Source organism: Mytilus galloprovincialis, chromosome 3 (genome assembly GCF_965363235.1).
Source record: "Mytilus galloprovincialis chromosome 3, xbMytGall1.hap1.1, whole genome shotgun sequence".
Classification (NCBI taxonomy): domain Eukaryota; kingdom Metazoa; phylum Mollusca; class Bivalvia; order Mytilida; family Mytilidae; genus Mytilus; species Mytilus galloprovincialis.
In genome coordinates this window covers 77,140,379-77,212,467 of record NC_134840.1, presented here as the reverse complement: position 1 = coordinate 77,212,467, position 72,089 = coordinate 77,140,379, and the positions used below count along the sequence as shown (strand labels likewise).

At 31.5% G+C, this 72,089-nt stretch overlaps 4 protein-coding genes across 7 annotated transcripts; 1 reads left to right on the top strand and 3 right to left on the bottom strand.

Moving 5' to 3' along the window:
- Positions 1–10,685: 10,685 nt before the first annotated feature.
- On the bottom strand, positions 10,686–18,912 carry LOC143069006 (1-deoxypentalenic acid 11-beta-hydroxylase-like). Of its 2 annotated transcripts, XM_076243435.1 has the most exons (9): positions 18,686–18,912; positions 16,953–17,070; positions 15,518–15,618; positions 14,789–14,930; positions 14,605–14,699; positions 14,013–14,118; positions 13,419–13,503; positions 11,674–11,878; positions 10,686–11,048 (listed from the first exon to the last, which is right to left on the bottom strand). In XM_076243435.1, the coding sequence occupies exons 1-9, from the start codon at positions 18,827–18,829 to the stop codon at positions 10,920–10,922; spliced, it is 1,125 nt and encodes a 374-aa protein (XP_076099550.1). In that variant the 5' UTR covers positions 18,830–18,912; the 3' UTR covers positions 10,686–10,919. The 2 variants fall into 2 exon arrangements, with proteins under 2 accessions (XP_076099550.1, XP_076099551.1); XM_076243436.1 differs by lacking the exons at positions 14,013–14,118; positions 14,605–14,699.
- Positions 18,913–26,990: 8,078 nt separating this feature from the next.
- Positions 26,991–38,126, bottom strand: LOC143069005 (uncharacterized). The gene is made up of 9 exons (XM_076243434.1): positions 37,905–38,126; positions 33,899–34,019; positions 32,950–33,050; positions 32,311–32,452; positions 31,263–31,357; positions 30,573–30,678; positions 29,765–29,846; positions 29,058–29,259; positions 26,991–28,300 (listed from the first exon to the last, which is right to left on the bottom strand). Exons 1-9 carry the CDS (start codon positions 38,046–38,048, stop codon positions 28,163–28,165), a joined length of 1,131 nt encoding a protein of 376 aa, XP_076099549.1. The 5' UTR covers positions 38,049–38,126; the 3' UTR covers positions 26,991–28,162.
- Positions 38,127–45,563: 7,437 nt separating this feature from the next.
- LOC143069007 (uncharacterized) lies at positions 45,564–54,723 on the top strand. The gene is made up of 5 exons (XM_076243438.1): positions 45,564–45,785; positions 46,132–46,217; positions 49,829–49,907; positions 50,719–51,346; positions 52,810–54,723. Exons 2-5 carry the CDS (start codon positions 46,133–46,135, stop codon positions 52,996–52,998), a joined length of 981 nt encoding a protein of 326 aa, XP_076099553.1. The 5' UTR covers positions 45,564–45,785; position 46,132; the 3' UTR covers positions 52,999–54,723.
- Positions 54,724–60,786: 6,063 nt separating this feature from the next.
- LOC143069010 (uncharacterized) lies at positions 60,787–68,379 on the bottom strand. 3 transcript variants are annotated; one of them, XR_012976291.1, is made up of 6 exons: positions 68,234–68,379; positions 67,805–67,890; positions 67,004–67,030; positions 66,173–66,251; positions 64,651–65,277; positions 60,787–62,985 (listed from the first exon to the last, which is right to left on the bottom strand). XR_012976291.1 is itself a non-coding variant. In XM_076243442.1 (5 exons), exons 2-4 carry the CDS (start codon positions 67,887–67,889, stop codon positions 64,767–64,769), a joined length of 690 nt encoding a protein of 229 aa, XP_076099557.1. In that variant the 5' UTR covers position 67,890; positions 68,234–68,379; the 3' UTR covers positions 60,787–62,985; positions 64,651–64,766. The 3 variants fall into 3 exon arrangements, 2 of the variants coding, with proteins under 2 accessions (XP_076099557.1, XP_076099558.1); XM_076243442.1 differs by lacking the exon at positions 67,004–67,030 and having other exon boundaries at positions 66,173–66,266; XM_076243443.1 differs by lacking the exon at positions 67,004–67,030.
- Positions 68,380–72,089: the final 3,710 nt, after the last annotated feature.

The window sequence follows — 72,089 nt, the reverse complement described above, 5'->3', positions numbered from 1 at the left end:
CAGGTCAGTGACCGTATATGGCATAGAAATATACAGTCAACGCATTTTGACTGCTCAAATAGAACGAGTGCAGTATAAAACATATTATCTGCATATGTATGAAGAAGTGTCTTAATCCTTATTTCAAAACATATGCTTATCTGCATATATATGAAGAACTGTCTTAATCCTTACTATAAAACATTTGTTTGTCTGCATATGTATGAAGAACTGTCTTATTTCTTACTGTAAAGCATGTGTTTGTCTGCATATATATGAAGAACTGTCTTATTCTTTATTTCAAAACATGTGTTTGTCTACATATGTATGGAGAACTATCTCAATCCTGACCCTTAAACACCTGTTTGTCTGCACGTTTGTGAAGCACTGTCTTAATCCTTATTTCAAAACATGTGTTTGTCTACATTTGTATGAAGAACTGTCTTAATCCTTATTTCAAAACATGTGTTTGTCCACATATGTAAGGAGACCTGTCTTAATTCTTATTTCAAAACATTTGTTTAACTACATATTTATGGAGAACTATCTTAATCCTTATTTCAAAACATGTGTTTGACTGCATATTTATGGAGAACTATCTCAATCCTTTAACACGTGTTTTTCTGCATGTAAAACTTATGAATAACTAAAAATGCTTAATTTAAAACATTTGTTTTATCAGCATATTTATGAAGAACTATCTTAATCCTTACATTTATTTTCATGTTTATGAAGAATGGTAATAATGCTTAATCCAAAACATGTGTTTGTCTGTAAGTTTATAAAGAATCGTCTTGATCCTTACTTTAAAACTTATTTGTCTGTATATTAATAAGGAACTGGCGTTAACCTTAATTTAAAACATGTGTTTGCCTGCATGTTTATGAAGAATCGTCTTGTTCCTTACTTTACAACGTGTGTTTGTCTGTATGATTATGAAGAAGGACGCCTCCGGGTGCGGGAGTTTCTCGCTACATTGAAGACCCATTGATGGCCTTCTGCTGTTGTCTGCTCTATGGTCGGGTTATTGTCGCTTTGACACATTCCCCATTTCCTTTCTAACATTATTTTAAGACAATAACAATTAAAACCAAGGAGTAAACAAAGACTCACAAAACCAAAGGACATATACATCAACATTTATAAATAAGAAATAAGAAACAACACGAACTCCACTAAAAACCGGGAGTGAACTCAGGTGCTCCGGAAGGGTAAGCATTTCATGCACCGTATACAGCACCCGCCGTGTTATTTCTTTGTTCAGTTCGGTAAAGATGGAAGGTTATTATGACTGAGAAAGACTATCAGATATGATTTCTGACACACTTTTGTCATAATGGTCAATCAGCTCATGATGGCGACCGTAAAATTTCTTGAGTGATGACCTTAGTTTGATTGTTTCATAGCCCTGTCTTAGCCAATTTTGAGAAAGCAACATTTCGTTCAACAAAATCAACGTACTTTGAGCTAGCTCTAGAGTAACGTATCAATTGAGACACATATATTCCATATGCTGGTGCCGATTGGATGTGCTTGTCTAAATTTCTAGTGTGCGCCCATCCGTTCGTCCGTCCGTCCGGTCCTTTTAGCACTTTCATGTGCCAAACTTTTAATAAAACTTATACCATAGGTTTATATCAGCAATGTCTTGGGCAAGTTCGACAATCAGTGCCGATCAATTATTTTTAAAAGAGTAATGTTCATTGGAAACACTACATATAAGGAAAATTGCATTGGTAGCGCTGTCATGTGTACAATGGTAGCGATGTTATGTGTACAATTCGTGCCAGAATTTTATGAAACTTAAATCATAGGTTTATATTAGCAAATGTCTTTAACAAATTCGAAAATCAGTGCCGAACAATTGTTTTTGAAAGCGTTAACCTCCTGGATATATTGATTATATGGAAAATTGGATTGTCAGCGTTCTCATGTGTACAATGATTACTGCCAGAATTTCATAAAATTTATATCATAGATTTATTTAAACAATGATGTTACGCATGGTATTCGGTCTATGATTTGTCTTTGATTTTTAAGAAAAATGAGTGCTTATCAAATATTTTTAGCGAGTTATGCACCTTGGAAATATGCATGTTAATGGAAATCACATGGCATTTGCTCTAAATCCTTTATTTTTCTAGGATATTAAAAAAATAAAGTAAAAGAGTATTGATTTTAGTTATTGCTCTTGTACCTTGGATAGATAAATATGTGCAACGCGAGGGACATCGAAACTATGTTATTCTATAAAAGAACTGTCTTAATCCTTACTTTAAAAACATGTGTTTATTAGCATATTTATGAAGAATTGTTTTAATTCTTACTTTAAAAACATGTGTTCAAAAGCATATTTATGAAGAGTTGTCTTAATTCTTACATTAAAACATGTGTTTATAAGCATATTTATGAAGATCTGTCTCAATCCTTACTTTAACATATTTATGAAGAATTGTCTTATTTCTTACTTTAAAAAACATGTGTTTATAAGCATATTTATGAAGAATTGTCTTAATTCTTACTTTAAAAACATGTGTTTATAAGCATATTTATGAAGAACTGTCTCAATCCTTACTTTAAAAACATTTGTTTATAAGCATATTTATGAAGAATTGTCTTATTTCTTACTTTAATAAACATGTGTTAAAAAGCATATTTATGAAGAACTGTCTGAATTCTTACTTTAAAAATATGTGTTTATCAGAATATTTATGAAGAACTGTCTGAATCCTTTCTTTAAAAAAACATGTGTTTATAAGCATTTTTATGAAGAACTGTGTCAATTCTTACTTTAAAACATGTTGACTGAATTTGTCTGCATGTAGACGAAGCACTGTCTCAATCCTTAATACAGTTCTAATAGAACCGACACTGTTTTTAAATGATCAAATCTTGGCTTTGGAAGCCACAGGCAAAGGTTAATCCATCATGGATTCGAACGCAAAAATGCTTGAATTATTAGTGATAAGAAGGAAATGCACTCAAATACAATGACAAATACTTAACCAGTGATAAATTTAAAAGCCTTCAAAGCTTTTTCTTAGTTTATGTAAATCATTGTATTTGATTTGAATTCTTATTACAAATAACACTACAGAATATATTATCATTAAAAAATAAATATTGCACCAAGTTCTATTGGTTTTAAAAAGTAACGGAAAGGATGTAAAAAGGGTGTTTTTTTTTTTTTTTCCTATCCCTGTACTTGTATAAAAACATCGGCCAGTTTTCATGAAAGTGTTGTAAAAGAGGCGTTTGTTTTAAATTTATTTAAGATGAGGGAAAGACAAAACACATTTATCATAAAATTCATCGAAATTTAATTTTCATATTCCTTTATTTTCTGTTAAATGGTCTGAACACGACTTAATGCAAATTTAAAACTTGAATGTAAAAGGTCATATGGCAATACATTGATGTTTTTTCAACAAATGATTTGATACCGGGAAATTGGTGGTCTTACTTTAATTTAAACCATGTCAGCTATCTAGTTTCGTCCACAGGCGCTTGGATATATGATAAAGTTATTTTTTTTTAATTTTGTTGTTGATTAAGATATTCAATTTTCTATATTTATAATACACATCTATCACTTCTGTGCATATCTCACCTACAGACAGAAAATACCTAATTTTGTAATCCATACTAAGAAAAATTGGGTATGGTTTTATATACAAGAAAGGCAGTTTCTTATTCTTTGATATCAAGTTCAATTCTCCATGCAGAAACGACCACTTTTTTCTGTGTCCAGTAGCATCGTATATTCTTAAAATATTTTCTCGCATAATGTCTGGACATCGGTGGACATGCAACATTACACAGTGTGACAGGTTTACAAATGAAAATCAACACTCAGACTAGTCATAAAGTAGGACAATTAATGAACAAAAGACAAACCCGGGACACAAAAGTACAAACAATAGACCATCAACTCTGAAAACCAAAAGTAAAATAGAAACATGGATTACGAAAAATATGCAGGAGCGACATCAGAGAGTGAAGAGAACTTGCTTCTTGCAAGACATTTTCAGTGAAAACAATTTGATATGAAGACAATCATATGAAGACAATCTTTTGTTTTAGTTTTTTTTTTTTTTAATTTAAAAGATGAGGCATTTGCCTCATTTGCCTCAATGTAGTTACGGCCCTGAAATTGCAAAAAACGAAAACTTCCACTTGTATTTATAGTATTTGTTGAAATAGTCCTCGTCTCACAACGTATAATACTCTATCTATTTGACCAACGATGTTCAAAAACAAAAGACAGCGAATTTTATGTCATCTTTCCCTATTTTTGAATGTAACTTATAGCTTTGGTTTCGATCAATAGGTATTCCTTAATTATTTGCAGAAAAGTAATAATTTATTTTTTCCGGAATAGTTACTTTTTTTCCGGAAAAGTAAGATATTTATTTGCGGAAACGTAAACTTTTTTTTACGGAAACGTAAAACGCCGAACTTATAAGGCTGTTCAACTGGCAAGAATACCGCCAGAGACATATATACATGTCTCTGATACCGCTAAAGCGAACAAGCAGTTTATTCTTTAAATTGCTATCATATCACGGCAAGAAAGAAAATAAATCCCGAAATTGATTTGAAACTTTAATACTCAATAGTTTTCCTAGAAAATACTCACACCCCTTTGGGATTATTAGTGTACGTGCAGTTGCATATATTTTACATGAATGTCGGAACAATTGTGATGATGACGAATTTCTTCCTTTATTCGAGAACAATCTAATTGATACATAAAACTGGGATTTTACTATGTTCATAACTTCGATGAACCAAAGCAAGATATATATCGACCTGTATTTAAATCAAACTGGTTCTCTTCTTCTTCTTCTTCTTCTTTTGGTATACAATATAGTCTGATACATGTATATATTTTAAATTGCACTATAGTTCCGTAACTTTCTATCCAGGCGTATAAGCCAACATCGACAAGTGCGTACATTTTTTAAATCCATATTTTTGGTATGTACCAGTCTGTCCTTTACTATAATTGACAAATTACATTTTCCCAAATTAACCCTCGGAAAAAATATGTATATAGATTTTTATTTCTTCAAATCTTTTTTTTTTTTGTGGTATTTTTTATATTTTCATAAATAATATTCTTTACACCAGAAATGTTATTTATAAACAAGCGTACGAGTTAAATTATTGGCATCATATCACTTTCGGACACACAAGACAGAGATGTGTATTATACACCTGATAGTTCAAAATGGAAAGTTATAAGTCTTCCGTGTACACTGATCAATACCTTCAGAAGTGAAACGATGCATGAACTTGCCCGACAGGAAATCGCTTGAATACCCGGACGTGTCACCTGAGTCCTCACACCCCTCACAATACCTTTGGGAGTAATACCTTTAGCCATGCTGGTGATCAGATGAGGAAAGATCCGAATTTATTTGAATAAAGTTTATTACTTTAAAGAATTATGAACGAATTAGATTTTTGAAAACAATTTTCACGGAACACTTATTTATTATTTGAACTGTGACTCTTTAACTAATTCCAATATTAACAGTTTAAAAATAACAGATATATAATAATGGTCATTTAAAAAAAAATAAGAACATTTTCCGTATCAAGTTTATAGTTAGTCAGATAAAACAATCGTACGATTGACAAGATATCGACACGCAATTACGACTACATCGGTTACTGTAGTTTTGGTCCTTTGTGTTTTATAGCCATATCGTGATTATAATCGTAGAAGATGACAAGATGGCGGAGCGTAGAAAATTGATACTCAAATTTTAAAATCGATGTTGATCTCTTATCTAGCGGAATAAAACTTTAATATCTATAAATTTGAGCCTTTTTATACAGAATGGACATAATATCAATTTTTGATTTTTTTGCGAAGTTTCCCTTTAAGAAATACACTACTGGTACACAACGCATACAAAAACAAAATAACCAAACTATAAGAATGTGTGTGTGTGGTATTTTATCTTCAAACATTCAATATAAAGACGACGTTACAGTACACTAAAAAAATAAGCAACAAACGCTGCAAACACGTATAAGGAGAACAACTTGTACTTACATAAGCCATACACATTAACATTAGGTCGAGAAGGTACTACAGAGTGAAACAATATTTCTCCATTCAAGTTATCGGTTTTACATGACATAGAAGAAATACTGTATCCTACTTAATGAATTGTTGTTGTTGTTGTTGTTCTTTGTTTTTTATTGATCGTTGTTGTTGTTTGGTGCAGTAAGTTTTGGTTTCGTTTCGTCATATTGCATTGCGTATGTGGTTTTTCATCAACACAAATTAATGATAAAGGAGAAGCAAATAAACTCATCATAGATACTAGGAATAAAATTAAATATTTACCCCAGACGAGCGTTTCGTCTACAAAAGACTCATCAGTGACTCTCGAATAAAAAATGTGATAAAAGGTCAAATAAAGTACGAAGTTGAACAGCATTGAGGACCAAAATTCCAAAAAGTTTTGCCAAATACAGCTAAGGTAATCTATTCCTGAGGTAGAAAAAATATTGCCCAAAATTCTTAAAGAATTCCACAGAACCCGATGTCTAAACCTGCGACTGTTGCTGTCAGCGTAAATGTGTCATGTCGACTGTTATTTATCAGTGAAATGTAGATTTACTTTTTTCAATTAAGACTTTGTTTAATATTTGTACACTTATAAGTCCGCCTTTATATTCAGGTCTGGGGAATGATCTTTGCCGCTAGACGTCAAACACCTTCCAAGTATTTTCACAAACTCGGGGGGTTTACATCTCAGACGACATTGTATACTTTGGATCTACCATTACATAGATAAATTTGCTATTATATCTACAAATTATAAATTCCATTAGTAAAAATTACCAACCTGACAAAAATAAACTAAAAATCAACTTCTCTTGTTTATTTATCTCTTAAATAACATCTGGGAGCTTATGTAATACCTTTAAATATTTGCTCAAGTGGAATGAAATTCTATTGATTGATATAAGTACTGTATGAATACTCGACCCCTACAACCCAACTGACAACCATTGAATCACAAAAAGGGGCCCACGGTATGAAATATTGGGGGGAGGGGTCCTTTAAATAGGAGAGGGGTTGCAAATATTATGAAGTCTAAATGCACTTTCAAAAATGTTCACTTTTATCGTTTTTGTTTTTTGTTGCACTTCAGTGTTTCTGTTGATTCGTTGTTTCCTCTTATAGTTGGAGTGTTTCCCGTGGTGTTTGTTACTCGGATTTGTTTTCTTTCAATCAATTTTTTAATTTTCGAACAGCAGTATACTACTGTTGCTTTTATTGAACACCCGATAATACACTGATGCAATAGGCATCTCCTATCAATGTTTTTGAATAGCTGTCACTGAGGAGAAAAAATCAGAATTTTTATATATTTATGAGACACTTGCTGTTTCGGAGTTATGAATTATAAATGTTACTGACTGCTGGTATAGGTTTTTAATTCTTTTTTTTTTCCATATCTTTCTAAAACTTTCAGATGAAGGTAAATCCAGAAAAGCGCTTCGGACGCAATAAATTATTAAACGTGTTGTTTTATATTTTTACATCACTGGGTCGATACCTCTGCTGGTGGACTATCAGTCCCCGAGGGTATCATCAGCTCAGTAGTCGGTGCTTCGATCGGTACTGACATGATTAAACAAACTTTACTAAAATTGTCCGTTTATAAATTTTGAAATTATTATGAAACTAAGGTTTCAACTCCCTCAGGCAAAGTTGGCTTTAGATGAATTTGGCTATTTATTTTAGGTATTTTTAATATATAGCTCTTCAACGATTTTCGGTACTTATACATCTTCGGATTTAAAATGTTTGGCTTTGAGCGTTCCTGATGAAGGTAAATCCAGAAAAGCGCTTCGGACGCAATAAATTATTAAACGTGTTGTTTTATATTTTTACATCACTGGGTCGATACCTCTGCTGGTGGACTATCAGTCCCCGAGGGTATCATCAGCTCAGTAGTCAGTGCTTCGGTACTGACATGATTAAACAAACTTTACTAAAATTGTCCGTTTATAAATTTTGAAATTATTATGAAACTAAGGTTTCAACTCCCTCAGGCAAAGTTGGCTTTAGATGAATTTGGCTATTTATTTTAGGTATTTTTAACATATAGCTCTTCAACGATTTTTGGTACTTATACATCTTCGGATTTAAAATGTTTGGCTTTGAGCGTTCCTGATGAAGGTAAATCCAGAAAAGCGCTTCGGACGCAATAAATTATTAAACGTGTTGTTTTATATTTTTTCAATAGGTTAAAGTTTGTGTAAAAATATAATTTATTTAGTTCATTTTCATTCCATGAATAAACTTAGAAATTAGCCACGCGTTGATGTTTAGAACTTGTTAACTTTACAGTGGTGGTAAGAAATTATACGAGATGGATTAGTCGAACGACAGTGCATTTTACTCACCCACCCCAGAAAAAAGAAGAATGTTTCACCTAGGGAAGTTTTAGGTCTGTGACTTTCCGTAGTATCGGTCACGTGGTATCGGTAACCTGTTATTTGTACAACAGTGGACTGATTGCAGAATAAAACGGTCTAGATTGTATACAAACCACAGACTGATGATAAGAAAAATGAGAAGAAGAGAAAAATGCAAGTTTTTTGTTTGTTTTCACTTTTTCAAAAACAAAATCGAGCTTTAACACGAAAATATAAAAGGGATCCGCGCCAATATCAAATTTGAGAAACATGAAAACTTAAACGGAGAAGAACCAGTTGAAAATGATAAAGATGATGGAAGGGTGTATGAGACAGCTTTTATCTAAAATTCCTAGAAGGGAAATTGTAACAACACTGACAACTTATTATAAATTTACTAGAAGTTGTTTATTTTCGACTTATGTGTTTAAATTTAAACTTTTTTTTTGTGAATATATACGAATTCAAACATGTATCTTTCTTCTTACTGTGCCGTATTCTAATTGTTGTGTACAATGTTAACTCTGCAATCAGTGTTAAACTAGATGGTTTTAAAAGGTGTATGTTTGTTCTCAATTGAATTTATTCAATTTATCTAAATATGTATTCCTTTAAAAAAAAACTTCTTTTCTATCAAATTGAAGAGGTTTATGTTGAAGAAAGTGCTTAAATTGGAAATAAACTCATCATATATACCAGGATTGAAATTTGTATTTACGCCCGACGCTCGTTTCGTCAAGTCTACACAAGACTCATCAGTAACGTACCAATCTAAAATGTTAAAAAGGCTAAATAAAGAACGAAGATGAAGAGCATTGAGGACCAAAAATTCCTAAAAAGTTTTACCAAATACAGCTAAGTTTATATATTTCTGAGGTAGAAAAGCCGTAGAATTTCAAAAATTCAAAGTTTTTTTAACAGTTAATTTATAAATATGATCATATCAATGATAATTTATGTCCGCACAAAAGTGCTTGGCTACATGGTTGGCTTTATCCTCGGGAGGAATAAAAACTCCACCAGCAGTGGCATCGACCCAGTGGTTGTACGTAAACTCATCATAGATACCAGGATTAAATGGTGAATTTACACCAGACTCCATAAGACTCGTCAGATCAGAGTCTAAATGTTAAAAAGGCACTTCTGTGTTGACATGAATTATCATTGATATGATCATAATTATAAAATAACTGTAAACAAAACTTTAAATTTTTGAAATGCTGATAATTCAGTTGTTATATTTCGATTTGGTGACAAAAAATATCAGTAAAACTCAATGCCTTTACCGTTTGAAGTCTGATTTTTTTTTTCTCCATTTTATAAGTGTTTTTACTCTAGTACTGTGCCATAAGGCAAAGAAAGGACTAAGTAAAGTAAGTAAGTACTGAGGTGGATAGTATTTCTACTTTTGCTAACCCGACAGTCGCTTCGTCAAGCTAGTGGTGCAATTAGGTAAACCAAACTATAATGATCAATGTGATTTGAAAATAACGTGTTGACACAGATCTAACAAAATACAAAGTAACATGCATATTCACTATCTCCAACTGTATGAACTATTCACGGTTGATGTAAAAATAAGATGTGGTATAATTGCCAATGTGACATTCACAACTTTGCATGGACCAAATGATAAAGGTGTTAGTTATAACAGGTGACAATACGGCATTCCTTCAACAAAGAGCAAAACTCGTACCTTATATAGTAAGCTACAAAAGAAACCGGTAGGCTAAACTGCAAACATACACAATAGAAAAGTACAAGTCTGATTTAAACAACAAAAATTTAATGAAAACAAACTTAGCAAAATAGCAACCAGCAGCAACACCAAGAAAACAGATTCCTGGCTTCTTGGATCAGGTACAAACCAAATGTGGCGGTATTTTACAATACTTATGAGCATTGACTATAAAAATTGTTATACAACACAACACATCAAAAGAACAATGTAAAAATCAGATAGAAAGGTATCAACTCGTCGGGTCAGCACGTTAACAATTAACAAAAACATGTTTCTCATACAGCAAACACCAGAGAAACAGTGGTGTAACAGTACAACATAAGAACGAATTTTAAAAATCAGTTGAAACTTTTTTAACTAATATGATAGATACAAATAGAAATACAACTTACAAGAACAAAGAGTGGACGTGGATGGGTAATTGTAAATCCCAACAACACAAAGAAACTGAGATTTACTCGCAGTTACTGACAGCTTGTTCAGAGCCAATAACCACTAATGAAAAAAGCATGAATCATCTAAGACTACATTATCAATCAGAATACATCCAACATCCAATGTAGTATGCTTTATTTTCTTGATTAGTTATATGATTCAATGAAAAAATATCTCTACAATAAGTTCAAAGTCATAGTAAGCAGTAAACAGCAAAATAATGGCCCTGTCACTGCCATAGCAGAGACGACTTAACCATTGTTTCAAAGTTCGAGTAAATAGTAAATGCAGTCTACAGGAGCACACCTGTGTGTTATGCTTTTGTCCAACTTTCCGGGTTTCCTTCTTTCTTTCTATGTTCCAATATATGCCTGTTGACATGAACGATTTCCCATTTCTTCATCCATGGACCTTGTATGGTTGTGTCAAATTCATCCTCAATCTGAAAGTTCATAATTATTATATTCACTCAAAATTGATTTCAAATGATTAAATGATTTTCTTAGTTAATAAAACATGAAATATTCGTCCCTCATTGCAACAGTGGGCTTAACAGAAGTCATACACTGACTCAATCGGTGCACAAAGAAGATAAAGGGAGGCAATCTATTAACAACCTGTTGCTACTTGTATTTAAAAAAAAATAGCAGTGAAGAATTAGGCATTAGAATATAATGATTACATTGGAGACTAGCATTCTATCCTCTTTGGTTCCAAAAAGTATAAACTATGCTCTTCGTATTTGTCTATGCCAAGCTGTTTTTTGTGTCAAAGAATTGGGTCCGATTTCCGCGAAATTTATTTAATACCATTTCATAGTATCGCAGCTTCATGTAGATGTAAGCATGGATGTTTAAACATCATTTATCCTATCACTGAATATCCGTTCATATTTTAAGAACATGTGCAACTTTTCATGAACTGTAGATGGTTTTGAACATCTTATTTAAACAATTATATGGGAAGTTTACAAGCCATAATACCTATCGAGTTTCAAGAGGTTCTTTAATTATAAGTCGAAAAAAATACCAACAAACATCTTTTTGAAATATTTAAATAACTCTTACAGCACTTTCATTTTCTTCAATTGATTCCTTCTGTACTTGGTGTCGATCGATTTTGTTGAATGCTTCCCAATCAATTTTATAATTGGGATCTTTCGATGTTCTCATCAGAATACCATCTTTCAGACCATAAAATCCAACCGGCTCTGAAGGTCGTTGCCATCGAAGGTCAAGACTCCACCTGATTTTATTTGACATATTTGGTAGGCTGTTGATGCAAAGAGGTTACACATTAGTTAAGCAAAAATTAAATAAAACGTTTCAAGAAACAGCATCATACGAATATTATCAATTCAAGTTGTATTGAACGTATAACTTTTAAATCTTAGGCCCGCTCAACTCAATTTGTGCAACTTAATCTTTCAAGCTCAGCTTTCAAGACAGTGTTACTTAGTAGACGAGTTATTTGTTTTTAAATTACGCTAGTTTGGATGTTTGGCTTTGAATTCAAACGATCTATGTTAGTTTTCCTTGATACATAAAATGATACAGTATACACACGTATAAGTTAAAGTCACAACAAGAAGAGTACGACATCTAAAATCCATGCTTTTACATGTCATGTGTTTTGTGGTCAGTTATACTTATTTATAGAGTAATTATGATTGTGTTTACTAGGCGCTTTTTTTTTAATTATTGGAAGTTTGTTAATCAACTGAAAAGAGATAAAACGAGATCGATGTTTTAACCCCTGCTACATATTCGTGTGCTAGTTCCAATCACAACCCTCCGTCAGTGCTTGGCTGTAGTTATATATAAGTACTTATGACCAAAATCTTTAAATAAAGCTTTTCTTTACATAAAGTCTATTTAGAGATGGAAATATCTTTTGAGCTTTGTTGTGATGTTGGGTTGTTTTCAGAGGCGGATTTAGGGGGAGACCCAGGGGGTCCTGGTCCCCCTTTTTTGGGAAAATTTTGGTTGCTTATATAGGGAATCTCTGAAGCATGACCAGAGCGGCCCCCTCTTAGGCAGTCAGTGGGCCACTACTTATAAAAATTTCTGGATCCCCCACTGGTTTTGTCTTTAATGTGTACTCCATATCTCTGTTATTATTTATGTTACATGTTGTATGATCTTTAGAATGTACACTTCTGCTATTAATTTCCTGTCTATTCTGTCATTTATTGTATATGATTTGTAATTTGTCCTCATGTTGTAACACATAGTTTGTGTCTGAGTGTTTTAAAAAATCTTAAAAGAATTGAACTGAAATTTTAATATTTATGTTAGTTTAAAAAAAATATTGAACTTATTTTCTTGTGTGCAAATATATCTTAATAACTTTACAGGAAAACAGATCTATCATCATCAGATAAAATATTATACTATATATTAAAATAAGTAAAAACGATTTGTCATCTTTTGATTAACAAATGTATCTATTGTAACTTTTACAACAGCTGTATGCATACATCAGACAAAGCAACCATTTTGTTCTGCGCACGCATGGTCGTCTGCTTGCCTTAACATGACCTATTTTTAAAATCAAGAAATTCGGATTTTAATATTTTTTTATCCTTATAAATAATGAATACGAATAATATATGAATCGTTTCTTATATTTTAGTTGCATTGTAAATTGTAAAGTAATTTGCATTTTAAAAGTTTGAAAGTATAACCATCTCGAGTGGAGAATATCGTAATCACCACGGTTATGGGGTATAATCTATATATATATGTATCTTTGTCTAAGAATTTCATTTGTTTCAAAACGGCGTTTTTATTAATCAACTATTTTCACTTGCCTTCTATGTGGAACAAGATTATTAAACAACAGCATGCCTCCGTAAGGAATAGGGCATATCTTCAAGTCATTTTCCAAATCAATATCTGAATAGAAAAAAAATTAAAAACATATTCCATTATATATTGTGTCAATTAACTATTTTTCGCTAGCGATATATTTTTCGCGAATTTCGCGAGCAGAAAAATAATGATACTATAAATCGTCGCGAAAAAAATGGATCTTTTATTCTCTTACTTGTGTACACCCAGTGAATTTGAAAATCGCGAAACCAAATCGCCGCGAAGTGGAATAGAAAGGGCTAAACGCAAGATTAAGTATTTGGGGAAATAAGTTGGTTTACAGAATATATATATCTTGCTACATAAACTTAAACCCAGGTATTCGCTAGATATAAGTTTGTTTGATTTTTCTCCATTAGTTGTCATACATTAATTTGAAGGATTCTTTTTTTTATAAAAGTAATGATTTTTAAAATTTCATACAAGTAAAGTACATTTTAAATATTTATCTTAGCGAGTAACAGATTCAGTAATAAACTCGACATGACCTTCTCCATTATCCTGCTAAAAACGTTTGAAGTCATGATGTTTACCTAACTTTCTCTTCATTTCTTCTTCTTCCAACATAACATACCATGTACCACCATGGCAACACTGGTGATCTGCTACTTTTCCCGTCTTATGGCCACGTTTTGCAACCTAGGATATCAAATGGAAAAAGGGGGGAAACCATGATTACTCATTTAAAGTCAATATCATCAAGACAACTATTCAAAATAGAAATACCTCTCATGGTAATACTAAAACAGTTCGCCAACACTACTGATACGTTGAACACCCTGTCCTCCCCCCCTCCCCAAAGGTATCAAAAGAGTTCATTAGAGAAAATAATAATGTAAAATATCATTCAAATATTGCATTTTAAACATGTTTTCAATTCTCAACTAATTTCGATAATAATCAGATCAGAATTAAATTAGCAGGACTGTTATGGAGAACAAATTTAATAAAACAATAAAAAACAAAAAAACTTAAATTAAGTCGGAAAAGAATATTACTTACAGTTCTCTGCAAAAAAAAAAAAAAAAAATAAATTGCTTTTACATGTGCAAGGAGTCAATACTACACAAGCTATAAAATGTCCACAAAATATTACTGTAAAGACATTTCAAAGTGCAAACAAACCTGTAAACACCCGTTGTCTTCGTTTGTATCAAGTAGCGGTATCCATGCGGTCGGCTGAAGGACTTTGTAAGATTCATTATTCAAATAACCAACATCTAAAAAATACATCGATTTATATAATGTATAAGACGATATTTTAATAGTGTAATTCTCCAGAGTAGGAAAATATTGCGACCTATCTTACCTTGGTGCCAAGGAACAGTTGTAGCCTCGTTTTGAGGAGTTTTGGTTCGAATGTTCCAAACCGGATGACCCTTGATATCTGGACCGAGTATCTGTTCCATAACATTCAGAATCCTCTCGTTCGACCACAAATCACAGAAAGACTGAAAATATGATATTTGAAAAAAATATATAGTTTAACCTTTTTCTAATATTTATTATCATTTGGAAGACAATAAAGAGAAAAGACCAATCACTGTATGCCAAATCTGTACATTGTGTCTTTTATGTTGTCGCGATTTATTAATTCCCTACCACGTCCTGTGTGATCTTTTTATAAGATGTCATTTTCTGCTTTGTATCGATATCACTAGTTAAGCCATTTCAAACTGATTTGCATTGTTTGTTCTTATGTTGTACTGTTACACATCAGTCCTATGTATTAAGGGAAGGGATTGGCGCAGACAGCCATATTTAAAACGAAGTCCTTGCAAGTCTTGCAACTGAAAGTTTCAATGATGCCCTTATTTTGTATAAACTGGCTAAAAAATAACATATTGTGAAAGGTAACATGTTAAATAACTAAACAAATCTAGGACGACTCCGGGTGCGGGAATTTCTCGTTGCATTGAAGACCTGTTGGTGACCTTCTGCGGTTGTCTGCTCTATGGTCGGGTTGTTGTCTCTTTGGCACATTACCCATTTCCATTGTCAATTTTATATACACGTAATTGTAAAATACAGCATATACCTTAGGCATTGTCTTCATTTTGTGTAAAAGAATATTTGAGCCAGGAAATTCTTTTTCTATCATCGTTAGTCTCTCAAATAAACCATAGTCTCTGTATAACTCTAAAATGAACAAAAGACAAAAAGTGTTACATCATGGAAGGAAGTCCAAGAAATCTCAATGGAAGTCAGTTATCAAAGAATTCTCAAAACCACCGGATTTCACTTGTCGTGAGAATCAAATAAGTGTCACAAGGGTGACTGTGAAATATAAATATGACCCCTTAGGTTTTCTTCGACCGCCAGTAAACCGTTACCAAATTGGGGCGTCTGTTTGGCTATGCGGGATGTAAAAGTACGCTGCCACGTCCGGTCAAAATGGGAAATTAATCCCAACTCCTTGTGTAAAGACTGTTCCAAATTAAAAGCCTTTGGAACAACTCTTTAAAGGGTCCGTAGGTGGTCTATTGTATGGCACAATTTCTGTCCCTATGTAATATACCCATTTTCTAGTGGCAGACCAAATTTCACCGACCTTCATTTCGGACTGCCTTTATTAAAGACCTACTCTAATTATTGTTTTTTTTTAACTCCCGAACTCAAGTGAAAAGAGGGACAAAAGATACCAGAGGGACAGTCAAACTCATAAATCGAAAATTAACTGACAATGCCATGACTAGAAATGAAAAATACAAACAGACAAACAATAGTACACACGACACAACGTAGAAAACTAAAGAATAAGCAACACGAACCCCACCAAAAACTAGGGGTGATCTCAGGTGTTCCGGAAGGCTAAAGTCCTGCTCCACATGTGACACCCGTCGTGTTGCTTATGCAATTACAAATCCGGTAAACAGTCTAATTCGGTAGGTCAAATTCATGAAAGGGGAGGGGATTGCAGTTACGACAATCAACACAAAGCGTGTCATTACTGGTTCAATAACTGCTTATATGTACCATTCCTGCGCATAATAAGTTCAAAAAGTTTCAATAGGTTTCATATTGGGCTAATACATAGTGAGAATACTGAGAGAATAATTGACAAACAAACTACTATAGAAAGAAAAACGGCGTAGGAACTATTTTGTTATACACATGTACTACTTTCCAGTAATTTTATTTTTTGACCGGGCACGATAAGCTGGTGTTACATCTTACAAAGTCTATCCAAATAGTATTTGCAAAGAATTCCTCTTAGCCAGTGCTAGGGGCAAGCTTGCAAGCATGCAGTGAGGTGATTGTTTTTGTTAGCTCCGTGTAGAGGCCTCGTTGTGACTTTGAGCCATAAAAGCGCTGTTCCCTTGCTTTTTGTGTGTTTTTAGTTTGTTGTGTTGTGCATGTAATGATTTTGTGTCATGGATGTATGCCCCATATCTTTTGTTTTTCTATTATAATGTTTAAAAATATACAAAAATGAGGACCATAAGCGAGAATGTATGTACAATGGTTTATACTTTTGATCTTTCCAGCGTTGTGTAGTTTTTGTGCAAGTTCTTCTACCATGAGTTTCAAATCTTCTCTGCATGCATCTAATTCATCTCTCGTGAAAAATTCATCAACAACCAAATATCCCTACAAAGTCAAAATAAAGATTAAATGCATGAATAGAAGTGGGACATTTAAAGACGTATCGTATCCGTATCTGATACGTTGACGCATCTGAACGTATCTGTGGGTTACTGTTTAATTAATCATTTACATGTTTAAAAATGACATGTATATATTTGTTTTCTTCTATGTTAGTTATCTTTTGGTCATTAATACACTCTTTTTATGACATGATAGACATCTAAACAATAGATATTTAAACCATACGCATATGTCAGGTCTTAATTTAAATAATAATGCAGATGCGTAATGATTGTTTTATTGCATTTTATAGAAAACAGGGATTTTGTGGCAAATTAAGCAAAGATTTTGCAGAAAACCTCAAAATTCAATACAGAGATTTTCGTTATAAAATCATCTACAAAAATTACTCACTTGTGAGTCCATGAATATTAATGATCCAGTGTTTAATTTCAACAAATCATCATAAACAACCTTTACATTCCAAAAATACTCTTGATGAGTCACTATGGTCGAACGCACTCTAGAAGGTGTACTTGAATTGATCCATATTTATATCTTTAATGAACAAATATCATTGCTAGCACTACATGTAGTAATCCCCTATATTACACGCACTGAATTGTCAAACATTAGAGGACAAGGAGAAAGGATTTAGATTTGCTATAAAATGTCCATATGTTTAGCGTTGAACCAACATAAGGGTACACAATCCTTAACTTTATTTGTTTTATGATTGAACTTAACTCATGTGTAGTTATAATGATTTATATATATATATATTGATATATATATTGATACGCAAACACACGTGAATGTCAAATGTGTGTACATGTTTGCTTCTAATGTCGTCCATGTAATGTTTTCATAATTGTATTATAGGCACTGTAAATATATTGTTAATATATCTTTTTTAAGGGCAATAACTTGATTAAGTATGGATTAAAATCATTTTGACATACAAGAAGCAACTCCAACTACTATTATGTAAATATAATACACCGTGATACGTCAACGTATCAGATACGGATACGATACGTCTTTAAATGTCCCACTTCTAATAGGGGTGATTAATTTCAAGGAAAATATATATTGAGCATATTTGCGAGTATTATAAATATTCAACAAAATTAATAGTTAACTGAGCTATATATTTTTGTATTGCATGGTAAACTTGTTAGCCGAAGTAGCACAGCCATCAACATCATTTCATTTTAAAAGACTTGTGTGGATAGTTAAGCTGTCTCATTGGTTATAGGTGATCATTGATCTCCTTGGAAGAAGACTATGTAATAAAATTGAGAATGGAAATGGGGAATGTGTCAAAGAGACAACAACCCGCCCAAATAAAAAACAACAGCAGAGGGTCACCAACAGGTTTAAAAGTTTGATTAACTTGTGTCTCATCTCTTTTGCACATTTAAGCAATTAAAATATGTTTAAACTATTTCCTTGTGGATAGTTGTCACATTAATTTCTTTGTGTTTGCTTTACGCCGCCTTCTATTTATAGAAACATAAACGCTGTCTGAGGTCATATCACAGAGATTCTCATAGGCAATCATGGTAATACAATTCCTATTTTTATCTCATGCAAAGTAAAAACAAAATCTGCTTACTTCCTCAAAAAACTGCCGAATGAGTTCATCTGGAAGCTGTCCTTTCTTTCTTTCCTTTGGCATCGGAGGCTTTGCCTGTATATTAAACAATTCTGGACACGCTTCATTTGTAGAACCAGAGTATATCACTTTAGTTTCAGACATTGCCCTATATTAGACGATGTTTGAATTAGTTATGTAAGAACAGGTGAATGCCTGTATATTTATAGTTTAATATGTGTATACGTGAGCCACTAAGCGTGAAGAAAACAGATAACACAATATATTAATGTATGGAAAGCCATAATGGCATTCTCGCCATCTTAAAAGAAACATATTTGTTATTTATGTAAATGATACAGTTGTTTTCTTGTGACTGTGTATAACCTCACGGCAGTACTTGCTAATAATGGGTTGGCTTCGATGGATTGGCTACTGACGCAATATGAAAATCACAAATCCAATATACTAAATAATAAAAAAGCAAAAATATTTCAACTTTATATTCAATTCATATATTTTATCGGAAAGATGAAGCATAAATAATAACATGCGTAAGTAATCTTAGTGTGCAACATATTGTAAAATGCTATATGCTTAGTCTTGTTTATGGCATTGTTGCAGTATCTGTCTTTACAGTATGTTTCTGTGAAATTTGCTAGGCATTAAAAACTGCAAAAATCTTAAATACCGTAAGCCTAAATCCATAAACAGGAACCTTGAAACATAACTTTAAAATACTTATGTCTAATTGATTCAGTAAAGGATTGTGTTAGACAATGGGCAAAACGTTAAAAAAAATAAGACGTAGATACTCTAAGTCTGTAAGATCGTACATACAAATAAAAATCAGTTAAACGACATATATGTTGTTATCCACGACGACAAAGCCACAAAGTATGTCGTTTTTGTTTATAAATCACATTATATTAACTGCCTACTAGGAAATGTGTTAACTTTTAAGAATTCGCTTGTAAACCAAAATGATCATATTTATAATGATTTTGTTAATTTCAACATCTGATTTATATAAATAAGTTGATAGTTTTACAGTTTGAAAACTGATAACATTATTTCAATAGCTGTTGTTTTTTTTTTTTTTTTTTTTTTTTTTTTTTTTTTTTTTTGTTGAATTTGACATACCCATTGGGTTTACGTTGTTTGTAAGACAGATGTATCAGTGGAATTTTAGTATCGAGCAGAATGACGTACAATCATATTTTTCGTATTTGAAATTAAGGAAATGTGATTTGCAAGGACTTTCACTTCGGTAGCTGCCGACGAAAAATATGGTGCTTTACTAGACGATGCATTCAAGATATATGTTTACAAACAAAACGATAGTGTATAGAGTTTTATGTGCCGGATAAAAACACATAGGTCAGGATTGCAGGGTCTTTGAAAAAAATCAAGTGTTTATAAATAGATCCACTGAAGTGTTTTGTAGATTTTGGAATTTGTTGCGACTGTCATACAAACGAGAGGTTTAGCTAGCTATAACACAAGGTTTATTCCACTATAATCTACATAATAAAATGTATGTACCAAGTCAGAAATATGACAGCTGTTATTTATTCGTTTGGTGTGTTTAAGCTTTTGGTTTTGCCATTTGATTAGGGACTTTCCGTTTTGAATTTTCCTGTGAGTTCGGTATTTTTGCAACTTTACATTTTTCAATATGCGTTCTTTAGAATTCACATGATATAAAGTATCAAAGCTACGAAAGTCAAATACATCTTCACTCCACAAAACTAAATACCGTAGTATATATTACAAAAAATGTATTCAGAAATTGAACAATGGAACAAATCATCAGACGAAAACGGAGAAAAATACCAGGAAGTCAGTAAATAGTTTTCAAACATTTTGTTTGTGTGTCATCACGCACGGTGAAGCTTAGTGTGTAGAAGTAACTTACTTATCCACAATAACTGTTTAAAGGCCTGTCGTTGATGCACGGATCGCAATATGTTTAGGATTATTATTCATTTCGTATGGTTTATTCTTATTTATTGTGATCAGCTATCTCGCTTATCAAACTGTGATATCAAATACGCTTTTAGAGAAAGACAAAGATTTAAAATAGCGGATTGTAAAGATAGAGGATTGACTTTCATACCTCAGCATTTACCAGAAGATATCAAAGTTCTAGATATGAGTTCAAATATGCTAACAATTATTGATAACAATTCTTTGATCAAGTATGAATATCTGGAGGAATTTCATTGTCGTAACAATCAGCTTCATGATTTATCTAATGAGTCATTTAAAGGACTACACAAACTTTCCATACTTGATATGTCACACAATATGCTCAATTTATCAAAAGTATATTCATCAGAATTATTTCATCCAATTCAAAATTTATCAAAATTGGATATCAGGAGTAATATGGCTCAACCTACAAATTACCATAAAGAATTCAACTACCCTGATCATGCATTTGGTGCGCTGACAAAATTAACCTTTTTAGGGATTGATATGATGCCTGTGCCAATATATGGAAGTGGATTCAGTTTAATGACAAAACTTCAAGAATTACACTTTCAATCTTGTTATTTAGTAAGTCTAACGAACAAGACATTCCAGAGGTTTTCATCATCTGTAGAAGTGCTTTCTCTAAGAAATTGTCCAATAAAACTTTTGAAAACAGAAGATGACGCTTTGATTCCGTTTCCACATCTACGTGTAGTAGATTTTTACCGAACGTTTATGCACCTTACACGCGCCTTACTACTTTTACATCCATACCGTTATAAAAATATGACCACAATTAATTTGGGTCATGTGAGTGACTTAAGTATAGACAGTGACGAGCTACCGTATGCTTTGACCATCACACCCGACCTTGTAAGAAATCTGAAAACAATTTGCATAGAAAATCTTGATTTATCAGAAAACGGAATAGTAGATTACACACGTGGATCATTATTTTCTTTTGATCAACCGGAATGTTTAAAAAAAGTGTCATTCAAAGGAAACAGATTTTTGCTTTTCAATTGGAAAAATCAAAAAGATGTTAATTCTTTCTTTATAAAAGCTCTACGATTAAAAACTTTGGATTATTCATATAATGTTGTAAACTTCGTCATTCCAACAAATGCATTGACTTCAACCCTCAAAGAAACAAATGCTGTTGGTAGCTACGTTACATTACCACAATCTCTGGAACAATTAGATATAAGTTACACAGTAGTAAACCCCTATGCCGCACCCTTATTTGTTGTTCCAGAAATAAACAACCTTACATATCTGGATATATCATATTTACATTCATCTTTAACAATTACTTTTCTTAAACTTCGACTTGAAACAATTATATCTGCTGGTACGAGATACGAATTTGGGTTTCGTCAATTAACCCGTTTTCATAATAATAACCTGAAAACTGTCATTTTGAAAGGAGCAAGTCTAAATGATGGAATAGATAATCTAGGGAATCGATTGTTCAAAGATCTACGATCTGTCGAGTTGTTGGACATTTCTGAGAATAATATTTGGTATTTTCCAGACGAACTACTAAATGAACTGTCCAATCTGTCAAGTTTGTATATATCCAAAAATTTACTTGTGTCAATTCCAGTACAACTAAATGGTCACACTAATATCAAGATACTTGATTTTAAAAACAATCTTCTTACAAGTGTAAGTTCTACTATCATAAACTGGGCAGATAAGATGCAACAACTTCATGGAATGACATTTAAACTCGAGGGTAATGCATTTGAATGCAATTGTGATAATATTGACTTCATAAGATGGATACACACAACAAAAGTTGATCTAGACAGCCGTTCATATAACTGTAAGTTGACCAATGGAACAGTTATTGATACACTTATTGCCTACAACAATTTGCACGACTTGTTTGTGGACTGTAAACACACTGTGTGGTTAACTTTAGCGTCAGCACTCTTATCTACATCCTTCACAATTTCACTGTTGCTTGTGGTGTACAGTAAAAGATGGAGGATTATATTCTCGGTATATGGAATAATTCGACGTAAGCTTGAGCATAAAGTTCGGAAGAGTTATCAATATGACGTGTATATGTCATACGAAGGGGAGGTTGTTATTTGGATCAAAGATGTGTTAGTACCAAAACTTGAGACCGAATGGGGACTGACGCTGTGCATAAAGGATCGAGATTTTTTGATTGGGCCAAGTCTTGCAGATGCAGAAGCAGAGAGTATTCAAAATAGCAGGTCTATTATATTTCTCATTACGCCTGAATTCAAATCATCACGTAATTGTTTGTTTGAACTCGACAGAGCAAAATACGAGAAAGTTACTAAAAATCTTGAGCGTATTATTGTCATTACAAAAGATATTACAATAGCTGACATTCCTGTAGAGTTCTCGTACATTTGGAATTATGCATACCTTGTAGAATGGCCTGAGAATCTAGGTAATGTTGATGATACTTGGAGAAAGTTGAGGATGTTGCTCAACGAGCCCTTACTTTCTTACAAATAACACGCTTGAAAGAGATTAAAAAAGCAAAGTTTTGCAATAGACTAACGAAGAAATTTGTTTATGATTAATCAAAATTAATGTAGTAAAGTCCGAGCACTCATACCGAGTTTACAGTATCAATATAAAATGAGGAGACGTTATATGATTGGCAATGAGTAAACTGTCTTCCAAAGGCGACCCGAAGTAGATATAAGCAATTATAAGCTACAGTTCAGCCATCAAAAATGAGAAATAAAGCATACCGTATAGTCGGCTATGAAAGACCCAAACTTAAAATATGAAACAATTCAATTGTGAAATAACGGCTGCTTTGTATCAACCAATTGCTAAAACTTTGGACAGTCACATACAGAATGTGGTTGGGTTAACTGAGGGTGGTAAAGGTTGGTGCTTGCACGGAAAAAAATATCATATATACATGTAACTGTTATTTAAATATAACATATAACAACAAATCGTATCTCTACAATATAATAGTTATTACAATGAAGTTGAATTTTCTGTCTTTATTCATCATCCACGCACGAACTTTTAGAAAAAAATATATCTCTGTACATTAACCTCAGTTTCAGGTAAAGAGATCTGTGATGTTTTTTTCTAAGACAAGTGCTTTTGACCATCCACAAGAACTTGTGGTCATCCGATGTTCAGTACTTTGGTACTTTGATTTATAAAATATCGAGCACCCAAAATAAGCATTTGAAAATCGCGATGCACGTAAAATTAAATAAGCAGAACACTTTTAACGAGGCACCTGTCTTGCACGATTGAACGTCAACTAAAAAAAAGTAAAAACACGTTGAACGTTAAACATTTGTGAAATAAAAAACGGCGATCACGTTGAACAAAAATTACCCTTTACCACCCTTTTAACTAGTTTGTTGACGCAAAAAAACTCCTATACCTTGGCCGTAAAAGGTAATAATACAATATAACAACAAACTATACAAATCATTCGAATAGAGACTTAGTTTAACTCATTTGATAGATAAATACAAAGCAAAAAAATCTTACGAAACATGACAGTGCTCATTTTGTTATTTTTGTTTCACATTCGTCGTCGTTTTTCTAGTCGTGGTGTTTTTGTACACTTTGTTGGCACAAATAAAAAAATTCATCAATTAGTAAAACTGTTATCAACCCAAATATGGTATACATTTCTGTTTTGCAATAAGTAAGAAATAGTTTTAGCAATATATGCAAAACGGTGCTTTCAACATTCACCTTGATCTGTTTATTCTCAATGTTCTTTTAGTATCTTTTGCCTTTCATTTTAACTTTAAAAAAAAAACTGTGTAAAACTATAAAGATTGTGCACCTTCACTTATGAAGTTGTGTTTTGACATCATTTCGGTTCTAATGCTTTATTTTGCCCCATACATGTTTTAAAATGTTGAAATAACCATTCTGTTACCATTTAGAAATAGTCTTCGCAACTCAGTGATTTGTGTCTCGGATCCATCTTTTGTTTTCAATACGTACGTTTAGTCCTTATAAGGGTCATTATAAAAAAAAAACATGCAAAACTATGTTATTGGGTCTTTTTAAGTCACAGACATGAAAACATATCAAAATAACACTTGCATATGTTAGATATGAATGTTTTGTGATACACAATATACAGTTTACAGTATGAAATGTTATAAAAACACCCTTAATGTTTTCTTAAACCCTTGGAGATAGCCAGAATTAACGGTTATTTCTTACTATTAATCTATTTCAGAGTTGTAATAGGACTATTATTCATATGATTTGTTTTTCGATTTATCACTTTTTATTGCATTTTGATACATACAAACATATTTTTAATGATTTAGGAGGTGTATGTTGGTTTTATAATAAAAAAATTCACGAAAAGAAAATGTTACATTTTTTAAGTCAATGGTGTAACCAAATGACAAATTAGTAGGATAAGAGTTATCTTTCGCAAGATTTGGGCATTTACAACAGTTTCTCCCTTAGCAATATTACCTGTAAGCATGTTTTGCAAAAAAAAAAACAATTATGTTGAAAATTTAGTGAAAAAATCTTAAGAGTAAGTAAAAGCTATATCATAATTGATAATAGTGTCCATGGTGTACCCTTATACAAATCTTTTTTTGAAAACATTTCCTGAACTTTGAATTATGAAATATATTGATTATAGAAACATGCACCAGGAACAACATATAGAATAGCGGAATGGAGCACTTATTTCGGAACTAAATCTTAAAATACGTCACCTTAAATCATTGGTGTTACTGTCAATGGTGAGACCATTTTGATAAAATAACACCAGTTTAACAACAGTTTAGTAACACCACTGAATATATCATCATGATAATTATTATCATGACGATCAGCATTGTTTTGTGTTTCTTTCATGCTTTACAAGCGAAACATCATATTATTTACGAAAAACAATACTTATTTAACAATGTTTTAACAATATCATGTATTACATATACAAAGTTTTCACAAAGGTAACAACATCACAATGTACGTAACACATTAACAATATAATAGTGTGTTGACAAATGCAGGTATCGAATATCAGGAAGTGGAAAGCCAAATATTACATGGGTAAACTCTCAATCTCAGTGTTGTGAGTAATTCTACCTTTCAATGTTCGATGCAAATCTTCAATTAACACAAACATTTAACATCTTATGAAAATACATTTGAGATTTGAAAAATAGATACATAATAATCAGAAACTGTAGTAAGAATTAAAATCACAAAAAAATACTGAACTCCGAGGAAAATTCAATCGGAAAGTCCCTAATCTCATGGCAAAATCAAATGACAAAACAAATGAATCGAATGGACAACAACTGTCATATTCCTACCTTGGTACAGGCATTTTTCAAATGTTAAAAATGGTGGATTGAACCTGGTTTTATAGCGCTAAACCTCTCACTTGTACGACAGTCTCATCAAATTCAGTTATATTTACAAAGATGCTAGTAAACAACTGCTATGACGTTGTTGGTTCTTCTCCATTATTGAACTTTGAATGTTTCCTTAGTATGTTCAGCCTCTCGTTTCTATTCAATCTTTATCAACAAGTTTTTTCTGTTGAAAGTTTCTATCCATTTACAAATAAACAACAAGAAAGCAAATATTAACCAGCAAATTGTTTTGTATAACTCTTATTGAGAAAAACGGTTTCGAAAACAAGGCAAATTCCCCCAAAAAACAACACCACCTTATTGGTATGTCTTATAATGAAAGAACATTCAAAGTAGTATAGACAATTATTAGAAGAAAAAGGCAACAGTAGTATACCATTGTTCGAAAGTCATAAATCGAATCAGAGAAAACAAATCCGGGTTACAAACAAAAACTGAGGTAAACACATCAACTATAAGAGGAAACAACGAAACAACAAAAAAACTGAAGCGCAACGTTGCAATGAAAAATAAGACAAAAACGTTATGTAAAATGCTTGAAAAGAAAACATGTGATACATAAAATGCATTTTCCAAGGCTTCTATCATAATTCAGAAAGTAACTTTTAAAATGTTGACTTTTCCTAACAGCGTTCACTATTTTTGTTGGATTTTTTTTATTTACAATATAAAAAATATTGTTTTTCTCTTCTGTTTAGGCATATATGATAGAATTATTTCATATAGGATTGATCACATTTGGCACCACTTTTTTGAAATTCTACTTAAAAAAAAGTAAAATGCTGAACCACTCAATATATCAAACTGTTATATTTATATCATCGGGAAAATATAACAATTTAGTTTTGGTCCAAAAGCTTCTTTGTTAGCAACAGTCTCCTATCAAGGACAGCGTTATAGAAGGACGATTAAATATCGATTCTAGGAACTAAAAAATAATATGTTAAGGATAAAACTAATTTGGTATACCATTTTATTATCAAAATACAAGAAATGTAGAAATAGAGGTATTGTTTACACAAACTTGTTACAAACATGTAAACACAAAAGAAGATATTTGCACGTGCTTAGGCCATAAAAAAGAATAGGTTTGTTTGCCCAAACGCTACCTACCCAGAAAAAAGCTGCCTACTCAAATTCTTTTATTGTCCTGATTTGAAGAAGTTTTTTTATCAGATAGGCATTAAGACTAATAGACACCCGATACTTCAATTTCTCTTTTTCAAAAAAAAAAAAAAGAAAATGCCTACCTACCTACCCACTGTCTCAACCTTTGGGTAGGGTTTGGGCAACCAAAATATTTTTAATTGTGGCCTTATGTGTACAGTAACATCTCACTGAGACTAGAAAAACACTGAAATAACTTTCAGGATACAATGATCAAAAGATACAAAAGTTACAAAATCAAATACTGTTCACCAAGAACCTCTACAATTGATGATTCCAAAACTGTGTTTCAAGAAAATTTAAATATATATTTATGTATTATGCAATGTGTTCCCAATGTTGAAATGAAAATATTAACCCATATTAATATATTATATTGTTCATATAGATAATTGTTTCAAGTAACATATACATTTGTAAAAACGGAATTTGAAAGTAAAAATATCTGAAATGTTGTTAGGCAAAACAAAAAAGGATGTGTGTTTAGATTAAATTAAAAAGAAAAATAGAATACCGAGGTATGTTTTTTTATTTTATTTTTATTTCAGCTTTTTCATTTAAATATGGCAATTTGTCACAATTTGCTACCAAAAATGTCAATAAAAACTTCTGGATTACCATTTCTAACATGATACATTAAAGGGTCGGTTGGGAAACCCTAAACACAAGGTTAATTTTGGCATCATACAATATCAAACTTAAACGTTGTTTGTTTAAACCCAGAAAAAAACACATTTTTATTGCTATTTTAAAACAAGATTTTAAAACTTGAAAAATCATTGTAATTCCCTCCTACCGAAAGTAGAATTTTTACAAAATTTAACATAATTGGAACAATTATCAAATCGTCTTGGAATGTAAATTCGTCTAGATGTTTAATCACAGTTTTTTTAACCTAAGGGTTAAAGTCAATTTTCGCATTTGAATGTATAAATTTATTTATATATGCAGCATCTTTTATCATTTAGCCCAAGATTTTATCCTTATTCTTTGCTGCTTCCATTTCCACGTGCTTTTTGACGTGGTTGTTATGGTTGACTAGTTCCCACTTTCTCATCCATGGTCCTTGAACAGTTGTGTCAAACTCCTGATCTTCTGCTATCTGTAAAGTAACAAAAACTCATTTTCAAAATATACTACATGTTGTTACGAAGAAGGCTTTAGTTTTTTTTTAAATTGGGAAGTTTTCACTCATTTTTGAGTTGTGTGTTAATAAATCTGGTTACAGCTGTTAGTTTACAATGATCGTAGAAGCCAGGTAGTCCCGACTGCGGCAAAAATCATATGTGTTCGATTTTCTGCAGAGTAAACAAAAGACTTCAAAATTTGCATTTGTTTCTTCTCCGTAAAGCACAAAGAATTAAGGAGAAATGGCAAAAACAGTCGACTCAGAGTCAAAACAATGAATCCGGGCATAATGTCTTCCTACAGGCTATTTCTTGTGAGATAGCAATTTACATATCCGGCTAAGTGTGTCAGTCTAGTACAAAGCATGGTAACTCATTAATATGTTCTGGTTCTGATATGAAGGACGCATGATGTGATTTATACATGTGTCCATGTGACACGCCTTATTAAAATTCCACGTATCATGTTCAGTGAACCGTGAAATCTGTATCAAAACCCAAATTTAGTTTATTTTTTAAATGTTTTCGTGACGTCAGTAATAATCATATTTTTGTTTTCTTAATTCCAGGCTGATCTGATGTGACAACAACTTCATGGTAATCTACATTCCCCTGATAGTACGAAACGAAACGATGAACAGACACACAAACCGGAAACACACTGCTCGTATGCGCTTCCTAAAAATCATACCCTTAATTTTAAACGACATTAACATCATATCATTCCCTTACCTCAACAAGATCTCTGACTGATGCAATTTGTGCTTTCGTTCTATCAATAGAATCAAACGTATCCCAGTCGATCTTCATGTTAGGATTTTCTTTTGTTCTCAGGAGGACATCAGGTTTTAACCCGAACATACCATTAGGTAAACCTGGTTTCTTGAATCTGAGGTCTATACTCCAACGCACTCCTTCTGATGCATTATCTAGACTGCAAAAATACATAGAATGATATTGTTATTTCGAAGAAAAGTGTTTGTTTATTTCCAATTTGGTAACTTAATTTTTACTTTTGCTGTTTGTGTTATCGAGTTGTTCCGCACATTTTCATTTTAAGTGCAAATAATTATATTATATACGTTATTCTGATTTGCTAACAGCAAGCTTGCGTCATTCTGAAGTCAACCTTCATTTCCAAAAGCAATACTTCATACAAAATGTTCCTCGGTCAACGCTTTTACACCCCAATAAATTCACAAAAAGAAGAATGCAGTTCTTAAATAAATAGATTTTGCACTTTATTGCTTATCTGAACAAATGCACAATACAGTAAAAATATGCAAACGAAGTTCAAAGTAACGTTATATGACTAATTGATCAAAAGATAGAATAATAGGGAATTGTTTTTCGGTTTTAAATTTTTTTAAATGTAAATGGAACAAATTTTATTACGATAAAGGTAAACAACAAACACTAAAAAAGATATTAAATATTACCTTCTATGAGGAATAAAGTTGTTAAATAACAGGAGTCCACCATAAGGTATTGGACAAAGTTTTTTGTCTTTACTGCTACAACCTTTAACAAATTGTAAAGTAGTCAGTTTAATTCTCAAACTGTTTGCAAAATCAACACCTTGAGTGTTTCTATTCTGAAGAAAGTAAAAAGTAAGTAAAAAGTTAAGAAATGTGATCGAACTTATAACTTAAATATGCTTCTTAACCCCTCTATTTCTTTATGTATCTATCCAAAGTCAGAAGCTCATGGTTCAGTTGTTGTCGTCTGTCCATGTCTATCATATTTTTAAAATAAACTGTTTTGTTATGAATAGGACGTTTTAATTGTTTTACATTTTTCATTTAATTGATTATACGGTGTATGAGATTGCTTGTTGTTGAAGACCGTATGGTGGCATACACTAGTACTTGTTTATATCAAATTCATTGTGACTCTGAAAATCATTCGATATATTTTTATTTTTATGTTATAAATAATCTTGAACAAATTGAACTCAACCCTGCAAACCAGTGGCTGATCCAGAAATGTGCATAATGTAAAGGATTGACTGTTTAAGAGGGGATCCGCGTCATTCAAGCGTCATTGATTCCCTAAATGATCAACCATTTTTTTCTCACAAAGTGGAGCTCAGGCTCCCTGCTCACTATTAATCTGCCTCTGCCAACTATTGAACACTATCCTGGATATTTCATTTAGAAGTGATTTAGTTTGTAGTAACATTGACAATTACTCGCTTCTTCTTTTATTAATAATGCTATAATTTCTAGACTGTTCTTTATTGCTTACCTAAAGTTTTATTCATATCTTCCTCGTCTAACTGTATATACCATGTATCTCCTGCACAACATGTGTGGTTAGCAACCTTACCAGTAGAATGACCTCTAGGTATGACCTTCAAATATATGTGAAAAAATCTATAAATTTAATTTCCTTGTCTCTCTTGCAGGAGTATTTTTTAAGGTTGAGTATATTATTAGATCAATCATAAAACTGTGGACGCGGGTATGTGTTTTAAATACATTTTCTAATAAAATAATTTTTTAAAGACATGAACAATTGTTCGTGTATACCAGATATTTCCTGAATAGAAGGTGAACCGTGTTGTTGATGAGTAAAAATTCCTATTTTTAAAATCCATAAGCTACGATATTCATACGCCAGGTGATAGGAATATTTGGTTTAGTTTCATAAAAAGAAAGAGTAACTCATACTTTTAAAAATGGAACAAGATAGCGGTGTGACCACCAAAACCCATAAGCCAAAACGAAAAACAATGAAAGACAAACAACAGTTCACAAACAGCTGCATACATGTACTTAAAAAAACTAAAGATCGAGGAACACGAACACCAAGGAACTATGGAAGTATTGACAGTTACTGTTCCATAAGTTGCACCAGTCTTAATCCTCATTGATAGATTGTATTCGTTTATGCACAAGTAGTATAATATTGAAGCATATGTCTTATTCCAATTACCTCCATACATCCATTTTTTCTGTTTGTATCAAGGAATGGTATCCAGACCGTTGCAAGAAGAACCTTATACACATCTGTACTCAAATATCCGGCGTCTGAAAATAATAAATATTTGGTATAAAAAATACCAGTAACAGACAATACAATACAGAAGTCCGAAAGAGTAAGAGTACCATTTTTATATATATTATAGGGTTATTGCATGAATATTGGGGAATATTGTCCCGAGTAGAATTTTATATTGTACGAGCTTGCGAGTGCAATATATGTTCTACGAGGGACAATATTCCCCAATATTCATGCAATAACCCTTTTATTGTATAGCAATATAATATTTGAAAGTAAATATTGGTTTAAACTAAGATTTTGTCGTTAATGACGTCATGAATTTTGAAGATTTATTGCACGCTAACTTTTGGTTACGTTCTGTGGGAAATATTATATTGCTATACAATAAATATATATATTAAAAAAAGATACGTGCATAAAATCTCTATATAATAAGAATGTAATCTTCACAAAGTCCAAATGGTTGTCTTGGCCTCCTGTTTATTTTTTCATCTTTCTATGTTGATTGTATAAATCGTGGCGTTACTTTCTTGTTTTTTGCTTGTTTTTTTTTCATTTGGTTTTATAATGAAGACCTGTTATACTTGTTAACCTAACGAGATACAGCCTTTAACCTATCCAACGACATTTTCAAATGCAGCTACTTCAACTCTGTAAGAAAATTAACTCAAAGGCAATGACAATTGTTCAATCTTATAAAATGAGACTAACACTCTTAGTGCGTCCGGAGTCAATAAAAGCAATGTGATGACATTATTTTAAAGATTGTCTGAATGAAAAAACAAAACAGGGGTAAAAAAACAAAGCACAAAGTTCCCTTTTGCCGAATGCTGTTTCAAGAATCAAATGTTAATGAGCGCTGAGAAATTATTTTAATTACGTTTTTCAATTGATTTATTGTTACAAAGCATTGGTCTACCATTGTCGCTAAATATGAATTTTATTCCACATGTCGGTTCTCTGTAATATAACGTTTTACCTTGATGCCATGGCACTGTTGTTGCTTCATTATGCGGTGTTTTATCACGGAAGTTCCAGTTTGGCATCCCTGCAATCTCTGGGCCCAATACTTGCTCTATTAAATTGAGTAGTTTTTCGTTTCCCCAGAGATTTCGAAAAGCCTGAAATGTGTGCAGCAAAAAGATAAATATTTAAGTATTCAGTCTTCTGCAATTTTAAAAATTATGTTGTTTGTTAGATTAAACATACAATTAAAGTTTGTTTAATTATTTAGGGCACATATCTGGAGGTGACATCAGACAGATTAAACTTTTCATGTGTTCAGGGATGCATATATATATATATAAATGTGTTGTGTTTTTGTAGCCTTCTTGGGGCCATGCCATTGATGCTTGAGATATATAACGTTCCTTTGACGAACTTTTCTTCAGCAAACGCATAAAAACAACTGTAATATGAACATTTTTATATCTAATATATAGTTTCTTTTCGAAACACAAAATAGTCTGAAAATACTGTTTTGTTCCTGAACAGATATGTATGTGTTTTTTTAGCTTATTGCATGAATCTTTTCTCTATGTAATATTTTCTAATTTTGTGACATGGTGTCTTTCAATTTTCATAATAAAACGTGTCAAATGCATAAAAAACAAAATACCTGTGGGAGATGACCAATTTTGTGTAAAAGAATCACAGCACCAGGCCATTCTTCATCAATTTTTATCAGACGTTTATCCAGGCCATATTCTCTGTATAAATCTGGAATTTGAAGAAAATATGACTGTTTAGACTGATGGAGTAAATAAACTCATCATAGATACCAAGACTTGAATTCTGAAAACCAAAGGCGCGTTTTGTCTACAAAAGACTCGTCAGTGATGCTATAACCAAAATTTGAACAAGGCAAAAAATAACGTCATTGAAGAGCATTGAGGACACAAAGATCAAACAAAAATTTTCGAGAACGCGCGAATTGATAAACATTTCCACTTATTCTAAAGCTGTGACTTCCAAGTCCTACATCACTTCAAAAGGCACATCGTCATTTACGGACACATCTGTCTATCACTTTCCAAAGTAAGTAAATGTTTCTCTTTTCCTTTCTTAGTTTTTCCTTGGCAAATTTACTTTTATGACATAGTGTTAAAAAGAATAGAATTGTTTGTTCCTAATAGATATTATTGAATAATACCCTTATTTGATGTCCCTCTGTATATAAATTCATCGATACAGTACATGATGTGTAATTGATTAACCAAACCCCTATGCTCTTCATTGTTGTCCATTATTTTGTGTTGCTCTGCTCTCATAATCAAGCCGATGGTTAACATGTTTTGTTGTTATTTCTAATTCTTTGTTAGCTATTTGTTTTCCGTATTTCAACAATAACGCCATATTGCCTAGCTGTAAAACTATCTTTTTTCGCTATTCGTGAACATCTTGTGGGACTGAACACCTCTTTCTAGGCTTTTTATTGGTCTCGGCCGTTTACTCTCCTCGAGATTTCTATTTTGGTCTCCCTTCATTTTACTAGTAGTCACTATTACATATAATCAACCTATCATCATATAATCTATACTATAAGTTTGTTTTCAAATTAAAATTACTTTTTATTTTTCCGGCTTTGAATAGTTTTTGTGCAAGTTCTTCAACTAGATCTTCAATTGCTCTTCTACAAGGTTCTAGGTCAGCCTCTATATCGAAAAACTTTTCTATGACCACGTAACCCTAAAAGAAAAAATCGCAATAGACAGAAGATAATGAAACAGAAATTCAAATGTTTAAACAAGTTCAACCTTCCCCATCATTCCTCCCTCTTCAAAACTAAACAAACTTACAAACAAAAATAAACAAACTGTTTTGTATAAGGCCAAGGAAGGGCGAGTTTTTTCGAGCTCTTCAACAGTTTCGTGACGATAACAAAAATAATTTTTTTCTGATATCGACCTTATATTTAATATATACTGTAGCTATATATAAATATTCTCTTCGTTTCAATTTAAGCTAGATAATTTTAAATCTGAAAATTTGCGTTATAAAAGTTGTGTTCTTGCCTCAATGGGTTCAAAGTTCGAACCCCTGCATCTGAGACTTTGTGGCAACAGGCCCTAGACCACTCGACCAACTCGGTTATTCAAAAATACCACTTCCGTTAGTCGAGTAATGCCTTTTCTCGTTGGCTTTATCTATATAGTGGTAACACAGTATATGATGTATATAGTGGCAAAGTCGAAGGTGAACCTTGAAAATCAGATGTTATTTTACTGTAGTAAAGGCTGATAAAAGTTATAGTTATAACAAGAATGTGTCGATAGTACACGGATGCCCCACTCGCACTATCATTTTCTATGGTCAGTGAACCATGAAGTTAGGGGTCAAAACTCTTATTTGGCATTAAAAAAATAAAAATCATATTAAAGGAAACATGTGTCTTAAGTTTCAGGATGATTGGACTTTAACTTCATCCATAACTACCTTGGCCAAAAACTTTAACGTGAAGTGGGACAGACGGACGGACGGACGAACGAACAAGCAGACGAACTGACGGACGAACGAACCATCGGACGACCGGACGCATAGACAAGAAAACATAATGCCCATAAATGGTGCATAAAAATGCTTGCACAAAAAATTAAACTTAATTCCCATTCGAGAATGAAACCTGGGGGTGAAAAAGTAATGTGACATGAAATCCACATTGCATTAATCTTTCCTTTGTTATACTTTCAATTATTTGGTAGATAAAGACAAGAGGATGTGTACAAGCTGCAGTTTAATATATTCCTTTTTATTGTAATACATGTATAGATTTATATATATATTTATGTCTTAACATGTGACAACTTTTACGACACACATTCACCATCAGATGGATAACTCGTGATTACACAGGGTTAACAACATAATATAATTATAATTTGTCTCAAATTCAGAACAACCAAGTTAGATCTATTAATTTGCGTTACCAAATATTTGTTCTTTCCTCAACAAGATTTGCCGAAATCCTTAGTTTAAAAAAATAGCTTATTTAAAAAACGCAATTATACGATAGAAATACAGAGATTTGGAAACAAAAAGAACTTATATGGGTGGGGGGGGGGGTCTTATATAAATCCGTCACCCTTGAATCCTTGCTCTGTGACATCGTGGCAATACATTTACATAGGGTTGTCACAAAGGAGATATCCGTTTGCGCCAAAAATGCGTCAATTTGCGCCACAACTTTTTTTCTCCAATGCTACGCCAACTGTTTTAAAATTATATGGTATCATTTGCGCCAAAAATAAAACATACGACTGCACCAATTAGAAGAAAAATGACGTTCCTCCTCCTTTATTCGGACTTGTAATCCGCAGTTTGATTACTTTTCTGAAACATATCTTCTTCTTACTGCTGCTACATAGGTACTTCCCAATTTAATGTATGTAGTAGCTTATAACTTGATTTTATTGTCCAAAAACACAAACATTAAAGGATGAGATGTATAAAACAGTTCATTATGATTTCCTGTAGAATTATTCTGCTCCATTACTGGTACGTCTTGCCGTAGAGAGTTTCAGCCCATACGCATGGTGGAAACAACGCATTGCGTCATTAACATATGAGGCTAAAACATAATCAGCAAATCATTCTGTTTTCTTCTCTTTTGGCATATTATTATTAGCTTTATCAAATATTCAGCAAAGCAATAAGTTTTATTCTCTTTCTGTACATTGACTGTCTAATACATTTTAAATCATGTCTTTCCAGATGCTCATTTTCATGGTGAAATATCTCCAAACATATGTTACGTTTAAAGCCAAAAATAAGAATAAATATTTATCAATCATTAATATTTATGATAGATATGTGTAAAGATAAATTGTCGCAAATGAGCTCCGAATATTGGCGCAATTGATACATTTGGAATACAAAATTTGGTGCAAATGATACCCCTGAAAAACAGTTATTGGTGCAAAAGGGCTGCTTCCGTCACAAATATAATTAAGAAAGTAAAAAAGAAATTGCAATAATACTGCATATATAATATGTACAAACTGCAAAAACAACTAAGATTCAACTATCCTCAGCTGTAAAGAAGATTTAAAGGAACATGTTCTTTTTACTTAGAAGGTCGTTATTTTAAGAATTAAATTGGTATTTGCTGCCTAAGCGTTATGCGTGTCCCTTACTGAAAAAAATCAGCCTCCTGCAAACATTTGCTGCAAGTCTGCTGTGAACTTGCTGCAGATTTGCAGCGAACACAGAGTCCGTGTTGGCAGCGTGTTTGCTGCAAATACGCTGTAGGTCTGTTGCAAACAATTTACCATGTAAATGAGTGTTTGCTGCAGACCTGATGCAAACATTTATATGTAAATAAGTGTTTGCTGCAGACCTGTTGCAAACATATTTATGCAAATTAATCTGTCTCCTGTGTGTTTACATCAGACCTGCTGCAAACATTTATATGCAAATGAGTGTTTGCCGCAGACCTGCTGCAAACGTATTTATGGAAATTAATCTTTCTCCTGCGTGTTTGCTGCACACCTGCGGCAAACATTTTTATTCAAATCAATCTCTTTCCTGCGTGTTTGCTGCAAACTAGCAGGAAATACATACATCGTATTATCGAATGTAATTGCAAACTATAATGCTCCCTGAATACTAATATATATCATGACACAAACATCACCAACATTTTCAAATTTCAAATCTTTATCTTCCAGGAAGTTACCAATAGGCATGCTCAGTCGTTTTTTTGTAGTTTCTTGCAATGCTCTTGCAAACATATAAAATTGTCAAAGTTTCCTGCAATCTAGCTGCGAACATCCCTTATTTTCTAGTTTTTCCTGCAGTCTTACTGCAAACATTTTTGTTTCTGCAAACTTGCCGCAAGCTTGCAGCAAATAGCTGCAATGTTTGCAGGAGGTTTGCAACAGACCTGCAGCAAGTTTGCAGCAGATCTGCTGCAAACATTTCAGTTCTGTCAGGGGTGGTATTAAGGATTAAGTTTAAAGAGCACTGACAGGTCGACATAGGCGGATCCAGGGGGGCCTGGGGGGCCCGGACCCCCCTTTCATGGGAAAAATTTGGTTGATTATATAGGGAATCATTGAAGCATGACTGGAGCGGCCCCCCCCCCCCCCCTCCTTAGGAAAAATTCTGGATCCGCCACTGGTCGAGTCGAGCCGGAGTCAATAATGTCCGGGTAATCCTGTCATGTCTTTCTACGGACAGTTACCGTGTATAGGTCGTTAAAAATACCCGGCTTAGAAAGTCGTTTAATATTTACTAAAATTTCGAGTGAAAGAAGAAATTTTAAGATTTGAAACATACAAATTTTGGACTCGAAAAATAAGTTCACGGTTATGATTTCACAATTTTCAAATAGTTTCTCCGTATTAGTCGTATTACGCTTCCGATTATATTGTATACAAATCTGCGTTTCTCCTAGTTTCACTTCATTCGCACTTTTAGTGTATAGTGTGTCAGAACAGGAAGAAGTTAAAATTTTACACGTTACAAATAAATATATGTTGTAACTTGAGTCAACAAATACACATCAATCTTAATTTACTCGGTGATATTGCTATAGTATATTTATCATGAATTAGAACAAGAGAGACAACCAACCTCTTCAAAATACTGCTTTATCTGTTCAATTGGTAACTGACCGGGCTTTAGAACATCAGGTTGGGGTGGCATGGAACGAATATCGCACACTTCTGGATATGCCTCTCCAGTAAAACCTGGCCATGTTTTCTCTTTATCCGCCATTTCAATTGTTTGTGTTTCTTATCAAAGTGGACAAGGACAACGTTTAATCAATGTTAGATAATAATAAACCATATTTTCCTGTTCGAATATGAACAAGTTACGGTGCGCCAACTTAACAAATATTAATCTACTACTTATAAATTATAATATTCTGAAGCTATTGTGATGTTTATCAATCAGATATCACATGACAAACCATGATCTTTAAAAGTGATGATTTTCCATGACTTTAACCAAAATATCTTGTGATAAGAAAAAAACATGACCATTATATGTTACTATATTTAGATACATTTAAGAGATACTCCTTTTTTCATTATCTGAATTATCTGAATCAGGTCATTATGGAATAAATAAATTTGGTGTATTTACTGTCTTCTGGTTGGTTAAAATAATTAGCTTTATTTTCAATGTTATCAATTTTTATGGAGACACGCCCACTCTAACGTTGTGTATTCATACGCAAACATCTGTGTACGTTGTTATAATAATAATAATAATAAATTCTTTATTTAAAGAGGGTAACTCAATTAGAAATAGTCTAATTTTCATTGAGGCCCTCAAACAAAATACATGCATACAGTTAACATTCATACATTCATACATTAAATTACAATATATATTACTTGTATATACACAATTCAATCATTGAAATATACTTTAGGGTAATAAATGACAATATTTGATATAGTTTTGTTAGAGGAAAACAAATTATTTGACTTGCATATAATTTTCAAGAAAATGATTATAACTATGGTTCTTGAATAATTCCACATTAGAACATTTTTTTATTTCGAGTGGTAAATTATTCCATACTTTGGTTGCAGAATAATGAAAAGATTTTTTATAAAAATTTGTATTTGGTCTTGGAACAAAAAGATCATTATTAGAGACAGATCGTAAGTTGTGGCGTTGCACATCATCAATATTTAGTATTGCTAAGTAATCCGGTGTTAGCCCATTTACAATTTTATACATTAGAATTGATTGTTGGTATTTTATTCTTTTAGTAAAAGATAGCCATTTTAAAGAAGAAAACATGAAATTAGATGGAATAGAAATATCGCATTCCAGTATAATTCTTGCTACTCTTTTTTGAAGTTTTATGATTCTATCTGAATCTTTTTGTAATAAATTTCCCCAAACTGAACTACAATAGTCTATATATGGTAGAATATATGCATTATAAAATAGTTGCCTTGTGTGTATTGGCAAATATACTTTAATTTTATATAAAAGTGATACTTTAGATGAGATAATTTTACATATACGATCAACATGATCTTCCCAGCTTAAATTTTCATCAATGTCTATTCCAAGTAATGGACATTCTCAATACATATTTCGTTGACGGTAATACATAATTCTGATAGTTGTTTAAGTTTTTGTTTTGAACCCAATTTCATACACTTAGTTTTTTGTGCATTGATTTTCATACTGTTATTGTTACACCAAGATTGTATAGCATTTAAATCATTTTGCAATATGCTGTTTATTTTTTCAATGTTTTTATCATGAAAATGCAATGTTGAATCATCAGCATATAAATCCATATTGGATTGTTTAACATGAAGTGGTAAATCATTTATATATATTAAAAATAACAGCGGACCTAAAATAGAACCTTGAGGCACTCCATACTTTACAAACGATTTATCAGATTTAATGTTAGCGTATTGGACTTCTTGTTGTCTGTCAGACAAATATGATTTTATCCAATCTATTATATGTTTTCCGATATGATAAAATTTTAACTTTTCTAAAAGTATGGCATGGTTATTCGTATTAATATATTAATATATATCTTATTCTTATTCGTATTAATATATATCTTTCAGCCTTATTATTGATAGAAATTTATTTATAATGAATGGCAATTATTTATTTTGAATTTATTGAACCATAAAATTAATTTTTGACTCTTCACATTTAACATAATCCGCTTCGCGGATTATTCAATGTGAAGAGTCAAACATTAATTTTATGGTTCAATAAATTCAAAATAAATAACAGCCATTCATTAAATATCCATGACCGAAAAAAAAACAGGGTCATGGAACATCATCACATGGTTTTCTTTGACTATTTTTTAACAATTATTTGTCACATGTGTAGCCTCAGTTCTTCAACAGCTAAAGGTTTGTGAACATTGTTTGAAAGCATCTATTAATGGACACTTGTTCGTAAAGATTATTAGAATGTTCCTGCATTAGTAAAGTTGGTGGTATTAAATACAGATTACTCATTTCAAATCGTATTCATTTCTTTTATTGTATGTAAGTAACTAGACGTTAGGTACTATTATCCCTACTACTTATTTAGGAAAACAGAAAACATGAACTAATTAAATAGGAAAATAAAAAAATGTTTAAAATTTGAATATACGTCTTTGCTTTTTTGTTAACCGATTTGTATAATCTGTTGAAAGTCCTATAAGAAATACTAGTGTCAAGCTTTCCGGCAATTCCCATCCTGCAATCCTCCTTAAAAAAAAAGCTTTCCGGCAATTCCCACCCTGCAATCCTCCTTAAAAAAAGCTATCCTGTAATTGCGTTTGAAACAACTTGAGCGACAATTTCCTTTTGAATCATGACAATCATGGTTTTTGACTATTTTCTTTTTGTAAGAAAGACTTATAAAGAAAATCAAAGATTTGCTATCCAATTAAACCAATCAAACAAGTTTGCAGATTTTTAACTCGCATTTACTGTTTTGTTACTAATATTTACAATAAAACAAAAACATTACAACGATTCAAACAAACGGCCAAGGTGTTAATTAAATTGAAGTTCTCATGGATAAGGATTCAATGAGATCGAATAGTTCACTTGCAAGTGAGTAAGTCATCATCTTTTTCCTCAGCTTATTTTGACAAAATTGAACCTTACTGGCTGATAAAAGCGATATATTATTTCATTTTCAGTTTCATTAATTATTGAACAAAAAATATCATATTTTAATTTTTTTTTATATATCTCGTAGATAGTGCCCCTTCAAGTAATTATATCATTTTTTTATATATACTATTGTTACTTAATATAAAAAAGGAGATGTGGTATGATTGCCAATGAGACAACTCTCAACATGAGACCAAATGACAAAGAAATTAGGTCACCGTTTATCCTTCAACAATGAGCAAATCCCATACCGCATAGTCATCCAAGTAAGAAATAGACACATAAAAGGAACATAAATAGAACAATTCAAACATAAAATTCTTGCAGGTTCTTGGATACCATCTTGCACATTAAAATCACATCTCCCAGAAATGCACCTTATGTGATATCGATCCTCTTCACAATTTGAGCTTTTCCTGATATCCGAAATAAAAATTGTGGAACTTATTTTATCAAATCAAATCAATTCAAATCAAATATTGTATTGTCGCAGAAACTTTACAGTTTGTGACCAACATATATCAACACAATAAACATATATACATACATATCAAACATACACAATAAAAACAGCATCAAAATTTATAACAACAACCAAGCGGTTAAGAGTCCCCTGTCCTCAGTTCAAATGATTTTTCCAAGAAGGATCCTAACTTATTTGTTTGAAGAGGCGTTGATGGATTAAGTAAACAATGATTTTTTTCTTCTTCAGTTAAATTATTAAAGTTATTATTTTCAGTACATATGTGTTGAAAAAAGACATTCCTTAGAGTTTTATTATAATCACAATAGAGTAAAAAATGTTTCTCATTCTCTAGTATTTTACATTTATGACAAAGTCGTTCCTCTCTTGGGATTTTAAAATATCTCCCCTTTTCAATCAAGAGCCGTTGAAGAGGGAGTGATCACTTATTCTTAATTTAGTGATTAATCTCCTTTAAGTTATTTGAAAATTAGATAAGATTTAGATGTATATTTAGATAAGATTCTAGTTTGTAATCTTTTTAAAGTTTTTTATATAGATAAAATTTACTTTATTTAATTTATCATCAATGTTTTCAAATTTAGTTTCAATTAAATCTTCATATCTATTTTTCATTTTTAACTTTATATCGTTTTTTTTTTTTAATTTTATTTACATCTCTTATGTGTTTACAAATAGAAAACATGTAAAAGTCAATATTAGTCTCTTCAACAATATACTTTGCATATGTATACCATGAATAAGTTCCTGTCAAATCTAGAGACTGTGCTAGTCTGCTAGAGAAAAAGTTTCCTTTATCAATGGATTAACTCTTTACCATTCGCAAAAATTGCACGATTTTTGCCGCTGAGGAACGATCAAATTTCAATCAATCATAACTTTCTTATATCTGTTAGTAGGCTTATCAACTAAGACTTTTTATAGAAAATAGTTTTTCAGTAATATTCATGACAGGTTTGTAAAAAAAATATATCATCTTTGATCACGTGATAATCAGTCCAATGTCACGTGACAACAACAAAAAACTCAGAAAATTGTAAAATTTCAATACAAAATGTCCTTTTTTGAAGTTTATTTATGGAAATAGTATCAACAGAGCATTCAAATACAATGTTAGAAATAACATCTCTAAGAAAAAGAACCCTGCATGGTCTATTTATGTGAGAAACAGCAATTTTTATAGCCAAACATGCTATGTGGGTGATTTGGGTCAAAATTGCTATTTTCCAATGCGAGCTTTCTGGGTAAAAAACGTAGCTAAACTGTGCAACTGAAGTGCATCCACACTCTTATCCCTACAATCATTTAAAAGACAGAAAAACAAAAGTCTTGCCGCTAGTTATCGATTTGTAATAGATTATCTTATAATAACATGTATGTCTCTATTATTCTAAAAATGACTATAAACAAAAGACAGACAATTAACTTTGTCACAAGGAAAAAAGCATTTTCAATTTGAAATTAGAATAGTCAAGTCAAGTCATTTAGTATTGGTATTGGTTTTTTTTAAACCGCACATTCATCATTGCGGGATGCGAACCCGGATCGCTTGATTACTAGCCTCAGATGCATCCCCTCAGCTACGGAACCAGACGGTTAAAAGTGATTAAATTCATACTTATTTTCAATGTTATTTGTAATATTTATTTTTATGCTGACCTTTCACATTCAAATATTAGATTATAACAAGATATTCAGAAAGACGTAAAAACTTTATTTCTTTTACATCTTTAAAAGAACACACAATGTGGGATAGTCTGTAAACCAGGGGGGATGAGAGGGGGGACCGGGGGGGGGGGGGTAATTATGATTTTAATTCAAAAACAAGTAACACAAGTAGTAAGAAATGCATTTTATTTATTCTATTTGGACTCTGGAAGCAAAATATGCACGTTTTTACTGGTATGGGCAGAAATTCTAAGAAATAGTTGCTGAAAATTACTGACATGTAAAATTGACAATGTTCACTGTTTGAATTCGTTTTTCGTATTTTCGTAGAAATTAATAAAAAAAAAATAACTCAATGAACCTTCATTTTATAAAGCTCAACACAAACCTGAAAGAAAAAGATCCATAACGGACCGATTTTTGCGGTTTATAGCAACCAAACACAGATCAACACAATGTTTTCATAATTCGAGATTAGCACAATTCTAAAGTTTTTTCTATTAAATTTTAGCTGATTTCTTTTCCAAACGATGGTAGCTTAATTGCTTTATTCAATCACAAAGATCAACCCCAAAACACACAACTGCAATTTTAACGTGTAGCGGAAACTCACAGGTTTCATTTAAGCCCTTGGTGAAATCTGTTGATTGTCAAATGGCAAAGAATTTAAGGTTTGAATCCAAATTTTACGCAAAAAAGTGCTTATGACCCGAATTCGGGTCATAGGCACGGTAAAGAGTTAATGTTATTACTATAAAGTCTAGCTAAATATAAAAGGGTTGGTGTTTTAATAAAACAGGCAATCTCCCGAATTCAACTCTTGCTCCTAAATTGGATGCATTTTCTCTTATTCTTAGAGTAGATTTACAAAATTTAAGATGTATATTTTCAATAGGGGTTTTGTCTGTCAAATCAAGCTGATTAAATTGTTTTTCTGAAGATAAGGCTCTGTTTTGGCTCTATGAAAAGAAATATATGTATCCAAATATGTTACTTCTGAATCATAGGTCATAATTGGTTTTACTAAAGAATCAAAAAGATTATTTGCTACTGAATTTCAGTATAGAATTTTTTTGCAAAATATATTTTGTTTGCCTTTCTTGTGAGCTCTAAAATACTTTGTGATAAATTTCCATTACATTTTATTAACATTCCCAAAAATGAATATTCGGATACGCTCTCTGGTTTTATTCTCATAGTAGATATGTGATGTTTCATCATTTTGTTTTGACCGACTAAAAATCATAGATTTTGATTTGTTTGTATTCAAAGAGAGTTGCCAATATAATTTAACATTATTTAAACTGTTTTGAAGACACTTTTTTTATTCTGACAGGATTTAAAGGTCATCCGCAAAAGGGAGGCATCCCACCTTACTATTTATAAGCTTAAGGGGACTTGAATCATTTCCCTCAAATTTTTTTATAATATCATTTATAAAGATCTTCTTTTTTATATTAAATAAAGTTGGGCTCAGTGTGTCTCTTTGTTTTACCCCTCTAGCAATATCAAAATGTCTGATACATAATTTTAAAGATGATTTAGTATTTTAAAAGTATTGTTGTTTTATAACTCTGTAAAAAGACCTGCCAACTACCATTTTGCATAATTTATAAAGTAAAGCAGTTCTCCATACTGAATCAAAAGCCTTGTTCAGGTCTATGAAGCAGGCATAAATCTTTTTTTTTTCTCTTTATGTAAATATTTATTAATCAAGAACTTAAAAAAAAAGATGTTATCAGTTGTTCTGTGATTTATCAGAATCTTTTGGCAATATTTGAAATCTACAGGTTTCTTTTATCTCTGAAACGTTGTTGCCCACACAGCTAGCTGTTTTCCCTTAAAGGATCATCGTTAAAAATTTATTAATGTATTTAAATAAAAGTTAACTTATTCTAAATGTTGAAAGGAATTGAAATTCCCGAATGGAAAGTTTGGCATGCACCAAATTTAATAACAGGAATGTACATATTATATACAGGAAGCAGTCATAGTATGTTGGCCAATATGTAGATTTGATATCAATAGCAATGTTATCTAAATAAAATCTATGACCAGTTGGTACTGCATTAAATTAGTGTCTCATAACAGTCCTGAACAATACATATAAACTGAATATTAGATAAAAAATACAGCTATTGTTAGTGTTTGGTACAGGTTGGTTGTCACTGTGCACCACAGTTTAAACTATTTGCCTCTTGGGGAAAAACAGATACTCTCTGTGTCAGAAAACACTGTCAAACATCCAACTATCTTACCCCTCCCCCTTTTCATACTATCCACATTGATATGTGTCCACACTTGTTGGCCTGTAGGTCAACGTCAAATAACGTCACAATACACGAACTTTATATTATATATAATATTCTTACGCCATACTTTTGTAGATCACTTTATTTCACATAGCCACACAGCATCTTAAATTTAAATACAATCGAAACTGGTAGATAATAAGAAAGAAGAAACAGTTCTTTATCTTATGTGTTAATAAATCATATTTAAGTTTCTGGCATGCAGTATTTTATTCCTGCGCGAAGAGTAAACGTCCTGTTACGTCATAGAAGGTAACCCTCATTCTGCCACCGGATCTACGAGAACGTGGAAAAACCATAAGAATCGAATCTGATTTGTTAACTTATTGTCGAAAATTCCCGCAGAGGATCTTAGAAAGCTTCACTGTTTTTCCAGGTAAGTAACACATTTCATTTACGTGTGCTCCTATAAGTCATCAGGATTGATATTCAGTCTATGTTTGCAAATGTATAATGTTATTTGTTTGTGTTGCTGAACTTTCCCTGCAGTCCAAATATAATATTATTATTAATCATGTCAATCATGCTGTCTCCATGACCATACTGAGACTGAGAGTAGTTTTGGCTTTTGTCAGTTTTGATTTTAATTTATCCATCATTGAAGGCAGGAACGGAAGGCGTCAAAGCAAAAGCCAAATTGATATGGACGTCATCATGATTGCTTGCTACCTACCAGATCAAAATTGATCACAAAAAGCATTTTAATCTTATTCTTGTTTCAGAATGTTTCCTTCTCCAGCCTCAGGGCGCATATCTTGGAATTCATCACCTAAGAGTGTGGACGACATGACCCTTGCTCAGGAAAATGGTGAGTAAATTGTCAGTCTAAAACCTTATCAAATGGTTTGTGTATAAATCAAATGATTATCAATCGAGTAGGTCAAACAGTAACTGTAAACTTTTTTTCTATAACTAGTTACTACACGGTTAGAATGACTCAAACCATAGTCACTTTTTATATGCATTTTAAATATACTGAAAAGTCAAAAGTAATTTTTTAAACAGTTATTGAATATGCTGAAATGTTAGGTATATATATATATATATATATATATATATATATATATATATATAAGTCTGAAAATTACACCAAACAGTGTTAGGCCGTGTTCACACCAAACGCCGTGTAGAGTAAACATGTTTACAATTAGTTTAGTGAAGTGTGCACTGGTTTCACATTACATTTGTTCACATCTATACACATTGTTTAGCTACCTGTACATAAGATTTGTTCTCACTTGTAAACTATGTGTCATTTAAATGTTCATTACGTAGAACTGAATTCAAAATTTTGGAACAATTTTTCTAGCGGTAAGGGAACAACCATTTGACTTCAAAAGGGTGGATGGGGTGGGAATGGAAATATTCCGATCCCCAATTTGATAAAAAAAAAATGATCATACAGATGATAAAAGAAATATTCTGAATCAAAGAGTTTCCCCATACATTATAGTGTTAAATATTGAAAAAAAATGTATTTGATCACCAGCATCGAAAAAAAAGGAATAAAAACGTACGCGCGAAAAAAAATCTTACTCAGATAAAAAAAAAAAAATAACCCTCCCCCTTTTTAAGTTAAGTGGTTACTACTTTATGAAAGCCATTTTTATAATTTGCAGTAGTTTGAATATACTAGAGATGTCTCGATTACGCAGTAGAAAACGTTAGCTGCAGCAGCGTGCTTACAGCCGAAAAAAAGGATTGAGTTATTAGGGATCTCTAAATTTTTATCTTTTCTGTTTGTTTCAAATGGTATTTCTTCTCCAAGGAGTATTTGGTAAAAGAATAGGGTCACGTTTTTTTTAATTTATTTTAAGTGTTATTTAACGCATTTGAGATACTAGACAAACATATCATTTACCCCACACTTTTTTTAGTCATGCATTTATGCGTGAATCGTTGTTTGAGTAAAGACCAGTGGCAAATATTTCTATGTACGTCAAGTCGATTCGGGAAGACCTTTTCAAATGAATTAGGCAGCAACTATTTACTTCATTTTTTAGGGAGGGAAAAGGGGGGGTAGAGGGGCGTGGGCTATTGATTTTTCCAGGACAAATTTTGGTGACAAGTCGAAATCAATTTTAGCATTATATATATATAGTGGCAGCTGAGGGTGAAACAAACAAATTTTTTTTCAGGGCCAAAAACTGGAAACATTTTTTGTTTCCAAAACAAATATCCATAGCTCACCCCCACCCCCTTGCCTTTATGTTTTATACTCAACTATAATAGCCCCACCCCCATGCCTTTATGTTTTATACTCAACTATAATAGCCCCCCGCCCATGCCTTAATAAAGTACGCGAATTTGTTTTTAACAAAAAAAATCTGTAAAATTTAGACAACAATTTCTGTAAAGAACTATACTAATAATTATCAAAAATATCAATTTTACTCAAAAATAGTTTCCTCCTTAAATATATACACGGTAAAACTAATGTCCTAAATGCCTAGTTTTGTGTACACTTAACCTACACAAGGCTTACATTGACTATCGACTGTGTGTAGATAACACATGATTTAAACTACATGTAAACATTGAGTTTTATCAATGGGAACGCAATTGTGTTTAGTTTACGTGTGAGTTACACTGACACAACACCGAATTTAGGTCAATGTGAACACGGCCTTAGAGTTAGATTTTATACTGACAAATTTTTGTCCGTCCCTCAGCGGGATTCGAACTCACACCTTTGATACACTACAGCACCAATCGCTTAGCCTCATGTCCAGCGCTCTAGACCACTCGACCACATCCGCTATATAAAAATATAACTTCAATAGTCGTAGTGTTACCTTGTCACGGAAGGTGAATCTAGAGATAGACATGAGACACGTGTTTTTTTAAGCGTGTGTAGATGTTATATTATTATTTTCATACACAATGTATTTATTATTTGTCAGCAATCTAACTCAACAATTTTTATATATCATATAGCAATAACATAAGTACTAGTATTATAAAAGGGTAATAAAAACACCCACGTTCTTATAAGCTGTGTAGGTTTCTGTAAAAAATACTTATTGAACATATATTTTCATGTTTCATATGTTATGTAGTCAACCAATCACTAAAGTCTGAGCATCAATTTAAAGAATTAAACAAAACAAAAAAATCAAACTATAAAAGGAAAAGAGTTTGGATTATATTTGTGTGTTGCAATGAATTGAATAATGGCTTTTTGAATAAATAATGCATAATGATTTGCAGAAATTTCAGGTCAGGGGAGATAATGCTGTACTATTATGTATAACACTTTTAATGTTTTTTTATATAGGCTTTGAAATAGCATTTAAAAAAAAACTATAATTGAAAAGTTAAAAAGATACCAGTAATATATACAGTATTCATTAAGTCAACATTTTTGTTTTATGATGTTATCAATTTCTACAATTCCAGCAAAGGGGAGATAATTCAGTGTTCAATGTAAGGTATTTTGTGATGTTTTCTGTTTGATGTTGCATGTTTGTCTTTATTATCTAACATGTCAATTAACCTTATTCAGTTTGTTTTATCTTTATGCTACCTTTATCCTAATTTTATTGATGCACTGCACAGTTTTCAATGGGTAGTGGTTGTTTCTGTGTCATTTATAGTTGCTATTTTACTCTTTTTATATATATATATATATATAAACGAGCTTTTTTATTAAGTTTAAAAACTTGCTATGAAAGAGAAGATGTTTCACTAATCTTGCCTAATCTGTTATTTCACATTTTTCGAACATACTGTTATTAACTATATTATATAAATATGTAACTAATTCAACTTAAGATTTAAAATAAAACATTTCATTTTTTTTTTCAATTCTTTGTGTTTGAAATTTGCACTATTTGCTTGTTATAATTTTTAATACCTATATATACATGTCATAAAAAATTAAAAGTGTTCTCCTTTACAACAGGACTGTATTTTTTTAAGATGATACTTTTTAAAGTTGTTTATTTCAAGATTCATAATTTCATCATCTTTTTAAAGTTTTGTTCAGAGTTCGCGAAATGTGGTGGTCCTACAGATTTTACCACCAAAATTTGACAAAGGACTGACACAATTTTAGTATTTTGCAATAGAAATGATAGCGAGGACCAGCAGATTGTCTTCAAGGACCACCAGGGGAAAAAGAATTTGCAAACTCTGTTTGTTTGTGAATAAATTTAGTGTACACAGCACTTCTAGAAGCAAAATGAAAATCTGAAGAAAAAAAAAATACTTTACCTTACAATTTCTTTCATTCTTACAGACACTGGACATGTAGAAAAATTTATCTCAAGATGCATAATTTCATCATCTTTTCAAAGTTTTTTTGTGAACAAATTTACAGTTCATTGCACTTGCAGAAAAATCTGAAAATAAATGCTTTACCTTGCAGTTTTCTTTCATTCTTAAATTTTTTAACTGAGATTATTATAAATATTTCAGGAACTGCATTTACTACTCCTGGAGCTCTTGAGATTGATACAACTTCACATGCCCATGAACTCAAGAAGAAGGATAAAGAGTAAGTGAGGTTTGCGAAAAACTCATAAATACTTCTTGTGTAATTGGTATAATTTTAAAATTAAAGGGAACAGACTTTACTTATCAATTAACATCAATTAGATGTCCCTAAGATTATGTCTCCTTAACATTATGACTGTACATGTATAGGCTGACATTAACCACACTCCCAGCATCAAACTTATATTAGTCACTGGAAGCTTAAGGATGGCTCGCGGGTCTAAATCAATTTTCTATTTTATTAATATAGGATTTTGCTATATTTTTTTATCAGTCAACTTTATCTTAAAATTTGATAGAATTTTTTTTTTCTGTTGAACTAGTTGGAGAAATAATGGTAATCATGGTAATATCTAATTAAAAAAAGAACTAAATTACAGAAATTGCTTAAATTTTACAATTATTTAGTTTATGTACATTTGAAAACGATAATAATAAATATAGGGCACAGATGAGTTTAAAAAGATATTTCAATTTTAATGGCAAAAAATGGCATGTTTGCACCAAAGGGAGATAATTTAAAGCTTTTTCAATGATATAAACATTTAAAAAGTCATCTGGGGCCGAAACCGTATCGATTTTTTGGGTGGATTTTTGTACCTTATCCTAAAGTAATAACTAATAGTGTACTAAATGCAATTTGTAATGAAAAACAAATGTTTGATTTTTCGCTGAAATTTTTGTACCTGCGAGCCTCCTTAAGACTTTTGAGTATACCTCAGAAAAATAATAAAATTTCACAAACACATGATTTTCAGGTGCGAAATGAAATGATTTTGTTTATTTATTGAAGATAGTCTTTTATTTAATAGGTTACTGGATATTTTGAAGAAGCATAAACCTGAAGATGCTGATATTGATAAAATCAAAATCAATAAGGAACTGGATGATGCTATAAACGGTCTCCAGGCTAACATTGAGAATGATATTGACAGTTTGGAAGCACATAAGGAAATGAACTTATGTCTAATAAATAAAATCAAGAATGAGCACACAGTTCTCAGAGATGAGAAGCACTACATCGAGAAACAGCTTGAATTGGCTAGTAGAAGTTGCAGTAGGCAGAACAAACGCAAGAGCAAAGAGGTTTACCTACTGAACATCGCATATGATAAATTGGATCAGAAGGAGAGAAGCTCAAGAAGACGCATTGCTATTTTGCAAGCTGAGCTTTCCCTCATAATCTTAAAGCTAGATGTGTCAAATTCTAAGGAGGAAAAGTCTGTTGTTCCTCCTCTTGACTTTACTGATATCAACACTAGTAATAAGAGGAGAATGAAGGATCAGGAACCGAAGCTGTCCAATTGTACACCTATCCTGCAGAATTATGAGTTTGTGAGACCAGGTCCTTCTGTAAGAGATAACAGAAAAATGCATTCAAATAAGACTGGTACACTAAATGGTCAAAGAAACCAGCCTGATAAGAAGACTGTTAGACAGGTAAGATAAAAAGTAATGCTGACTGGTGCCATTAATAAAAGGGATAATAAGGTAATATAACATAGTAGGACTGTCAGACAGGTAAGATAAAATATTATATTGACTGGTGTCATTAATAAAAAGTGCCATTAAAATAATATCACCTGATAAGAGGACTGTCAGACAGTTAAGATTAAGTATAATGTTGACTGATGCCATTATTAATAAAAGGGACCATAAGGTAATATCACCTGATAAGGGAACTGTCAGACAGGTAAGATTAAGTATAATGTTGACTGGTGCCATTAATAAAAGGGACAATAAGGTAATATCACCTAATAAAGGGACTGTCAGACAGGTAAGATAAAATATAATGTTGACTGATGCCATTAATAAAAGGGACAATAAGGTAATATCATCTGATAAGAGGACTGTCAGACAGGTAAGATAAAATATAATGTTGACTGATGCCATTAATAAAAGGGACAATAAGGTAATATCACCTAATAAGGGGACTGTCAGACAGGTAAGATAAAATATAATTAAAAGGGACAATAAGGTAATATCACCTGATAAGAGGACTGTCAGACAGGTAAGATAAAATAATGTTGATTGATGCGATTAATAAAAGGGACAATAAGGTAATATCACCTGATAAGGGGACTGTCAGACAGGTAAGATAAAATATAATTAAAAGGGACAATAAGGTAATATCACCTGATAAGAGGACTGTCAGACAGGTAAGATAAAATATAATGTTGACTGATGCCATTAATGAAATGGACAATAAGGTAATATCATCTGATAAGAAGACTGTCAGACAGGTAAGATAAAATATATTATTTAGTTGTTTATACATATTTATAACTTGTCAATATTTGATTGTTTCAATCTAATCTCTCACTTGCTCATTTTTTAATGCTTGGTTGGTGCGTGGGAGCCTAGCGACCAAGCATTAAAAAATGAGGGAGTGAAAGATTTAATTTAATTAGATTTTGATTGTTTGAGACTATCCCAAGTGTCATTGAAAAAATCTTCATATTCCCCTTTGAATGTCATATTAAGGAAATGAAAAATTGTCTTCTGAAAAAAATACCAATGGGAGTAAGTAGCATCTAAGCAAACGTCTTATTATGCCTCGTTCACACGTACATTTAATTTAAATTTAATTCGAATCGAATGCGAATCGATATTCGCTAATAGCATACACACACTCTTCTTTTTTAATTGGAATTGATTCGAATTGGCTAATTGGAATTAATTATCCAATTCGCTTTAGAAATATGCTTTTGTTAATACGAATTAAAAGTTAACGTCGTTTGGACAGTAAAGCGAATTTGACGTGCATTGTAATTCGAATTAGAATTGACGTTTGGACGTAAAACGTTTCGAATGTGAATTAAACTAATTCGAATTAGTTAATGCGAATCAAATTCGAATGAAGTGTGAACTCAGCACATTAATCTATTTACTATTTTTTCTAGGTTATATACAAGAATAAGCCAGTGATTACAAGAAAAGATGAGGGCACACAATCAGAGGTTCTCAAGCTCCCTGATATAGTTAAAGGTTCCAAGATTGTACCAAAGCAATCCTGTGAATCCAGAAGAACTGCACCAAGGCGTGCAGCTAGGAAACCTACTAACCAGCAGAGACCAACATTTTGTTTTTAGGTCAAGTCTACTCCATTTTCTCATACTCAGATCACTAAATTGGGATGATTGAACAATTTTCAGTATAAATGCTGATAATAGTTTGACCTATATAGAATGATTTATGTATATGTTTTGGTGAAGTTTATGTTTTGATATTTTCAGTATATATTTATATCTCAGGGAATCAAATATACAATATTTAAATTTATTTATATCCTGCTCTTTTATACATAGCAGTATTTTTATGCTATGTTGAACAGTTGTACTATCTTAGATTTTGATTTTTTCTTTAAAATTAAAATATTTTAAAAAATATAATATCCTGAACACTATTAATACAAGTCAGATTGATTGATCTTTTCCTTTATGCCAAACTATTTGTTTGACCTTCTATACACTGAACTCTAGTTATTATAAATCAGAAATTTTAAAAAAAATCAAATCTCATTTCAAAATCTCATTACCAGAGCTTCTTTTTTTAAATTATTCTATTAAAATTTGTTTTTTTGTTCAAATTAGGACTTCCTTTGCCATCATAGATCAAGTGGTCAATGTATATGTTTGCAGGATCTATACATGAATCTGATACAAAACATTTCTGTTAATTTGAGAATTTTTCAATCTGTTTAGTTTACCTATCAAGTGTCAATGCTTTGCTTACAATGGTATGACAACACTTGGTTCTTTTCTATGTTTTGGTATTATATCATTTATATCCAATGATTTCTGCCTCCAAATTTTTGAAGGTGTGCAGCATCATAATGACAAACAAAAGGATCACGAAAGGTCTTTAAATCAGAAATTAGAGCGGAGCATTTTCAGATCATTTTAAGCAAAGCATGTACATCTGTATTTTAATCACATTTAGAACTATTCTATAAACAATCATCTGACAATCCTCTTTTTTTTTAGTCTACATTTTGTTAAGTTTAATTTAATTTTGACATTTTTTGCATGTTATTAGTATAATTTGAAATGATTAAATCCCACTATAGATGCGTTTATACTAGAATTAGATCTGACACTGTGTATTAATTATATTTGAATTTGGTTAAGTTGAAAGACTACTGTATTGTATCAGTTCATTGAGTCTGATATGTAGGGGCTTCCCTTCTGGCAAAAGTAGGTCACTGGGATCTAACTTTTATTCATGTTAAAATCTGAATAGGTTCAATTTAAATCCAAAAATAAGTTTATATCTTTCATATTGTTTTTAGTGGGGGAGAAAAAGGGCTTTCATCATTTTTCTCATTTTTTTTAATATACTGGTGAAAAACTGCATTGCTCTAGAAACTATTGATCTTAAATTAAATTTTACCAAAACAGCACAGAATTTAAATTGTGCATCAGTACTACATGATTTGGAGACAGGGTGCGACCTCTTGTTTGCATGATAAAGTCGTAAGTCACTGGCGTGTATGAAATAAGACCGTAAACTTACCTTTTTTTGCATGATGAGGTCGTAAGTCACTGGCGTGTATGGAATAAGACCGTAAATTTGACCTGCTACAAATCAGATAGTTACCATTTGGTTTGGGCTTCAAAATTTTCTTTTTAAATGGTAGGGGTTAGATCTGGATTTGGTCTGGGATTTTAAATTTTCTTTTTTTAAGAGTGAGGGTGTGATCCGGTATTCTGGTCTGGGATTCAAAATATTTCTATTTGAGATCATTTCAGCATGAGTAATGTAGTTTATGCATCATTTTGTATTTGTAAATTCAGATCTGTATTTTGTTTTGATAGAAATTTCAGATCTGTATTTTGTTTTGATAGAAATTTTGTTCTTATTTTTTTCAAGGGAATAAACTAATTGTTTATTATAAAGGTGTCTTTGCTATTGATTAAGCTGCATTTTTAGTAATACAATTTCATAATCTGAAATGGATTCTATTATTACTTTTTTCTAATCTTAAACTTATTTTTTTTGGTTTGTATGTGATAATAACAATTCAATAAAAAAATTCTTGGCAGCTTACCTATTTTTTTATGTACTTTTTCTGTATATTTTATACCTCATTTGCTGAATACTCTGTGTCAAAGCGCAATTACATTGTCAATATATGTAAATAATATTGTTGAATAAAATTATGCAAAAGAAATATAGTCTGTTTTTATCCAATATATAGGGAGCAATTTAATCCAACAGATATGAGTAACAGGAATAAATGTCAATGAGACAGACACCTTAATACAAATATTATCAAAAGAGATATTGAGCAGAGGACGATCTGTAGTCTTTAATGATAGGGTTTATTCGAGACACATAAAAACAAACCTATACACTAAAACTTAACATTGACCAATAATCCATGAATATCATATCCAGTTATATCATACCTACTAGACAGACATGTACAACTTACAATCATAACATACACCAAATATAGTGGGGCTATTGCTTATTGTATCTGAGAAACAAACTAGACCAGGAAACCTAACATTTGCTTAAAGGAGACGTGACAAAATTTTTTTTTTTTTTTCTTTTAATTAATTAATAAATATTGGTCAAATAACATATTGCAATAATTTTTTCTTGTCAAAACCTCATTTAACGGCTTTTTAATGGCAAAAGAATCCAGCGCTTGTCGTAATCTTTGATTTTTAATGAAAAACCGGTCACGTGATCGTGATGACGTCAGTGGATACAATCTGAGAAAATGTCTCAAAAAGGACGAAGTCGATCATATTCCTGTAAACATTAAACAATGGACGGTGTTGACAGCAGTTTTCAAGGCAATTCTTAAACTTTAGATATTCAACCGTATCAGTTTGAGCCGTTACTTGTTGAAAATAATCAAGTAGAAGATATAAATTCGTCATCCGACATTGACGATCTTTCAAGCAATGCCGATAGGCATTGCTTGAAAGATCAATAATTAATTTCACCAAAAATAAAGAGATATTTCTTAGAAATGTTTACGTTTAACAGGTAATTGAATTACATTTAATAATACAAAAAGACAGGTCATAAATAATGTAGGACAAAAAGTCACAGCCAAAAAGTCACGGACAAAAATTCACAGGACAAAAAGTCACAATTTATTTTCGAAATTATTTTTCATATAACAAGAAAAAATAATTTTAAAAAATTCAAAATTCTTGATCTATTATATATTAAGTAACTTTGTTACTAAAATTTATGCAAAATAGATATCAATAATGATCAAATAATTGTTATAAAAACAACATGTCAAAGTGGCTTGGTATCTATAAATGGCTTCATTGTGGCATGAATTATATCCTTTGCATGATTTAAATTTAAATTTTTTTCATAAATCAAGCTTCATGAAAAATTTCCTAAACTCAAAAATGAATAAATGTAATAAAATAAAATATTTCAAGATCACTCTCTTATAATCTCTTTAACGATCAAAAAGAAGTCCGACGAACACTACCAGAAAAATATGTATACCAGACAATCCTCCCATGCTTTAAATATAGTATCGGAGGTTAAGGCTAAACTACGGTAAAATAGAGGTGTAAGATACATAAGGGACAAACAAACTCACAAGTCGAAAACGAACTGACAAATAGATGGCAAAAAAAGACAAACAACAGTATACAATAACTTTGAAAACTTAGATCGAACAATATGATCCCCATTAAAAACGGGGAGGATCTTAACATTTATCAATGAACCATGAAAATAGGAACATGTACGTCGTACAATTATTCCATACACCAAATAAAGTTGACCGGCTGATATATAGTTCCTGAGAAATAGTTATAATAGCGCTAGTATGAACACTACATTCAAACACTTTGGATTGTGATTATATATTGAACTCGATATAGGTTTCTGAAAAGAATGAAAGCGGTAATAGAACTTAATCAAAATTGGACTTATACCTAGTAGGGTCAAAGATCTAGAATCCAAATACAGGGTTTTATTCAGCTTATATAAAAGCAACAGTAGTATACACTGTTCAAAAGTCGATTAAGTAAAAAAAATCCGGGTTACAATCTAAAACCCTGGGAAACGCATCAACTATCAAAGTAGAAAAAACAACGAAACAACAGAATACTAAAGTGCAACAGAAACCAACTATTACATTACAACTGTCATATTTCCGACTTGTATCCAAGTTCACAAAGAATTTGACTTTTTATCATCACTGGACAATATTAATTAACTTAAAGAGTATGCGTCATAGACAAATGAATATATATATATATATATTCAGCATTCTGAAATAATTTACCCAGACTAACATACAAACTTATCACTAAATTCTTAAAAAAAATAGGGGAAAAAAAACACTATTTCCAAAGAATCATACATCATTAATGCAATCTCTTTTGAAAAACAAACGGAATGTCAACGGTGCAATATTCAACAGTCAACATTAAAAACAATCCTTTTTTTCAATTTATGGTTTCTGCTTATTTTTCAATATCATTTTCAACATTCTTTTTCATTATTCAACATGCTGTTTAACAATAGATTTTTAGCATCAACTTTCGTTTTAAATATTCAACATTCAACATCCGTTTTCAACATTCATAGTTTCAAACTTTTTTTGGTCAACATTCGATTTCAACATTCAACATTCGTTTCTCAACTCTCAACAATCATTTTCCTTTGTGTTGTCAGTTTATTTTCGACTTAGGAGTTTGAATGACACTCTGGTATCTTTCGCCTGTCTTGTATGTATAGTTTCTTTTTATATGATACAGAATCTGTAGCAGTCTAACTTTTAAACTTTAGTTGTATGGTTTAAAGGCCATTCAAGTTTACCAGCTATTCTTGATTGTTTTGTGACTTAAAAAAGTTTTATTTGTAAATTAGATTGTAATCCCTGTTTAAAATCGTTATCTTTTCTTCTCTTCTGTAAGTTACAGATTGAATTTAACATTAGCAAATATAAATGACTCTATATAAATTGTATGCGTCCAGAGCGCTTTTCCGTGTTTAATTTCATTTGGAAAGCCAAATTCATTGATTGGGTTCGTGTTGCTTAGTCTTTAGTTTTAAATTTTGTGTCTTGTGTGCCATTCTTTGTCTTTTTTTCTTTTTTAGTCATGACGGTTGTCAGGTTATTTTCGATTTTGAGTTTGACTGTCCCTCTGGTACCTTACGCCCCTCTTTTGCACAAGTACTGAATACTTTCGAACAAATGGCTTAAACTTTACCATTAAGAACCTGTTGGTTTTCGAAACTTCTCTTTGTTTTCAATAACATTGTCTCGAAATTCTAAATCAATTATTGATTACTTTTTAGCCTTTAAATGGCAACAATAACATTAGGAATAGTCAACTTTACATTTTAGTTGGATGGTTAAGGTCTCTAACATCAAGTGTTCAAAAATGAAACACAAAGGCATTCAAAACTGAACACCACACATTCAATTGATGAACACTAATGTAAACATTTGGAACTACATTATACGTTCAAAAAGTGTTACAAAAAAGCGTTCAAGTAGTGTTCTATTTGTTAACACTTAGATTTACATGCAGTGCAGAAAACGGCGAGTGTGACATTTCAACGGGTTTGATAAAATGAACAATTTAATTAGGACATAATTTAAACAATACTTACTAATTGAAGACATAGAAAGTTATATATTTATTGTATAATTTTGACACAGGAAGGGTGGATATGTAAATTGTGGTTTGGGTCTGCAGCATTCGTTCGAATTTTAAAGAGCTCCAAAAAGTATGCGAGATTTGGGTTTTGTGACAGAAATACAAATTTAAAAAAAATAATTAATTCTGCCACGATCTTTTGAAATCCTGTAACAAAACTTTTTATTTTTTTTCCTTATTATATACGGAATAAAATGATATATCATTTTCGGAATAATCTATTTGAATTACCTTTTAAAATCACTCTTAACTTCACCCCTATCCATATTTTTTTTTCTATTTTCGGCTTGACCACAAAACAATGTGAATTTTTCGTCCTGGTCAGACGGGTCCAGTTAACGATGACGTCAAAAATAAAACATACATCATTAACACCAAAGACTACTCTTACTAGAAGTACAACTTTTTTTTAATAAGTTTAAAAAATGACAAGAATAATTTCAAAGCAACGCTGATCATATGTCACGGTGTTACTTGTCTACACGCTCAAAATCAGTGTTATTAGTGATCATTCGAGTAACAAAATGAATAAAAGTATTGATGTTAAGGCATATTCCATTTCTATTTTTAATTACGCACATTTTGATATATATACATTTATATAGTTATCAATTCTAAAACTTTTAACAAATGCAATATGCAATAAAAGCGAACTGGAAAGCAAAAACCGTATTATCACAAACACCGTACGCGACGTCTATGAATAAAAAAAAGACCAAAACGTGTAACCAAAGCCGGCCAAGACAAGACAAGACAAGACTTGGAGCTTTATACGAGGGAGATGCATTCCTTAATTTTAAATAATTTCCCAAATTTTGTAACATCAAATTTTAATAACATAAAATAATGTTTTCCTGCCATTACAAGAGTACTGGATACTGGGCTGGTGATACCCTCGGGGACAATTAATCCACCAGCAGAGATAGCGATCTAGTGGTAGTAATATTAATATTTAATATAAACTTTTTCCCCTAATTTTTAAACAATTTCGTTGTAAGTTTGTATGTTAGTCTGGGTAAATTATTTCAGAACGCTGAATATATATATATACATATTTATTTATCTTTGTAGCATACTCTTTAAGTTTATTAATATTGTCCAGTGTTGATAAAAAGTCAAATTCTTTGTGAACTTGGATACAAGTCGGAAATATGACAGTTGTAATGTAATAGTTGGTTTCTGTTGCTCTTTAGTGTTCTGTTGTTTCGTTGTTTTTCGAACTTTGATAGTTGATGCGTTTCCCACGGTTTTAGATTGTAACCCGGATTTTTTTTCTCAATCGACTTTTGAACAGTGTATACTACTGTTGCTTTTATATAAGCTGAATAAAACCCTGTATTTGGATTCTAGATCTTTGACCTACTAGGTATACGTCAAATTTTTTTTTGTTTTTAAGTTCTTTTTATAATCGCTTTCATTCTTTTCCAAAACCATACCGAGTTCAATATATAATCACAATCCAAAGAGTTTGAATGTAGTGTTCATACTAGCGCCGCTATTATAACTATTTCTTAGGTACTATCAGCAGGTCAACTTTATTTGGTGTATGGAATAATTGTACGGCTTACATGTTCTTATTTTCATGGTTCATTGATAAATGTTTAGGTCCTCCCCGGTTTTAGTGGGGTTCATATTGTTCGATCTAAGTTTTAAAAGTTTATTGTATACTGTTGTTGGTCTTTTTTTGCCATCTATTTGTCAGTTCGTTTTCGACTTGTGAGTTTGTTTATCCCTTATGTATCTTACACCTCTATTTTACCGTAGTTTAGCCTTAACCTCCGATACTATATTTAGAGCATGGGAGGATTGTCTGGTATACATATTTTTCTGGTAGTGTTCGTCGGACTTCTTTTTGATCGTTCGTTAAGCAGATGTTAGGTTTCCTGGTCTAGTCTGTTTCTCAGATACTATAAGCAATAGGCCAACTATATTTGGTGTATGTTATGATTGTAAGTTGTACATGTCTGTCTAGATGGTATCATATAATTCATGATCAGACCTTGTTTTCATGGATTATTTGTCAATGTTAAGTTTTAGTGGTTAGGTTTGTTTTTATGTGTCTCGAATAAACCCTATCATTAAAGACTACAGATCGTCCTCTGCTCAATATCTCTTTTGATAATATTTGTATTAAGGTGTCTGTCTCATTGACATTTATTCCTGTTACTCATATCTGTTAATTTAAATTGCTCCCTATATATTGGATAAAAACAGACTATATTTCTTTTGCATAATTTCATTCAACAATATTATTGACATATAGTATTGACAATGTAATTGCGCTTTGGCACAGAGTATTCAGCAAATGAGGTTTAAAATATCCAGAAAAAGTACATAAAAAATAGGTATTAGCTGCCAATTATTTTTTTATTGAATTATTATTTTCACATACAAACCAAAAAAAATAAGTTTAAGATTAGAAAAAAGTAATAATAGAATCCATTTCAGATTATGATTTGTATTACTAAAAATGCAGATTAATCAATTGCAAAGACACCTTTATAATAAACAATTAGTTCATTCCCTTGAAAAAAAATAAGAAAAAAAATTCTATCAAAACAAAATACAGATCTGAATTTACAAATACAAAATGATGCATAAACTACATTACTCTTGCTGAAATGATCTCAAATAGAAATATTTTGAATCCCAGAACAAAATACCGGATCACACCCTCACTCTTAAAAAAGAAAATTTAAAATTCAGATCTAACTCCTACCATTTAAAAAGAAAATTTTGAAGCCCAAACAAAATGGTAACTATCTAATTTGTAGCAGGTCAAGTTTACGGTCTTATTCCATACACGCCAGTGACTTACGACCTCATCATGCAAAAAAAGGTAAGTTTACAGTCTTATTTCATACACGCCAGTGACTTACGACTTTATCATGCAAACAAGAGGTCGCACCCTGTCTCCAAATCATGTAGTACTGATGCACAATTTAAATTCTGTGCTGTTTTGGTAAAATTTAATTTAAGATCAATAATTTTTAGAGCAAAGCAGATTTTCACCAGTATATTAAAAAATGAGAAAATTATGAAAGCCCTTTTTCTACCTCACTAAAAACAAAATGAAAGATATAAACTTATTTTTGGATTTAAATTGAACCTATTCAGATTTTAACATGAATATAAGTTAGATCCCAGTGACCTACTTTTGCCAGAAGGGAAGCCCCTACATATCAGACTCAATGAACTGATACAATACAGTAGTCTTTCAACTTAACCAAATTCAAATATAATTAATACACAGTGTCAGATCTAATTCTAGTATTAACGCATCTACAGTGGGATTTAATCATTTCAAACTATACTAGTAACATGTAAAAAATGTCAAAATTAAATTTAACTTAACAAAATGTAGACTAAAAAAAAAGAAGATTGTCAGATGATTGTTTATAGAATAGTTTAAATGTGATTAAAATACAGATGTACATGCTTTGCTTACAATGATCTGAAAATGCTCCTCTCTAATTTCTGTTTTAAAGACCTTTCGTGATCCTTTTGTTTGTCATTATGATGCTGCATTTGGAGGCAGAAATCATTGGATATAAATGATATAATACCAAAACATAGAAAAGAACCAAGTGTTGTCATATCATTGTAAGCAAAGCATTGACACTTGATATGTAATCTTAACAGATTGAAAAAGTCTCAAATTAACAGAAATGTATTGTATCAGATTCATGTATAGATCGTGCAAGACATATACATTGACCACTTGATCTATGATGGCAAAGGAAGTCCTAATTTGAACAAAAAAACAAATTTTGATAGAATGATAAAAAAAAAAAGCTCTGGTAATGAGATTTTGAAATAAGATTTGATTTTTTCTTAAATTTCTGATTTGCAATAATCTTGAGTTCAGGTCAAATAAATAGTCTGGCATAAAGGAAAAGATCAATCAATCTGACTTATAGTAATAGTGTTCAGGATATTATTTTTTATAAAATATTTTAATTTAAATAAAAAATCAAAAGCTAAGATAGTACAACATAGCATAAAAATACTTCTATGTATAAAAGAGCAGGATATAAATAAATTTAAATATTGTATATTTGATTCCCTGAGATATAAATATATACTGAAAATATCAAAACATAAACTTCACCAAAATATATACATAAATCATTCTATATAGGTCAAACTATTATCAGCCTTTATACTGAAAATTGTTCAATCATTCCAATTCCGTGATCTGAGTGTGAGAAAATGGAGTAGACTTGTTCTAAAACAAAATGTTGGTCTCTGCTGGTTAGTAGGTTGCCTAGCTGCACGCCTTGGTGCAGTTCTTCTGGATTCAGAGGATTGCGTAGGTACAATATTGAAGGTATCTATCACAATATCTGGGAGCTTGAGAAACTCTGATTGTGTGCCCTCATCTTTTCTTGTAATCACTGGCTTATTCTTGTATATAACCTAGAAAAATGGTAAATAGATTAATGTGATTAATATGCTGAGTTCACACGTAATTGGAATCTGATTTGCATTAACTAATTCGAATTATTTTAATTCGCATTCGAAAAGTTTTACGTCCTAACATCAATTCTTATTTGAATTACAATGCACATCAAATTCGCTTTACTGTCCAAACGACGTTAACTTTTAATACGTATTAACAAAAGAATATTTCTTAAGCGAATTGGATAATTCGAATTAGCCAATTCAAATCAATTCAAATTAAAAAAGAAGAGTGTGTATGCTATTAGCAAGTTCGATTCGCATTCGATGCGAATTCAATTCAAATTAAATGTACGTGTGACAAGGCATAATAAGACGTTTGCTTAGATGCAACTTACTCCCATTGGTATTTTTTTCAGAAGACAATTTTTCATTTCCTTAATATGATATTCAGATGGGAATATGAAAATTTTTTCAATGACACTTGAGATAGTCTCAAACAATCAAATATTGACAAGTTATAAATATGTATAAACAACTAAATAATATAATTTATCTAACCTGTCTGACAGTCTTCCTATCAGATGATATTACCTTATTGTCCATTTTATTAATGGCATCAGTTAACATTATATTTTATCTTACCTGTCTGACAGTCCTCTTATCAGGTGATATTACCTTATTGTCCCTTTTAATTAAATTTTATCTTACCTGTCTGACAGTCCCCTTATCAGGTGATATTACCTTATTGTCCCTTTTATTAATGGCACCAGTCAACATTATACTTAATCTTACCTATCTGACAGTCCTATTATCATGTTATATTACCTCATTGTCCCTTTTATTAATGGCATCAGTCAACATTATACTTAATCTTACCTGTCTGACAGTCCTCTTATCAGGTGATATTATTTTAATGACACCAGTCAATATTTATATAATAGTTCTTGAAAAACTAGTCATTATCGTGATATATGGACTGCCCACAGGACAGTGGTATTGACTAAGATAGTTATAATGACTGAGCCAAAGGCGATAATGACCAGTTTTTCAAGAACTATTATGTTTATTTCATTGAGAAACCATGTTTTGGAAAATTCTCGTTAATTCAAAATGCCTAAAGTTGTACGATTTCTATGACAAAGAGTGAAGACCAGTCGTAGTAATACTGCCATTCATTTTAGGGCAATTTTTCAGTATATAAATACTTAATCAAGTTATCTTTAATTTTATATTTAACGAAAATATATAATAAACAATTCAACAACTTAAATACAATATTAAAATCAGGAACATGTTTCATAAAAGGTAAATCTCTCTAAACAGAGAAGCCATGCCCCAGCGGTCATTAACAGAGAAATCACGCCCCAGCGGTCATTATCAGACGGAAACGACGCCCCAACGGTCATTATCAGACGGAAACCACGCCCCACCGGTCATTATCATGTAAAGGTTCGTTAACAACCGGTTTTCTGGTCCGTTTTTTTCTGTTAATGACCGATGGAATTTATTACTGAAGAATAATGAATGCCATGTGACCCCTTTTTATCCAATAAGAGAATCTTATTCTCAACCGATATGAAATAATATATTTTATCTTACCTGTCTGACAGTCCTATTATGTTATATTACCTTATTGTCCCTTTTATTAATGGCAACAGTCAACATTAATTTTTATCTTACCTGTCTGACAGTCTTCTTATCAGGATGGTTCCTTTGACCATTTAGTGTACCAGTTTTATTTGGATGTATTTTTCTGTTATCTCTTACAGAAGGAGCTGGTCTCACAAACTCATAATTCAGCAGGATAGGTGTACTGTTGGACAGCTTTGGTTCCTGATCTTCATTCTCCTCTTATTACCAATGTTGATATCAGTAAAGTCAAGAGGAGGAACAACAGACTTTTCCTCCTTAGAATTTGACACATCTAGCTTTAAGATTATGAGGGAAAGCTCAGCTTGCAAAATAGCAATGCGCCTTCTTGAGCTTCTCTCCTTCTGATCCAATTTATCATATGCGATGTTCAGTAGGTAAACCTCTTTGCTCTTGCGTTTGTTCTGCCCACTGCAACTTCTACAAGCCATTTCCAGCTGTTTCTCGATGTAGTGCTTCTCATCTCTGAGAACTGTGTGCTCATTCTTGATTTTATTTATTAGACATAGGTTCATTTCCTTATGTGCTTTCAAGCTGTCAATATCATTCTCAATGTTAGCCTGGAGACCGTTTATAGCATCATCCAGTTCCTTATTGATTTTGATTTTATCAATATCAGCATCTTCAGGTTTATGCTTCTTCAAAATATCCAGTAATCTATTAAATAAAAGGAGTTATAATCAGTTATAAAATGAAAATAAAACAGTATGTCTAATGAAAAACATCATAATTTTACGTAGGTAATTTCCTCAATTTACCTGTTTGTAAATAAGCTATTATTTTCAATTTCTCAATAAATAAACAAAATCATTTTATTTTGCACCTGAAAATCATGTGTTTGTGAAATTTTATTATTTTTCTGAGGCATACTCAAAAGTCTTGAGGCTCACGGGTACAAAAATTTCAGCGAAAAATCAAACATTTGTTTGTTCATTACAAATTGCATTTATTACACTATTTGTTATTACTTTACAATATGGTACAAAAATCCACCAAAAAAATCGATTCGGTTCGGCCCCAGATGACTTTTTAAATGTTAATATCATTGAAAAAGCTTTAAATTATCTCCCTTTGATGCAAAAATGCCATTTTTTGCCATTAAACTCATCTGTGACCTGTATTTATTATTATCGTTTTCAAATAAGCTGTACATAAACTAAATAATTGTAAAATTTAAGCGATTTCTGTAATTTAGTTCTTTTTTGAATTAGATATTTCCATGATCACCATTATTTCTCCAATTAGTTCAACAGAAAAAAAAATTCTATCAAGTTTTAAGGTAAAGTTGATTTATAAAAAAATATATTGAAATCCTATATTAAAAAAAAAATTAATTTAGTCCTGCATGCCCCTTAAGGTTTCAGTGACTAATATAAGTTTGATGCTGGGAGTGTGGTTAATGTCAGCCTATACATGTTCCGACAGAATGTTAAGGAGACATAATCTTAGGGACACCTAATTGATGTTAATTGGTAAGGTTTTTTCTCTTTAATTTTAAAATTATACCAATTACACAAGAAATATTTATGAGTTTTTCGCAAACCTCACTTACTCTTTATCCTTCTTCTTGAGTTCATGGGCATGTAAAGTTGTATCAATCGCAAGGGCTCCAGGAGTAGTAAATGCAGTTCCTGAAATAATAATCTCTGTTAAAAAAAATTAAGAATGAAAGAAAACTGCAAGGTAAAGCATTTATTTTCAGAATTTTCTGCAAGTGCAGTGTCTGAAGGAATGAAAGAAATTGTAAGGTTAGGTAAAGTATTTTTTTTCAGATTTTCATTTTGCTTCTACAAGTGCTGTGTACACTAAATTTATTCACAAACAAAACTTTAAAAAGATGATGAAATTATGAATCTTGAAATAAACAACTTTAAAAAGTATCATCTTAAAAAATTACAGTCCTGTTATAAAGGTGAACACTTTTAATTTTTTATGACATGTATATATAGGTATTAAAAATTATAACAAGCAAATACGGTAGTGTAAATTTCAAACACAAAGAATTGAAAAAAAAAGAAATGTTTTATTTTAAATCTTTATAAGTTGAATTACTTACTTATTTATAGAATATAGTTAATAACAGTATGTTCGAAAAATGTGGAATAACAGATTAGGCAAGATTAGTGAAACATCTTCTCTTTCATAGCAATTAAACTTAATAAAAAAGCTTGTTTATATATATATATATATAAAAAAAGAGAGTAAAATAGCAACTATAAATGACACAGAAACAACCACTACCCATTGAAAACTGTGCAGTGCGTCAATAAAATTAAGATAAAGGTAGAATAAAGATAAAACAAACTGAATAAGGTTAATTGAAATGTTAGATAATAAAGACAAACATGCAACATCAAACAGAAAACATCACAAAATACCTTACATTGAACACTGAATTATCTCCCCTTTGCTGGAATTGTAGAAATTGGTAACATCATAGAACAAAAATGTTGACTTAATGAATATTGTATATATTACTGGTATCTTTTTAACTTTTCAATTATAGTTTTATTTTTAAATGCTATTTCAAAGCCTATATCAAAAAACATATTAAAAGTCTTATACATAATAGTACAGCATTATCTCCCCTGACCTGAAATTTCTGCAAATCATTATGCATTATTTATTTAAAAAGCCATTATTCAATTCATTGCAACACACAAATATAATCCAAACTCCTTTCCTTTTATACTTTGATTTTTTTGTTTTGTTTAATTCTTTAAACTGTTGCTCAGACTTTAGTGATTGGTTGACTACATCACATATGAAACATGAAAATATATGTTCAAGAATTTTTTTACAGCAACCTACACAGCTTATAAGGACGTGGGTGTTTTTATTACCCTTTTTAATACTAGTAGTTATGTTAATGGTATTAAGAGATATATGCATATTCAATAACTGTTTAAAAAATTACTTTTCAGCATATTTAAAATCCATATAAAAAGTGACTATGCTTTGAGTAATTCTAACTGTTACTTTGATTTATACACAAAGAAAAGTCAAACCATTCGATAAGGTTTTACATTGGCGGATCCAAGGGGGGGGGGGGTTTCTGGGGGGTTGAAACCCCACTTTTTTTGGCCGATCAATGCATTTGAATGGGAGCATATAGTTGGACCCCCCCCTCCTCCTTTTTAAAATGGCTGGATCCACCCCTGTTTTAGACTGACAATTTACTCACCATTTTCCTGAGCAAGGGTCATGTCATCCACAATCTTAGGTGATGAATTCCAAGATTTGCGCCCTGAGGCTGGAGAAGGAAACATTCTGAAACAAGAATAAGATTAAAATGCTTTTTGTGATAAATTTTGATCTGGTAGGTAGTCCAAGCAATCATGACGTCCATATCAATTTGGCTTTTGCTTTGACGCCTTCCGTTCCTGCCTTCAATGATGGATAAATTAAAATCAAAACTGACAAAAGCTAAAACTACTCTAAGTCTCAGGATTGAGACAGCATGATTGATATGATTAATAATAATATTATATATTTGTCATAATAATTTGAAGTTCAGCAACACAAACAAATAACATTATACATTTGCAAACATAGACTGAATATCAATCCTAATGACTTATAGGAGCACTCGTGAATGAAATGTGTTAATTACCTGGAAATACAGTGAAGCTTTCTAAGATCCTCTGCGGGAATTTTCGACAATAAGTAAACAAATCAGATTCGATTCTTATGGTTCTTCCACGTTCTCGTAGATCCGTTGGCTGAATGAGGGTTACCTTCTATGACGTAACAGGACGTTTACTCTTCGCGCAGGAATAAAATAATGCATAAGAAACTTAAATATGATTTATTAAAACATAAGATAAAGAACTGTTTCTTCTTTCTTATTATCTACCAGTTTTGATTTTATTTAAATTTAAGATGCTATGTGAAATAAAGTGATCAAAAGTATGGCGTAAGAATATTATATATAATATAAAGTTCGTGTATTGTGACGTTATTTGACGTTGACCTACAGGCCAACAAGTGTGGACACATATCAGTGTCGATAGTATGAAAAGGGGGGAGGGGGTAAGATAGTTGAGTGTTTGGCAGTTTTCTGACATAGAGAGTATCTGTTTTTCCCATGAGATAAATAGTTTAAACTGTGGTGCACAGTGACAACCAACCAGTACCAAACACTAAAAATAGCTGTATTTTTTATCTAATATTTAGTCATACCCAACTAATCTATATCAGTCCTATTCAGGACCAATAACTCTGTCGATAAATATTGTCGTGTATACAATGTTGTTGAAATCAGAGCAATTGTATACTAGTATATCATCTATGTTGAAATGTATACAATAACATTTTTTTTTACACAAGTTTCACTTTATATCAATTTATTGAATGCCTGGATTTTCGTTAAAAATTAAATTAAAAAAAAAATAATAATAAAATCATATTCAATGAAATCTTGTTTAATTTTCTAAGAAAGAAAGCAAATCCATTTAAATTAAAATTTGAATCAAAATATTTCTTTAAATATTAATTTTTATTATCTTTTAGAGCAATTTTTTTTTAAAGAAATTGTTTTAAAATGTTCATATTTTCTTCTGATTTGACACGAGGAAGAGAAGATATATTTGTATGAAAACTTTTGTATATCACAAACTTCAAACTCTGGTAATACATGTATACACAGGATGTGTAATGTCACCTTGTTGCTTTTGGTTTGCACGTCTACTTGACAATATATTGTTATGTAACACTACATCCAAAGTCAGAGTTCACCTGGTCGTCAAGTGAGGGGATTTTGAAGGTGTAGAATATTTATCTATAATAATTGTTCGGATTTTTTTTCTCTCTAGGGACGTAAATATTTTTTGTTCTAAAAGGAAAATATAAATATATTTCTAAAAAAAAAAAAATTATACAGAAAACAGGAAAAACGCCTTTAAAAAAGCAGAGAAAATTTTATTGTGAGACAACTATTTTCTGGTAACAGTATATCTTGGATATCTGTCAAAATAAAATGTTCCGTGTCACACTTAAAATAATAGTTTTTTTTATCAAAAATTTTGAAATCAATCATATCGAAATATCATCAAAGAAAACAACAGAAACATTAGAGATTCTACAAGAAAAAATTTGTTTTTGTCTTTTTCTTTTTTAGCCATACTTTGTCAGTTTATTTTCGATATATGAGTTGTCTTTCGACCCTCTTCTGAAGAGTCTCGAGAAACTTGAGTACAAAATAAGAACCACTGAAATATGATATGTGTACGATTAAAAATATTTAGGTTAACAGTTTAATATTCTTTTGAATGTTGTTGGATTGTCCAAGGATTTGTATAGTAAGACTATACAAATCCTTGGATTGTCAAAAAAAAATCATGAAATAGTACTGTATATGACATATTAAAGATGAAAGTAAAAAAAAACTGTACTTCATACAAGGTAAACAAATATAAAGCTATACACTTTATATACGGGTGTGTCTAAACACTGCTAAGGAGTCCTTAGTGCACTAAGGACTGATAACATGCCACTAAGAACTAGATGGAGAGCTGTTACATGCAATTTCTTTTCATATTACGGTAGAAATTGATATTTAATGCATAAATTTCAAATTTTATAGAAAAATAATAATAAATTAAGGAGATATTCAACATTATTTAGACACGTGCCTGTTTTTCTTTGATATGCCGAAAATCCATGAACCGTTTGACACGTGTCAAATTACATATTAATTGATTACACGGGAATCCTTTTGGTAAAGTTGGATACTAATAAATGAATTGTTGTTGAAATTTTATTAACAAAAAAATCTGAATGAAGAAGTATTTTCTCAAGTGTATATTTCTTGTAAATAATAAATTTGTCACCAGAGAAATATATCTAATGTCGGATTTTTATTTGATGTTCATATTAATAAGTGACTGAAATACAAATTTTTATAGATATTTAATTCACATTTATATATATTTTTTTTAAAGTACGTGTTGAAGTTTGGATAACCGGCAGATGCTTGTTGCGTTTTCATTAAATTCATCTTGTTATTGGGCTGTGATAAGCCCGGTAGTACCGAAAAATTAATCTAATATTTCGTAGCGTTCTTTGTCTCTTGAACCAATTTTATTTTTCAGGTGGTCGGACACATTATCTATAATGTGTTTTGTACCCGTATCTCTATTCTGTTTATTTTTTCTTGCAAGCGTGATTTAATGTGGTGACAGGCGACGACGGACATGCGTTTGAACAACAGACTGGTTTGGAGCTGGAACACTTTAGTTTGTTTCTTATGGTGCACTGTTCAAAATTTATTTTCATATATGAAGACATTTTAAGAAATGTATAACTGGACAAAACGAAACCAATAAGATAATGCATTTTTACTACATGCAACACACTAAGTTCATATATGACCCGTTTGAGTAATATATTTCGGGCCTTCAACAGTGAGTAAAGCGCATAGCACATAGTCATTATTTCATAAATTAGGTTTAAATATTCTGATTATATTGCATTACAAAAAATAATTATTTACACATCATGTGGTAAAGGCATATTTTCAAGACATTCATACGAAGCATTCTCTTTTAGAAGAATAATAAAATGTCGAAATATACAAACAAATAAGTACCGTATGAAGCCTTTGTAAACAAATATCAAGCCTTTGAAAACTAGTGGTTTGGATAAACCCCAAGAACGACACATAATTTTCTCTCTCTCAATTCCATCGTATTGTTTTAGTGAAACCATTTGTATATATACACGCATCTTTGTCGAAATTAAAATAAAAACAAAACACTTATCAATATATATATTTATTTTGTCTTCATGTCTCTTACATAACAAGCTGACCACACTCTAACTTATTAGTCATTTAGTAGGCGCACATCAAAGTCGTGCACCTGTGGCAAATAACTTTGTCGGGAAAGAAGTAAAACAAAAACAAAATTATTTGTTCTGTAATCATTTTTCATAAGAACAACACATTTAATTATAAATATTAAGCATACATTTTTTTAGATACAATTGTTTATTACCTAAAATAAAAAGATTATGATTGTTTAATGAATTGTTTTGTCAATTGGCACGTGTCAAACGGTTCATTGATTTTCGGCATATCAAAGAAAAACGGGCACGTGCCTAAATAATGTTGAATATCTTGTTTATTTATGATTATTTTTCTATAAAATTTGAAATTTATGCATGAAATATCAATCTCTAACATAATATGTAAAAATAATACACACCACAGCACTCCTTCTAGTCCTTAGTGGCATTGTATAGTCCTTAGTGCACTAAGGAGTCCTTAGCAGTGTTTAGACGTACCGTTTATATACTAAGCAAACAATTATTTGTAGATTGTCTTATTCTTGGACTGACGATTTTAGATCATCATTATGAAAAATAATACGAAGTTTTTATTGAAAAAGAAATGTAAAGATGAAAATAAAAAATAAATAAAGCTGAATTATAAGTCGGTAAAAACATTATATAGCTTTAATCTACACACT

Coding starts and splice junctions, on each gene's coding strand:
- LOC143069010 (XM_076243442.1), bottom strand. CDS start 67,889: ATGTTTCCTTCTCCAGCCTCAGGGCGCAAATCTTGGAATTCATCACCT. Junction 66,267..67,804: donor GACCCTTGCTCAGGAAAATG/GTGAGTAAATTG, acceptor TTTTTTTAACAG/AGATTATTATTTCAGGAACT. Junction 65,278..66,172: donor CTCAAGAAGAAGGATAAAGA/GTAAGTGAGGTT, acceptor TTTATTTAATAG/ATTACTGGATATTTTGAAGA.
- LOC143069007 (XM_076243438.1), top strand. CDS start 46,133: ATGTTTCCTTCTCCAGCCTCAGGGCGCATATCTTGGAATTCATCACCT. Junction 46,218..49,828: donor GACCCTTGCTCAGGAAAATG/GTGAGTAAATTG, acceptor TAAATATTTCAG/GAACTGCATTTACTACTCCT. Junction 51,347..52,809: donor ATAAGAAGACTGTTAGACAG/GTAAGATAAAAA, acceptor TATTTTTTCTAG/GTTATATACAAGAATAAGCC.
- LOC143069005 (XM_076243434.1), bottom strand. CDS start 38,048: ATGGCGGATAAAGAGAAAACATGGCCAGGTTTTACTGGAGAGGCATAT. Junction 34,020..37,904: donor TAAAGCAGTATTTTGAAGAG/GTTGGTTGTCTC, acceptor TTTTTCTTTTAG/GGTTACGTGGTCATAGAAAA. Junction 28,301..29,057: donor CAGTCAGAGATCTTGTTGAG/GTAAGGGAATGA, acceptor GTTACTTTACAG/ATAGCAGAAGATCAGGAGTT.
- LOC143069006 (XM_076243435.1), bottom strand. CDS start 18,829: ATGTCTGAAACTAAAGTGATATACTCTGGTTCTACAAATGAAGCGTGT. Junction 17,071..18,685: donor TTCGGCAGTTTTTTGAGGAA/GTAAGCAGATTT, acceptor TTGACTTTGTAG/GGATATTTGGTTGTTGATGA. Junction 13,504..14,012: donor AGAAATGAAGAGAAAGTTAG/GTAAACATCATG, acceptor TTTTCTATTCAG/ATATTGATTTGGAAAATGAC.